At 37.8% G+C, this 62,731-nt stretch overlaps 1 protein-coding gene across 1 annotated transcript; it reads left to right on the top strand.

Moving 5' to 3' along the window:
• The first annotated feature begins 35,899 nt into the window (after positions 1-35,899).
• LOC120072059 lies at positions 35,900-36,369 on the top strand. Its single transcript, XM_039024478.1, has 2 exons — positions 35,900-36,102; positions 36,186-36,369. Exons 1-2 carry the CDS (start codon positions 35,900-35,902, stop codon positions 36,367-36,369), a joined length of 387 nt encoding a protein of 128 aa, XP_038880406.1.
• Positions 36,370-62,731: the final 26,362 nt, after the last annotated feature.

Raw genomic sequence — 62,731 nt, forward strand, 5'->3', positions numbered from 1 at the left:
TGCTACGTGATGGATACGGTAGTGCTACGCAGAACCAAGTTGCGTCGATTAGATGCACAAGGTAAGATTGAATGAACGCCTACGCCGATTGAGGGTGTTCGGACATAGGAAGGTTGCAGCATTTTGATGGGCGCATTTGTGGTTAGGTGACCACATATGAGATTGGATAGACGCATGTAAGGTCGTCATCCGTACATGTGGCTTGTTGGGAAGAAATCTTAAGCCTTAAGCAAATGAGGTGGACGCACAAGAAGACATGCAAATTTAAGCATTTTGTGTTGGCTAATGAAGAGGAAGAAACCTTAGTTTGCGGTGATTTGAGGGTTGTGTTAATAATGTGAGGAAGAGACACTTGGACATACGGCCAAGTAGGAGGTGTCGGCTTTGGAGAGATTTTGGATGCCTATAAATAGGGCCAAAGAATTCTCTTCAGACCACAATTGAAAAGAATATTAAGAAGAGCGTGAAAGTTGATTAAACTATGCGTTGATAGCAAATCTATGCGTCGGTCATAAAGCTTCAAGAGGAGACGCAGTTAGACAGTGAAGTCTGGAAATAGCATCAACTGGGGACAAGGAGTTCTACCAGTATACTCGTGTGTTTGGAGTGATTCTAAAGCCACCCGAAAGCTCCGTGAGTCTAGTTTTCAGGGTAGGGCTGCCGGATAAGAAGCTCTAAGGGATCGGGCTGAAAACTGAGGAAAAGACAGAAGGGTTAAGCTGTCAGGTATGCTTGGGCCAGTCTTGAAGATTTTTTTATTCCAGCCAAACAACGAGGAGTTCTGAGCTCATATTTTAGGTTAAGCTTCATGAGAAGAGAATGTTTGGAGAAGGAAGTATCTCAAAATAAGGCTTAGAACTATGAGTAATCTGAGTTTTAAATTGAATATGGATTTTAGGGGTTCAAAAGGGAGCCTGAGGTACCCAAAAATATGACGGTACTTAGTATGCCCCCGTGCATGTAGGTAGTTAAAGTCAGAGATTGAGCAAAAGGGTTCTCTCTTGACTAGCAGTCAGAAATTGAGTAAAAGGATTCTCTCTTGACTAGCAGTTGATGTTGGGATTTAATCACAGTAGGGTTATTCTCGACTAAGGAAAAGTTTTAATGTTTTCTGATAAAAACAGCTTTATATGTTTTATGCTTGGAAAATGTTTATACAGCAATACAAGGTTACTATAGAAGTTTATATTTCGGTTTAATCTCTTTATTGAGACTATTGCATGAGAATCAGTTTTCTTTCTTAAGTCACTCACTGGGCTAGCAAGCTCACCCCATTTTCAAATGTTTTCCTTTTCCCCAGGTAGTGGTAAAATCCTCAGAAGATAGCTCTGCATTTGCTCTGCCACTAAAGAACAAAGATATTGTAACTCGTCTATTAGGTGGTTACTATAAATATTATACATAGGTTACAGTTGTTCATTTAGGGACTAAGATTTTAGGTATCGGGACTTGTGAAACTAGTAATGTAATTACTCTATATATATACTATGTTGTTTTTTAAAACTTTTTAAATTTTGGCCTAAGAGCCATCCGCTGTATATGAGTTTTTACATGGGTATCAGAGTTATTTTCGCAAGAGTTATTAGGCAGTAAGTGTCAACAAAAGTGTTGATAACTACTACAGTCATGTCCTTTTCTAGGATCATAGGGTAGTCTGGGACGGGGTGTGACAAGAGGTTACTTGGGAGGAATTTGGAAAAGCCTTCCATGAACAATTCTATCCCCAAACATTCCACGATGCAAAGCGATATGAATTTCTTAAACTCGTACAAGGCTCATTATCAGTAGTCGAGTATGATCAAAAGTATATCGAACTTAACAAATATGCCACCAGCATAATACTAGATGAAACTGAAAGGTGTAGACGATTTGAGGAAGGGCTATGAGCTGAGATACGAACACACATAATTGCCAGCATGGAAAGGCAAGAATTTCATAAATTAGTGGAAACAACGTTACGTGTTGAGGCTATCCTAAGAGCACCAACAGAACTAGAATCCGAGGGGTGGAGAGAAAAGAGTTAGAAATTCTCCTTGGGGGTTCTAAATAAAAAGATAAGTAAGACCAATTTTGGAAAGCAGAAAACAAAAATGGAGCCTACTCTGGAAGAAGGACACATGTCCAAGGAATCTATAGAAAGTACCCAAAGGCCGTGGTGTTCAAATTATAAGAGGTATCACTTGGGAACTGATAGGGAGGGGCGAATGTGTGCTATAACTATGGAGAAATTGGTCATTACAAACGAAACTGCCCTCAGTAAGGAAAGGAGGATAAAGGCAAAGGGAAAACCTCGGAAGCATAGACAGATGCATACTATTTTCTATTATAAATGATTGTATAAAATTACTCTCATGTAAATATGTTTTGTTTGTGTTCAATAAAATATATTTTGACAATCTATGTTTATTTGTTGAAATGATTGTTAATTAGATGGGATCAAGTCAAGCAAGACACCCTTTATGTGGAAGGTGTGGGAAGTACCACCTCAGAGAATGTTTGAAGGGAACAGATAAATGCTATATTTGTAGGCGTACAGGGCATAAAGGGAAACAGTGCCCAGAGTTTCTACGTTTCCATAGTCACCGGGAACCAACCTTTGACATAAGTAAAGACTACCCCTGTCGTAGATGTCATAAAAGCCATCTAAGAGACCAAGAAGGGAGAGAGGGTCTATGCCTCAAATGTGAAAAACCCTGTTACCATTGTAAGGATTGTCCAACCAATAATCCGGCCAGTAGCTCGGGAGGAAATCAAGCTTGGAAGGATTACTAGTATTAAAATAGAAATAAAAGTGCTTGTAAATAGAAACTATGTGAATGAATAAAGTTGTAAAAGGTTGAGAAAAATAAATTAAGTGATGTTTATAGTAATGCTTCAAATTTCAGAACGAAATTTCTTTAAGGGGAGGATAAATGTGAAACTTGCATTCCTATTTCCCTGTTTAAGCTAATAACTAGGAGAACCTGACTAGGTATGAAACCCTATGCTAAAAAGGAAGAACTCTAAGTGTTGAATAAATGTCCTTCAAAAAGTTTGGAATTTAACTAATGGAAATTTAACTAAGTGCAAGGTTAACACAGAATCAGGCGTTTGGTGTTAAACGCATAAAATAAAACAAAGTCAAGGAATATCATGTGTGAATTTGTGAAGTTGAATGCATTACATGAAAGTCACCCATGCATTGAGAGAGCGTGAGCAAGAGCAGAGAAAGCGAGAGGTTAAACGCAAGGCACTAGGGAGACAATTGTGTAGCAAATGAGTGGCGCTACACGATGAGGTAGACAATCGTGTAGCAAATGAGCAATGCTACACGATGAGGTAGATGATCATCTAGTAAGTGAGCGGCGTAACACGATAAGGCAGACGATCGTGTAGGCGAGCGCTGGATGAGTGTGTAGCAATGCGCGGAGCTAAGCGATGTGCTAGACGATCGTGAAGATGCGTGCGATGTTAAAAGATGAGAATTGACGCGTTAGACGATCGGACTATATGATAGGCAAAGTACTACATGATCAGTGTAAGTGCTAGACGATAAGCATAGAAGCTAGACGATAGCGCTAGACGATAGCGTTAAGCATTAAGTGATGCGCGAGTGCTAAGTGATGGGCTACACGATGGCGCTACGTGATGGGCATAGTGTTGGAAATGTCCCAAACTCGCAATTCGTGTTAAACATTCTATTTAATCAATAACAATGACTTGTTGATTTTGCAACTTATTATGAAAATCCAATAAATGCATCCTTGCCTATAGTCTGAATGCTGTAACTTTATGTAGTGACATAAACAGGATCAAGTTGATAGTATATAGCCTAAATAGTCTAATAAGTATTTGGATGAAATTGGGTATCTCATCTTGGTAACACTATTGCATGCAGCCCACTCTGTAGTTATTACAAGAAGTTGTAGGGTTCTACAAATGATGTGATCCACAAATCGTTCATGTTGAGACATGAGAGTGGGGGCATCCTATGCAATGAGTTTGCATATAGACTGGACCACGAAAAGAGTCGTTTTTCTTTATAACGACTGTTTACTGTTAAAACTGACTATTTCATTTATTATATAACCTAAGTTAACACAATCTTAATCTTGAGCTAGCTATGAACTCCTGTTTGTTCGGGATTATCCTTTGATCTGCAAATGGTGAGAGTAGTTCAACAGCACTGCTCAATAATCTTAACATTTTGGGGATAAGACCGGATGAATAGCTGGGGACATAGCCTTGCAAGATGGAATTCACTCCTACCCTATTCAGAGTTCTCTTAAGTACTAATTCCAGGTCTTGAACAATCGGGACCCTGCCTTCTCATGATAGAGAAAGGATTTGTTTTATAGAGATTATGAATCAGAATTATTCATTAGAGGATCAGTAGGAACTTAAGGAACAAGATGTAGTCACAGGGGTAAAACGGTATTTTTGACCTAATTGTGATTACGAACAACCTGTGAAGGATCGACTTACTGATTGTGGTTATTAAATGGACATAATATATCTATAGTGAAGGGAGTTTAACTATGGGCTATAGTGGAGTGTCCCATTAGTTAACGAATGGGGGGTTAGATCGGACTAATGAGTTTAGCTGATTAATCTCAAATCGTTGAAGCCCATGATCTGTAGGTCCGCAAAGTCCCCCTACTAGCTCGTAAATGGATAAGCTTTAGGGTAGCTTGAGAGATTAATTTAAAACGTTCAAATTAAACGGAATAAGAGAATAAATATTTAAATATGATTTAAATATATAAAGATGATTATTGTGCAAAAATTAATTTAATATTTGATATTAAATTAATTAATTTTTTAAGTTAATTTATGAAATTAATTTAAGAAAATTAAATTTTTAATTAAAATGATTTAATATCTTTTTAGTTTTAAAAGGAAAATGAAAATCGTTTTGCATGGTTTTACATAATGGAAAAAGAGTTTTCTCCATTATTATCATCTTTATGCTCACACACAAAACATGATCTTCTCGACTTTGATTCTCCAAGCATGAGCTGCAAGTCATGTACTCCATCTCTTTGCATGTTCATTCTAGTATATAAAGAAGATTGGAGTTATTGGAGAGAAGAAGATAATTACAGAATTTCGAAAGAATTTTCTCTGAAAAAGAAGCTTTCTTCTTCAGTTGTACTGCTATGAGTTTCTCTGGTTTCTTCACATCTTCAAGCTGTTCTTAAGTCTCACAACACTGCCTAAAGCTCCAAGAGCATAGTAGAGAAGGCTTTGAGGTGGTTCATGTTGATAACAAGAGAAGACTGCAGCTGAACAGGCGTTTTCTTGGAGAGTTCATCAAAGGTATGTTCATAAAACCCACTTTTTGTGAAAGAGCATACTTTAGTTTTTGCTAAAATTAGTGACATGGAATCATCTGATGAGCATAACAATTAGCACCACAACGATGAGCGCTCAAGCTAGGACAAGAGCGTAGCTACACTCTCCTCAGCATTGCAACGCTCGGCTACTGTCTATAAATATGTTATGACTTTTAGGTCAAAGACATCATGATTTCTAGCCTGGTCATCTGCTGTTCCCTACCTAACTTTTCCCTCTCTCAATCATCGCCATTTTAATTTTCATATATTTCATTGAAGATTCTTGTCGCTAATGAGTGGCTAAGGTAATTTGTACTTGAGGATAGGATTTTTTAGACAATTGCACTTGAAAAGTTGTATTTTTTGGGATGTAATTGTTGTAAACTCTCTTGAAGTTTTTATTATATTTCCATTGAAGCATTTTGACAGGCTTGATAATTCTCGATAAATGATCTTTGTGTGCAATGTTCATTTATCATTTGCGTAAACAATGAATTTAGTAGCATGATTAGGGAGTGAGTGCTTAATTAGAGGAAATCCTTGACTTTGACATTCGTGAACTAATTAACGGAAAGAGATAAATCGCATGTTCGATTTGGGTTTTCTAGTCTATCATTTATCAGTAATAATCCCCAATGAACTTAATGTAAATTACGATAGTTTTCTAGGCTTCTTTGGTTCAAAATAATGTTGAAGAATTTAGTTCAAATTAGATTCAATCTAGTTTGATAATTACAGATGTTTAGTGATTAGTTTCATTAAACGATTGAGCGTTTATTTGCAACTGCCATTGATTTCTAGTATTTAATGAGCGAAAAATATGTAGAATCTGCTCCTACTGTCGAGTAATTTTCCTAATTGAATTTTTAAAGAAACATCTCATTGTTCACTTTATTTCCTTGAAAATTACCTTTCATTGTCTTTTTATTTTCTTGAATGATCAACTATAACCACCCCCCCTCCACCCCCGCGGACCGTTAAAATTTGATTAATTATTCTATATATATGTAACGACCAGATCCGTACATAATAAGTTCAAGTTACGACATGCATACTTAGACTTTCTATCATGAGATGAGTTTTGGTAAAAATTTCAAAAGAACACATCTAAAATTTTATGAATTAAATATAAAAAATATAGAAAAGTTTATTTTACAAAGTGCCAGGATCCTTAAACATTAGCGTAGTAGAACAAAATGGCTATATCACCAAAATAGTGAGTTTGATGGTTGGCCACTTGAGCGACGTCCAGTCATGCCACCTATGTTGTGTCCTTACCTAAAAAGTCTGTAAAATAGGATGAGTATATAATATATCCAGTAAGTATTTCTCAATTAAGGTAGTGATCAAATGCATAGTCACATGCAATATGTCATGAAAATATATGATTGAGACCCAAAACATAAACTTATAATAGCATGAGGTGGTAGGTTATGCTTCCAACGTAAGTTCCTCCGTCGTGGTAGGAAGATGAGGACTTAAGCAAAAACTAATCCATCTGATGATTAGTGGGTCATGCAGTCAGTAGGGCCAAAGTCGCATCCAACATCAAACATTAGCATAAACATAAGGTTGGATTAGAGGGGTGCAACCATATATACTATGCTAGTCCCTAGCATAAACATAACGTAAGATTGGGCCTAGAGGGGTGAAACTATACATGCCCTGTCAGCCTTGGGAGCATAACCTATACCTAATTAAAACTTGATCTTAACATAATCGTGAACAAACATAATACATGGGGTCCCTTGTAGAAAAACATGTTTTAAACATGTAATGTAACATAACAATAAAAACATAATAAAGAAACATATGAATGGTACACTACCATAAAACACTTAAAAAGAAGGTGAGATAAACTACTTACCTTTACTGCAATCCTAATTGTTCCTTATGGTTTGATCTTGAAATACTTTTGATTCTTCTTTATCACTTTTCGTTTTTTTTTTCTTTCGACAAAGTGCCCCACTTCCCTATTTATAGGGAAGTTTTAACCGACCTCCCTTTTTTTTCTTTCTTTTTTTTATGTTTATCTCTTTTTTATATATATATTTATCTTCTTTTTTATGTTTATTTTCGTTTAATATTTATCTTTCTCTGTATAGATATATATATACTATATATATATTATATATATATATATATCCTCTTTTTTGTTTTTTTAATGTTTATTTTCTTTTATTATTTATCTTCTTTTTTTTATATATTTATCTTTTTTTTAATGTTATCTTCTTTATATTTATCTTTTTTTTTTTTTTAATGTTTAACTTCTTTATATCTATCTCTTTAAAAAAAAAAAAAAAAACAAATTTATCGTTATTATCTTAAACCCTCTATCATATTATTTATTTATTATTATTATTATTATTTCCATTTGTTTCAAAATATTCACATTGTCATTATTTTTATTTTATAGATTTTTTATTTACATGGACATTTTCTTAATTTCAAATCCAATATTATGTTGTTTAACTTATTTTATGACCAGTAAGATTTATAGGCCAAAATTTTAAACATAGTGGCTTAAACTTAGAATTTGTTTACTAATAACTAATTTAATCTTGAACCTTAATAATATTCATTATTTAATTTTCTATAAATTTGTATACAACTTGAGTTGTTACAATATAGATCATAGCATTCCCTATGAGACAACCTTCCCACTAGCCTACCAAGTCTTCGAGAGCGGTTAAAAAATCTATTTTTATTAGTCTCGCGGGTAGGCTTCGAACAATGTCACCTCTAAATAAACCCAGATCTCATTTACTGAAAAAAAATACCTTCACCAACATAATCTATTCGCCCTCAGCTCGAACATCTCAAACCAAGCTCACCGAAAGAACCTTTTCTACAACTCTTAAACTATGTGGCACTAGCACTTTACAAATGCCTTTAAATATCTCATCTAGCAACAAATTATGATGGGTAACGTTAATTGAATTCAATGGGTATTCAAGATCTTCAAGAAAAACAACAAGACACAAAAATAATTACCCACAACAACCAATCTGGCGAGCCGCGGCGATGTACGGATGGTGAGTGTGGGCTGTTGATAGTCTGGTCTGTAGCACAATCCGGCCACGTTTTTAGTATCCTTAAATTTGTTCGGACTGATGGTCATTAATTTTTGATTTCCTAAGAAAAATCAGATAAGATAATTAATTTAAATTGAGTTGATAAGAGAAATTTGGATTTAATACAAAATTGAGAGAATTGGGTGTAATTTTCTTAAACGATTTCTTTTCCTTCCCACAGTATTCGTGTCACACCTCCTCCCAGGTTATCCTCTTATACCGTAAGGGGATGTGACAGCAGCAGTTACCGACCTACTTGCAAGCACGTATTGCCTAACTTACCTATATAACTTACTTAAAACCTTGTTATGCAATTACAACTCAGCGACACAATAATCTATGACTTGAACCTCACAAGCTCTATGCATTGTTGTCCTTCGCTTTAATGCTTAACTCCTTTTAACCTCTACAAACTTAACCTCATCTCATGCATTAATGTTTCCTAACACCAAATGCATGGTTTCTTTTGACTTCATACCTAGCCAAAATTTACTAGATAAGGCTCAACTGAATGCTACTCAACGAAAAACTATTTAAAGACTTAGAATTTTTCCTTTTTCTTCAACATAGGATATAACTTACACTTTGTTAATTTTCTTAACTACCTGCTTAATTAGGGAGATTGAGATCCGGGTTTCACAACAAAAATCTCATGAATACAAAAGAAAAATAGAAATAGACTCTTAACTCATCTTAAATACTTACCTCTGGCCTCAAATCGTCCTTAAAAGCAAGAAGATTATGCTTAATGATGAAAATGAATGGAAGAGAATAAGTGTTTAAACTAGAGAGGAGAAGAATAGAGGAGCGAAAATGGAAAATTGGTGTGATCATCAAGAAAAACGGCAGGAAAATTCTTTTATTAAACCAAAGCGATGTGGTGGCACCAGGGTGCAACATTCCCACGTCGGAGGGCCGAAAACCCCTATTCTCAAAGTGCAGTGCTACGCATAGCGTTTCGACGCACGTGTGACTTCCGTCAAATGTTGTAGCATCACGATGCCATAAGACATTGGACTCCTTTAATAACATGACATTCTTCAATTTTTATCGCGCATTCGCATCATCACCCTAACATAAAAACAAATTATCAAAGTTAGATGTCAATTTTTATTATGTTATGATGTAGACTTTGTATTTTATAAAAAAAAAAATGGATCTTTAATTAGTTTATTGGTTTATTAATTCAAATAAACATCATTAAATCTTAACTCTAATTTCTACAATAGTGACGAAATTGTTAAAGTTTTGAAAGTACAAGGACTAAATTGTTACATCTTAATTTTTAGGTACTAAATTGTTAAAAAACTGAAAGTTCGAGGACTAAATAATCGAAATCAAAATTTTATAGACAAAATTGTTTCTTTTCGAGATGTTTTGGGACTAAAAGTGATTTTTAACAATTAATTTATATACACAAGGACTAAAATTCGATCATGGATTGCTTAATTACTTTTTTAACATCTGTAATTTCACGTTTTATTTCCCCGAATACATTATGTAATTTTTTGATTTCATAAATATATTGTCAAAAATAAATTCTTACATCCCAACGAAACGTTTTTGTAACCAACTACTAGAAAATTGGAGATTATTTTGTGTGCATTAGTTATTTATGTAATCCCTATTTAAAGAATAAACCAACTTGGTCATTTAGTTGAACCTACAAGTTGGCAAAAATGTGTTCTTGCTGAGTTAGATTCTAAGAAGATAAACATATGCAACAAATAGTGTAACCATCTTATATTAAAAATAGCTATTTGAATATATAAATATTCTTACCTTTTGAATTCCATCTTATCACAAGGGACTCACGTTTTAAGTTTTGTAATAGAGTTTGTTATCAACGATGACTATGTTAAAGGTAATCATGTCAGTTTTTCTTGGGATTCTCTTGGTTAACTTCGACATGATTGAGATAGTAAATGCAGTTGATCACATTGGTTATGATCCTATAAAAGGCGATGTTAGTCCTGGATGTAGCGTAAAGCATCCTGAACTGTGTATATTAACTCCTGCAAATCCATATAATAGAGGTTGCAGTGCAATCAATCGCTGTAGGGGAGGAAATGATATTATAGATGGTCAAGAAGAAATTGCTTTTGAAGGGGATGCATCCACTATCCCGGCAAAGAGCTCTAATGGGGAACACCATCTTGATTGAATAATTGATGTGCTTCATTATTCATTTATATATTTTTATGAATATTCTATATCACTTATTATTTTTCGGATCATCGAATTTTCGCTAACTTCATTTGTGTGCCATTTGTTGTAATTACACATTAACGAATATATCTTTACTTTTTGAAAAATATATTGTCACTTTTCTTCCATAGGTGGATATAAATATTTAGTAATAAGAGAGAGAGAGCAGAGTAAACTACACGAAGGAGAAGATGAACAATGGTCTATTATTTTTTTTCCTTTTTCTAGATTCTTCTCGAAGAGATAATGACTTATGTTTATACACACATAAATATATTTTATTTTTCACCAAACCCTAATTCCATATATTTTATATATATATTCCTTTCCTTTTCCTTGTAAATATATACATTTAATCCTCTCCTTCCATCACATCGAACTTAAATGTGTGAGATCACCTCCGGATTAATTTAATCTAAAATTTCATAACTAACTCAATTTCGAATTAATTCTTCCAAACTAAAATATTTTCAAATTTAAAAAATCACATGACACAAAGATTTAAGTTGAATTATTTTAACATAATAATTCAATTTTACATCCCAAAAAAATTAATATGCCTCAAGTAATTAAGCTAATAAACTCAACATAATAATTCAATTTTGGATTAAAAAATATAAAATGTACCACAAATAATTCATAGTGATTATTTTAAATTTACTTGGAAATTTTGGATGTCACAACATAAGAAAGCATAGCAGCGCTACGATATTTGATATATTTTCACCCTCGCGCGCGAGTGGGATCATCTCATGAGCATAATAATTAGCACGACAACGATGAGCGCTTACGCTAGGATAAAAGCGTAGCTACGCTCTCCTCAACATTGCAATGCACGGTTGTTGTCTATAAATATTTTATGGCTTTTAGGTCAAAGAAATCATGATTTCCAGCCTGTTTATCTGTTTTTCCCTACCTAACTTTTCCCTCACTCAATCATCGCGTTTTTTATTTTCATATATTTCATTAAAGATTCTTGTCACTAATGAGTGGCTAAGGTACTTAATGATAGGATTTTTTAAAGACAATTGTTCTTGAAAACTTTTATTTTCTGGGATGTGATTATTGTAAACTCTCTTGAAGTTTTGATTATATTTACATTGAAGTATTTTGAAGGCTTGATAATTCTCGATAAATGATTCTTTGTATGAAATGTTCATTTATCATTTGCATAAATGATGAATTTAGTAGCATGATTAGGGAGTGAGTGCTTAATTAGAGGCAATCCTTGAACTTTGCCATTCGTGAACTAATTAACTCAAAGAGATAAATCGCATGTTCGATTTGGGTTTTCTAGTCTATCATTTATTAGTAATAACCCATAATGAACTTAATGTAAATTAGGATAGTTTTCTAGGCTTCTTTGGTTCAAAATAATATTGAAGAATTTAGTTCAAATTATATTCAATCTAATTTGATAATTACAAATGTTTAGTGACTAGTTTCATTAAACAATTGAGCGTTTATTTGCAAGTGCCATAGATTTCTAGTATTTAATGATCGAAAAATATGTAGAATTTGCTCCTATCGCCGAGTAATTTTCGTGATTGAATTTTTAAAGAAACATCTCATTGTTCACTTTATTTCCATGAAATTGACCTTCCGTTTTCTTATTATTTTCTTGAATGATCAACTACAACCCCCTCCCCCCCGCAACCGTTAGATTGATAATTATGCTATATAGATCATAGATTCCCAATGAGACAACCCTTTCCCACTAGCCTGCAAGCTCTCGAGAGCGGTAAAAAAATCTATCAATTATTAGTCCCGGCAGGCTTTGAACAATGACTTCTAAATAAATCCAGATTATTTATAAAAATAAAAAATAAAAATCCCTTAAGTATTGCTAGTCGAAATCTCAAAACTCACCGAAAGAATCTTTTTACACCATAAACTAATGTTGGATAGCACTTTAAAATCCTTTAAATATCCCATCTAGCAACAAATTATTATGGGTAACAATAATTGAATTCAATGGGTATTTAAGATCTTTCAAGAAAACCAACAAGACACCAAAAATATTACCCACAACAACCAATCTGGCAGCGACGACAATGTACAGATGACGACGTGTGGGCGTGATAGTGGTTGTAACATCCGGAGATTTTAGTATCTTAAATTGATTAGATTTATGGTTCATTAATTTTTGTTTTAGAGAAAAATCAGATAAGATAATTAATTTAAATTGAGTTGATAAGAGAAATTTGGATTTAATACAAAATTGAGAGAATTGGGTGTAATTTTCTTAAATGATTTCTTTTCCTTCCCACAGTATTTGTGTCACACCTCCTCCAAGATTATCCTCTTATCCCGTAAGTGGATGTGACGGTAGCAGTTACCAACCTACTTGCCAACACTTATTGCCTAACTTACCTATAAAACTTACTTAAAACCTTGTTATGCAATTACGACTCAGCGGCACAATAATCTATGACTTGAACCTCACAAGCTCTATGCATTGTTGTCCTTCGCTTCAATACTTAACTCCTTTTAATCTCTACAAACTTAGTCACATCTCATGCGTTAATGTTTCCTAATACCAAATGCATGGTTTCTTTTGACTTCATACTTAGCCAAAATTTACTAGTTAAGGCTCAACTCAAAGCTACTCAACGAAAATTTATTTAAACACTTAGAATTTTTCCTTTTTCTTCAACATAGGATTTAACTTACGCTTTGTTAATTTTCTTAACTACCTGCTTAAGTGGGGAAATTGAGATCCGGGTTTCACAATCAAAATCTGATGATTACAAAAGAAAAATAGAAATAGACTCTTAACTCGAGTTAAATACTTACCTCTAGCCTCGAATCGTCCTTAGAAGCAAGAAGATTATGCTTAATGATGAAAAAGAATGGAAGAGAATAAGTGTTTAAAGTGGAGAGGAGATGAATAGAGAAGTGAAAATGGAAAACTGGTGTGATCAACAAGAAAAATGGGAGAAAAATTCTTTTATTAAACCAAAGAGGCGCGATGGCACTAGGGTGCAATATTCCGGTGACAAAGTGCCGAGAACCCCTATTGTCAAAGCGCAGTGCTACGCATAGTGTTTCGAAGCATGCGTGACTTCCGTCAAATTTCGTAGCATCGCGATGCTAGAAAACATTGAACACCTTTAATAACATGACATTCTTCAATTTTTTTGCATCGTCACCTTAACGTAAAAACAAATTATCTAAATTAGATATCAATTTTTATTATGTTATGATGTAGACTTTGTATTTTATAAAAAAAAAAATGGGTCTTTTATTAGTTTATCGGTTTATTAATGTAGAAAAACATCATTAAATCTTAACTCTAACTTTTACAATAGGGACAAATTGTTAAAAATTTTAAAGTATAAGGAATCAATTGTTACATCTAACTTTTAGGTACTAAATTGTACAAAACTGAAAGTTTGAGGACTAAATCATCGAAATCCAAATTTTATAGACAAAATTTTTTTTTTTTCGAGTTGTTTAGGGACTAAAAGTGATTTTTAACTTTTAATTTATATACATGATGACAAGTAGAAATGCATTTCATCTTAGGCCTTTTATTTAGAATTATGAGGGATGTTATGCAGAATATGCGACAATTGTGTTAGGAATTTATGAGAAAATGAGGTTGCAACGTTCAGCATTAAGAATCTCAGCTAATCCATTATTATGCTTATTATGCATTCAATATTCTATTTTTATAGCTAACGCAGAAAGTGGACGCAAACACAGAATCCAGACTACCGCATTGACGACCGCATGCAAAGAAGCTTTCCATCGCAAAGGCGAATGCATTCGATCAACACATGGGTGTTGCGGTAATCAGCCGCATGCGTCCATCGCATGGGAGTTACGTTCGTCAAGCGATTGTGGTCATCATGTAGAGTTGCGGTATTAAGAAAATGCGGTCACTGAATGATTGCGGCTACACGATAATGCATACTAATGGGATCAATGCAAGGTTGGTGGAATGAATGCATCAACGCATCTACCTCGGGAAAATCAAAAGATGATGTTGACATTTCACCTACCACGCCGTTAGCAGCAGAGATTCAGAAAGGACTAAACGCGCCACGAATGTCAAAATCAGAGCAGTCCATTAATGCTGTCAGCGATCCAAGCTCTATATAAAGAAGCTGATGAGCATAATTTCAACTTATCCAAGGTTTTCGCCTGAGGTTCGCCTTTGGGCGGATCCTTTTTATCCAGAAAAATGCGTGAGAAGAAAGCCTGAGAGTTCTTCATCTCCTTCCTCTATTTTGAGTGATGACGGGAGCCTTCGACCGAAGCTAGATCTCGAGAAAGTCAGCTCTACCGGCCATCCATGGCACCACCAGCAGCCTTGACGCACATCCGCTGGAAGCAAGTCATTGCTTCCAGCCGGTCATTTCATTTTCTCTTCTTTTCTTATATTGTATTGTATGATATTTTGTGATTAAGGAATTAATACATTATGTATTCAATACATTTCTTTATTTCCTTTGATTCCATCTCCATCTTCTTTACTTAGCTTATTTACCTTTATTGCATCACTTAGTGAGATTGCTTGAGCATCAAATACTTAGTCATGTGGATTAGGGATATGAAGCATGTAGCAAACCTCCGAGAGGTGTGTGTTGCGTGAGTGTGTAAGTAAACCTTATTTGCTTAGTGTGAAGCTGTAGCATCGCCTGTCTATAGACGGACGCAACACTTGTCTATGAGTAAAGTCAGCAACAACTAACTGCCCGAGAGGGTAAGTGGTTGATCGCATTAAGCAATGTAAGTTATTGTTCACCAGAGATGAGAATAATCTTTTGTCAGCAAAGTTCATGCGGTTACCTTGTCTTATGAGCGCATCATTCATCATTTAGGCATACTTGAGAGAGTAGTCTAAAACCCAAATCTAAGACTCGAGAGAGCAAATTGTAATGCATGGGCAAGAATGGGGAACTTAGAGATAAGCTTCGTTTGCTATCACACAGCGTATGCACCCTACGGATAGGATATTGCATGCGTCCAGGAAGTAGGATACTGTGGTATGCAGCTAGCATGCTCATGCGACGAGAGCACGTGAGCAGGTTATGGAGGTTTAGGCAGGCATAGGCTTTCCAGCAATATCGCAGATACATCGTATGCGTCCTAGAGTTAGGTTCAAGTGTGTGTAGCATGATCGCATAGCTTGCGTTGACTAAGGTTGCCCTTGCGGTCACTCTTAAGGGTTGCAATGAAGACATCTCCACATTTCATCCCTTTTTCCATCCATTTACTTCATGTCAATAGTTGTCGTGTCTCTACCTCTCATTCAAATTCTCATTGTGTTGTCTGTTACTTAGGAGTAAGAGTAGTGTTAGTGTAGAAACCCCCCCCATCATTCTTTTATTCAACTGCCGCATACACATTACCGCATAAGCCTAGCTACAAGTCCCTGAGTTCGACCTCAGATCACCTGAGAAACTTGCGTTCGTGTTATACTTGGCGTGAGCGCAATAAAACTTGTGACAGGACGCATGGTCATCGCATACATTTGTTAACGCATAGTAATTCCAACGCATGACAATCAACGCATACATTAAGAACATGCATCGCATATTGAGTCCACAGAATTTTAGTTGTCGAGTAATTGACATCTAATTTCCCATCATCAAGTTTTTGCAAGCACTAAAATTGGATCATGGATTGCCTAATTACTCTTTTAACATCTGTAGTTTCACGTTTTATTTCCACAAACACATTATGTAATTTTTTGATTTCATGAATATATTGTCAAAGGACATTCTTACATCCTAACAAAACGTTTTTGTAACCAACTACTAGAAAACTGAAGATTATTTTGTTTTCATTCGTTACTTATGTAATCCTTATTTAAAGAATAAACCAACATAGTCATTTGGTTGAATCTACAAGTTGGCAAAATATGGACCATACCATTCAAATGTGTTCTTGCTAAGTTAGATTCTAATGAGATAAACATATGAAACAAATAGTGTAACCACCTTATATTAAAAATAGCTTTTTGAATATATAAATATTCTTATCTTTTGAATTCCATCTTATCACAAGGGACTCACGTTTTAAGTTTTGTAATAGAGTTTGTTATCAACGATGACCATGTTAAAGGTAATCACGTCGGTTTTTCTTGGGATTCTCTTGGTTAACTTCGACATGATTGAGATAACAAATTCAGCTGATTACATTGGTTATGATCCTATAAAAGGCGATGTTAGTCCTGGATGCAGCGTAAAGCATCCTGAACTATGTATATTAACTCCTGCAAATCCATATAAAAGAGGTTGCAATGTAATCAATCGCTGCAGGGGAGGAAATGATTCTATATACGGTGAAGAAGAAATTGTTTCGGAAGGGGATGCATCCACTATCTCGGCAAAGAGCCCTAATGCAGAACACCATCTTGATTGAATAATTGATGTGATTCATTATTCATTTATATATTTGTATGAATATTCTATATCACTTATTATTTGTTGGATCATCGAATTTTCGCCAACTTCATTTGTGTGCCATTTGTTGTAATTACACATGAACAAATAAATCTCTTTACTTTTTAAAAAATATATTGTCACTTTTCTTCTATAGGTTGATATAAATATTTAGTAATTAGAGAGAGAGTGGGCAACGTAAACTACACAAAGAAGAAGATGAACAACGGTCTATTATTTTTTTTCCTTTTCTAGATGCTTCTCGAAAACATAATGACACATGTTTATACACACATAAATATATTTTATTTTTCACCAAAGCCTAATTCCATATATTTTATATATATATTCCTTTCCTTTTCCTTGTAAATATATACATTTAATGTTCTCCTTCTATCACATCGAACTTAAATGTCTCAGATCACCTCAAATCATCCAATTCCAACAATAAATTTAATCTAAAATTCCATAACTAATTCAACTCTAAATTAATTCTTCCAAACCAAAATATTTCCAAATTTAAAAAATCACATACCACAAAGATCTAAGTTGAATTATTTTAATATAATAATTTAATTTTACATCTCAAAAAAGTTAAGATGCCTCGAGTAATTAAGCTAATAAACTCAAATTGAATTAACTCAACATAATAATTAAATTTTGGACTAAAAAATATAAAATGTACCACAAATAATTCATAGTGATTATTTTAAATTTACCTGGAAATTTTGGACGTCACAACACAAGAAAGCATAGCAGCGCTACGATGTTTGATATATTTTCACCCTCGCGCGCAAGTGGAATCATCTATTGAGCATAACAATTAGCACGACAACGATGAGCGCTTACGCTAGGATATATATTTATGACTTTTAGGTCAAAGACATTGCAATGTTCGGTTGCTGTCGATAAATATTTATGACTTTTAGGTCAAAGACATCATGATTTCCAGCCTATTCATCTGTTTTTCCCTACCGAACTTTTCCCTCTCTCAATCATCGCCTTTTTAATTTTCATATATTTCATTGAATATTCTTGTCACTAATGAGTGGCTAAGGTACTTTGTACTTGAGGATAGGATTTTTTTAGACAATTGGTCTTGAATACTTTTATTTTTTGGGATGTAGTTGTTGTAAACTCTCTTGAAGTTTTGATTATATTAACATTGAAGCATTTTGACAGGCTTGATAATTCGTGATAAATGATTCTTTGTATGCAATGTTCATTTATCATTTGCATAAACAATGAATTTAGTAGCATGATTAGGGAGTGAGTGCTTAATTAGAGGCAATCCTTGAACTTTGACATTCGTGAACTAATTAACACAAAAAGATGAATCGCATGTTCGATTTGGGTTTTCTAGTCTATCATTTCTCAGTACTAATCCTTAATGAACTTAATGTAAATTAGGATAATTTTCTAGGCTTCTTTGGTTCAAAATAATGTTGAAGAATTTAGTTGAAATTAGATTCAATCTAGTTTGATAATTACATATGTTTAGTGATTAGTTTCATTAAACGATTGACTGTTTATTTGCTAGTGCCATTGATTTCTAGTATTTAATGAGTGAAAAATATGTAGAATCTGCTCTTGTCGCTGAGTAATTTTCCTGATTGATTTTTTAAAGAAACATCTCATTGTTCACATTATTTCCTTGAGATTTACCTTCCGTTGTCTTTTTATTTTCTTGAATAATCAACTACAACCCCCTCCCCCTCTGCGACCGTTAAATTTGATAATTATGCTATATAGATCATAGATTCCCTATGAGACAACCCTTTCCTACTAGCCTACAAGCTCTCGAGAGTGGTAAAAAATATATTCGTTATTAGTCCCGGCAAGCTTCGAACAGTGACTTCTAAATAAACCCAGATTATTTATGAAAAAAAATAAAAATCCCTTAAGTATTGCGAGTTGAAATCTTAAAACTCACAGAAACATTTTACACCTTAAACTGCTACTAGATAGCACTTTAAAATCCTTTAAATATCCCATCTAGCAGCAAATTATTATGGGTAACATTAATTGAATTCAATGTGTGAAACCCAGATTTCAATTTTCCTACTTAAGCAGGAAATTAAGGGAATTAACTAGGTGTAAGTTAAATTCTATGCTAAAAAGAAGGAAATTCTAAGTGTTTAAATAGATTTGTTTAGTAGTTTTGATATAAGCCTTAACTAGTAAAAGTTTGGCTAAGTATAACCCCTGTGCTGAAAGCTAGAAAAATGACTAAGTATTTGTCAATGCATTGGCCTTGTGCTAAGTGTTGGTGTTGTGACATGCATTGGGCATGCTCATTTGAGAGGTTATTTGGGCATTGAGGGAAGCCAAAGTGTTGTCGAGAAAAAAGGCTATGCGTGGACAAGCATGCAGCAGACAAAGTCTTGAGAGGTTAACAAAGCATGCGGCAGCCTCAAGTGTGCGTGAACATGGGCGCTGGGCATTGGAGTTGCACGCGCTGGGCGATCATGTAGCAAATGAGCGGTGCTACACGATGAGGTAGGCGATTGTGTAACAGTGAGCGGGCCCTGGATGATCGTGTAGCAATGCACGGAGCTAAGCAATGCGGTAGGCAATCGTGTAGCAAATGCGCAGAGCTCAGCGATGCGATAGGCGATCGTGCGGCAAGGTACAGCGCTAGACAATGCAGAGAGTCGCGCTAAACAATTGCACTATGCAATGGACAATAGCATTAAGCGATGGGGCGTTGGCACTGCATGATCGGCATCGGCGCTAGACGATGACATTGGGAAATGATGCTACGTGATGGGTGTGGGCGCTAGACGATAGCCATGATGCACTAGACAATAGCCATGATGCCCTAGATGATAACCGTGTTGCACTAGACGATGGGTGTCAGCGCTACATGATGGGCATAAGCAAGATCTGCACGATGAGCAAGAGTTTCCTGGTAGATTGTGTGCTATGCGGTAGGTGCAGGTGCTATACAATGGGTTGTGCATTGGATGATGAACAACAACATTACTAGATGATGAGCTAGGCGATGAGCGGAAGAGCTAGATGATGAGCTAGTCAATAGGATAAGCCATGGTGGGCACATGTTGAAGTGTCTATGCGTTGCTAAGGCTGGCGGTCACATAAGGTTTATGAGGTTAGTGTGCGTTGGTTTTTGAGCAAATGACTAAAAAACGGTGGCAAGCAAAAAGGACATGCTAGCATAAGTCATAAGAGATGGCATTAGCAAGAGGCTAGGCGATGGTATGATAAACCATGAGGCATTGATGATGTGCTATGTGCTAAAGACATCCGAGGGAATGTGGGCGCATAGACAAGGCTTGAGCAAAATAGTATGCGTTGGAAAGGTGTTGGTCATAATCCTAGTTAAAGCGCATGGGCAAAGGTAAGCCATACGAGAGAAGAAGATATACGGCCAAGGACTGGCAATGTCTTAAGTTTAGTATAGCTCAAGTGAGATGCATGATAAGGGAGGCCATGGGCTGTGAATGGCTAACCGAGAAAGGGTTAAGTTTAAGTTAGTAGGAAAGTGGACATGCAAGTGAAGGGTTCATGAGGAGGACAACTCAAAGTAGGAGGTGAATGCACCAAGGAGCTTGCAAACAAATTAGGTTAAGTTGGATGAAGGAGAAGCTAACACTTCAAGCTGGATGTGGCAAGTAGCTGTGTTGGCATAAGGAAGAGAGGACGCCTGGACATGTAGCCAAGTAGGAGGTGTCATCCTTGGATAGACTTTAGACACCTATAAATAGAGCCAAGGACTTCTCTTCATATCATAACTCAAATTCTCTTCAAAGAACATTAGAAAGAGTTTATGAGGGCCGATTGGGAGGAGACTATGCATTGATGAAGGAATGCATGCGTTGGTAGCAAGACCATGCATTGGTTAAGTGATTCCAAGAGGAGGAGATGCTAGCGGACAATAAGGTTTGGAAGTAGCATAAACTTGGGACGAGCAGTTCTCCCAAACTACTCGTGCGTTTGGAGTGATTTCAATGCCACTAAACAGCTAAGAGAGTCTAGTTTTCAAGGTAGGGCTACTAGAGAAGAAACTTCAAGGAATCAGGTTGGAGAGTCAAGAAAAGACCGAATGGTCGAGCTCTCGGGTAATGTTGGGTCAGTCTTAATGATTTAAGGATTCCGGCAAAACCACGAAGAGTTTTGAGCTAAGATTTTAAGGGTTCAAAAAGGGAAACCAAGAAAACCTAAGGAACTTTGGAGAGGAAAGTTCCTAACCAACCAAGGTGAGTGGTTGTTTCATCGTGTGTATGGTTGATTTCTATATATATATATATATATAATTATATATATAGGTTGTATTTGAAATATAGGTATGATCATGAAATGTGTTTTGTCTGGATTTGATTGTTGTCGTTGTCACAATGCGTGTTTATGTGCATTAGGAAATGGGATTTATGTAGGATTGTATCAGCAACATCGGAAGCACAAAGATCATCTAAGCACTCTAATTCACTAATTTTTGCAAAATATAAAGCATGCTCTTGCAGAAAACAAGTGAGTTTCAAGACATACCTCTTGTAGAACTACTTCAAAGCTCCTTCTCTAGCTGCTATCTTCTCCGAATCTTGTTGCAGACCACCTCAAGATCTTCCCCACTATTCTCTTGGTGCTCTAGATTGAGTTGTGGGACTAAAAAACAAGCTTGAATCAAAGGATGAAGAAGAAAAGCTCACAGCAGCAACCTTGGTGATGTACCCTTTCTTCAACTTGAATTTTCTCCAAAATTCTCTATAGATTGTATGCCCAATTTTCACTCCAATCTCTTCATTATATTGCAGATCAACATACAAATGAGAGAGTTGCATGAGTTGTAGCTCATGCTTGGAGAAGACAAGGCAAAGAGAATGTTATTTGTGTGAGCTACTTAGGTGATGGATAATGGAAAACAACATTTTCTATTTTAGTGTTTAATTTTTTTTCTCTTTTTCAATTATATGTCCAAAAATCGAAATTTGATTTTAAAATTCATTTTGATTTTAAAACTGAAAAATAAAATTAATTTTAAATAAAACTTAATTAATTTAATATCAAATATTAAATTAATTTTTACATAAATCCATCTTTATATATTTAAATCATATTTAAATATATAAATTATCCGATTCCATTTAATTCTCAAATTAAACACGTTATTATATCTCATATAAGTACTAATTCCCTTAATCCTAATTTGAATGTTTCAAATTAACTTATCATGTTATTCTAGAGCTAGTCCGTTACAAGCTAGTAAGAGGACCTCGTAGACCTACAGATCATCGGCTCCAACGATCCGAGATTAATTGGATAAACTCATTAGACCAGATTCCCCATTCGTTAACTAATGGGTGACTTCACTAAAGCCCAAAGTTGCACTCCCCTCACTATAGATAGATTATGTCCACATGATTTAACCATAATCAGCAAATCGACCCTTCACAGGTTGTTCCTAATAATGGTTGGGTCAAATATCTATTTTACCCCCGAGATTACGTCTTATTCCTCAAGTCCCTACTGATCCTCTAATCAACAACTGGTTTGTGATCCAATCACTAAACCAAACTCTTTCAGCCTAGTGAGAGGGTGGGGCCCCTTGTTCAAGACCTGGATTCAGTACTTAACAGAACAACCTTTCTCTTATCCCTAAATCGAGTAGGCGTGAACTCTGTCTTGCATCGTATGTCCCCAGCTATCTATCCAGTCTTACTCCTGAAATGGGAGTCTTATTGAGCTGGCGCTGTTGAGCCAACCCTCAACTATGCAAATCTAAGGGCAATCCCGAATACATAGGAGTTCATAGTTAGCTCAGGATTAAGATCGAGTTACCTAGGTCATCTAGGTGAAATAGCCAGTCTTATACAATAAACAACGTTATAAAGTAAGAGTGACTTATTTCTTGGTCCTGATCTTATGCAAACTCATTGCATAGGATGCCCCCACTCTTCATGTCATAACATGTACAAATTAGGATCACATTGTATGTAGCACTTTACAACTCTTTGTAACAACTACAGAGTAGGCCGGATCTAATGGTGTTACCAGAATAAGGTACCCAACCTTATTCATGTACCATAGATGATTTTGACTATTCACTCGAACCTGATCCACTCTTATGTCTCTACATAAAGTTCATGTACTCATACAATAGTCATGGGTCTTAGTTTATTAGATTTAGACTTCCATACAATTTATGAAATCAATAATAAGTTTATTGATTATAGAAAATGTTTATCATTTTACAAACTTCGAGTTTTAGAACATAAAACCCAACAATACTCCCACTTGAACTAAAACTCTAGTGGATCAATATATACAAATATATACAATGTTGAGTTTACATGGAGAGAATATAAACTAGGGCATTACAATACCCATAAATTCTCCCACTTGCCCTAGTGATACACAACTCGTAGACCTATTCCTACTAGGTGACCCTCAAACATTTTAGCCGAGAGGGCATTCGTAAATGGATCAACTAAGTTGTCTTTGGAAGCAATCTGGGTGACCATTACATCTTCTCTATGTACAATCTCCCTTATGAGATGGTACTTTTGTTCAATATGCTTTCCCATTTTATGGCTTCGTGGTTCCTTTGAATTTGCAACTGCTCCACTGTTGTCATAATAGAGAGTGACAGGCAGATGCATATTAGGAACTACTTCCAGATCTGTCAGGAACATTATAAGCCATACTGCGTCTTTTGCTGCTTCATTGTAGATACATACTTAGCTTCCATCATGGAGTTTGCAATACAACTCTACTTGATGCTTATCCACACAACTGCTCCTTCCATAAGGGTGAATACTGATCCTAAAGTTGATTTCCTTTAATCAATATCGGTCTGAAAGTCAAAATCAGTGTATCCAGTAAGGATCTGATCCTTAGCACGATACACGAGCATATAATCTCTCGTTCTCTGAAGATACTCGAGAATGTTTTTAATAGCAGTCCAATGGTCATGACTAGGATTGGACTGGAATTTGATGACAATTTCTACGGCATAGCATATATCGGGACGAGTACACAACATTGCATACATCAAACTCTCAACTACAGATGCATATGGAATTCGATTCGTCTCTTCAACCTCTTGAGATGTCTTAGGACTCTGTTCCTTAGACAGGTGAATTCCATGCCTGAAAGATAAAAATCCTTTCTTGGAATTTTGCATTTATACCTAGACAACATCTTGTCTATATAAGATGTTTGAGATAATGCCAATGTTCTGTTCTTCCGATTCCGAACTATTTGGATTCCAAGAACATAATATGCTTCTCCCAAATTTTTCATTTGGAATAGTGAAGCCAGCCATCTCTTAATGTCAGCTAGATATTCTACCTCATTCCCAATGAGTAGAATATCATCAACATACAACACCAGAAAAGTGACAGTTTTGTTGACGATTTTTTGTATACACGGGGTTCGCCAACATTTTGTTCAAAGCCATTAGATTTGATCACAGCGTCAAATCTCATATTCTAGGATTTAGACGCTTGTTTTAATCCATAAATAGTTCGAAAAAGCTTGTAAACCTTTTGCTCTTGACACTATTGTATGAACCATTCTAGTTGAGACATATAGATACTTTCTTCAAGATAGCCATTCAGAAAAGTTGTTTTGACATCCATTTGCAATATTTCATAATCATAAAATGTGGCTATGGACAAGAGTATTCTAATAGACTTTATCATGGCAATTGGAAAGAAGGTTTCTTCAAAATCTACCCCTTCTCTTTGGGTAAACTCTTTTATCACAAGTCTAGCTTTGTAGGTCTGTACCTTACCAGCTTGGTCTCTTTTTCTCTTGTAGATCCACTTGCAACCGATGGGTTTTACCCCTTCTGGTTGATCTATAAGATCTCAGATAGAACTTAAATACATAGATTGCATTTCAAGGTCCTTGGCTTTAATCCATTGGTCTTTGTCTACATCGTTCATTGCTTGATTAAAAGACAATGGATCTTGTAAACCATCATCTGGTATGATGAGTAGAGTTTTCTTAAACCCATGTACCGGTTAGGCTGTTGCACAACCCTCCCACTACGATGAGGCACTATCAACTCTTGAGAATGATGTGGAGTATTAGTTTCATAAACAACTCTTGTTGATAGACCTGCTCTATCAACAACTCTTGTTGAGGACTTGCTCGATTAACAACACTTGTTGATGCATTTGTCATTTCTCTAGACATTTCTTCTATTACTAGCTTACTGCGAGGTTGATGGTTCTTTATATAATCTTACTTCAGGAAGGTTGCATTTGTCGATACAAACACTTTATCTTCCTGAGGGTGATAAAAGAAACGACCTTTTGTTTCTTTTGGGTAGCCTACAAATAGGCACACTTTTGAATGGTGTTTCAACTTTCTAGGATTTTGTACCAACACATGTGCTGGACAAACCCAAATCCTGAAATGACGCAAATTTCCTTCACGTCCCATCCAGAGCTCGTAAGGTGTTTCAGAAACACTTTTCGAGGGAACTATGTTCAAAATATACACCGTAGTCCCAACTGCGTGTCCCCAAAAAGAATTTGGTAACTGAGCTTAACTCATCATGGAACAAACCATGTCCAACAAGGTTCTGTTTCTCCTTTCTGCCACACCGTTCTGCTGAGGTGTGCCAGGGGCTGTGAGTTGAGACTGAATTTCATGTTCTATCAAATAGTTCTGGAATTCTATGTCCATATACTGACCACCTCGATCTGATCGAAGTGTTTTAATCTTTTTACCTAATTGGTTTTCAATCTCAACCTTATACTCTTTGAACATTTCAAAAGTTTCATACTTTTGGTGTATTAGGTAAACATGCCCATACCTTGAATAATCATCTATAAAACTGATGAAATATTCATACCCTCCTATCGCTCTAACATTTAGAGGCTCACAAAGGTCTGAGTGAATTAGCTCTACGGGTTCTTTAGCTCTAAGAAATTTTCTAGAAAAATATATTTTTGTCATTTTACCCTCGAGATAGGACTCACATGGTGGTAATGAACTGTCTTCCAACTTATTTAGTTGACCGTTCTTAACCAATCTCTCAATGTTGTTGAGTTTTATGTGACTCAGTCTCAAGTACCAAAGATAGGCATTTGGAGAAATCTTCCTCTTCTTATGAGTCCCAAGAGTTTTAAACATCTCTATGTTCAAAACAGCATTGACCTCGGTTGATTTTAACATGTACAAGTTGAAGGATCTCTTACCAAAGAGTTCCATGAGTGTGTTCGGATCGCTCTGATCTCACCGTGACCAAAATACATATTATACATTCAAACGCACAGTTATGCAAAAAAACAGTAATTATCGACATGCTATGAACAAGAAATAAACAAGGGAGAGAGTTGCCATACCAGTTGAAGACAATCTTCAATCTTCGGAACTCAACATAGCGAAAACATCCACGCGATCTACCAACTCCCAGAAGCAGTGTCCACTACAGCAGCACGAACAACTGCACAAGCACGAACGCAACAGGGACGACACCACAAGGAAAGAGCCTCAGGTATCCTGGGAGTGAGAACCAAAGCGTGGTCTTTGGTGAATTTAGTAGAGGAAGGAGGAAGCATAGATCTTGTAGGCGATAAGCAAGTGGGAGGGAAAAAGGCACTATCATATAGCACGATGCTTATCGTTTAGGAGAAACTACACGATCGTGTAGGTTTTACTGAACGATCGTTTAGGAAAAGGTATACGATCGTTTAGCAAACTTGGCACACACTACGATCGTTTAGGTAAGCTATCTGATAATGTAGGAACTAGTGTGCGATCGTTTAGGCGCGAGGTGGACGATCGTTTAGGCAGAGAGTGACTATCGTATAGGCTCTCGAAATGCTTAAGTGATCGATTACTATTCTACTAACACGCGCTCCTCGATTTCTTTTTGGACGACTACAACGAACGATTCAAAATGAAACATTTTCATTTTTATTTCATCGGTTACAATAACCGACGCATTTCCATTAACCCACGTCTGAACGTGATTTTTGGCTTAATTATCATATAATTAACCAATTAATTAATAAGAAATATAATCATATTATATTTTTATCCTATAGTTTGTTATCACATATCTACTATAGTATTTTCTCCTCTACTTGATATAAATCATATTATATCTAATTTCCTCTAAAATAATGTATCTCATACATTTGACCAATTATATCATATATAATTAACCAGTCCAATTATATCATATATAATCGAACTTTCTCTTGTCATTTTGAACATTTCAAATTAACCCAAACACTAGTTCTCGACTTTATCCAAGCTACCCAGGGGACCTAATGGACCTTTGGCTCGAAGTTCCAACTATCCGTGAATAGTTGACTATACTCTCTAGCCATGAGATCTACAATCCGATAACTGTCAGGCATTCCATTAAAGACCAACAACTGAACTCTTCTTACCACAAATATATTTCTATGTCCATCGGATATAACCAATCATTAGTATGATGACCCTTCACAGATGCTCGTAAGTACAGTTGGGCCAAATTACCGTTTTGCCCCTATCTCACTTCTTAAGTACCACTGATTCCTCTAATGAACAATACAACATAGTCCAACTATGTGTGAACACCTCTCGGGCCAAGAGAAGGTGTGTGGCGCCACATCGTCAAGCCCTGGAATCAGCCCTTAAGGGAGCTATCTATCTACTTACCCCTACCTTGGGGAAGGAGTTAATTTCATCTTGTATAGCTAAGTTCTCAGCTCCCAAATCAGACGAATCCCCAAAATGGTAGATTTGAATCGGCGACCTGGCCACTTGCACCCATACAAATCAAAGGACCGCTCTCAATGGCAGGAGTTCCCAACTCACTCAAGATTGAGGTCATGTTACCTATTGTCATCCTAGTGAAGTGAAGTCTGTGAAACTTGCATTCCTATTTCCCTATTTAAGCTAATAACTAGGAGAATCTGACTAGGTATGAAACCCTATGCTAAAAAGGAATAACTCTAAGTGTTGAATAAATGTCCTTCAAAAAGTTTGGAATTTAACTAATGGAAATTTAACTAAGTGCAAGGTTAACACGGAACCAGGCATTTGGTGTTAAACACATAAAATAAAACTAAGTCAAGGACAATCATGTGTGAATTTGTGAAGTTGAATGCATTGCATGAAAGCCGCCCATGCATTGAGAACGCATGAGCAAGAGTAGAGAAAGCGAGAAGTTAAACGCATGGCGCTGGGCAAACAATCATGTAGAAAATGAGCGGCACTACACGATGAGGTAGACGATCATTTAGCAAATGAGCAATGGTACACGATGAGGTAGACGATCTTCTAGTAAGTGAGCGACGCTACAGGATGAGGTAGGCAATCGTGTAGGTGGGCGTTGGACGATTGTGTAGCAATGCATGGAGCTAAGCGATGTGCTAGACGATTGTGAAGATGTACGCGGTGTTAAACGATGAGAAATGACGCGTTAGACAATCGGGCTATACAATAGGCAAAGTACTACACGATCAGTGTAAGCGCTAGACGATAAGCATAGAAGCTGGACGATAGCACTAGACGATAGCGTTAAGCATTAAGCGATGTGCGGGTGTTAATCGATGGACTACACGATGGCGCTACGCAATGGGCGTAGGTGCTAGATGATAGCCGTGTTGCACTAGGCAATGAGCAGATATGCTACACGATAGGTGGAATACTAAGTGTGGGTGGTTGGACGATAGACGCAGGCGCTGGGAAATGGACGTAAGCATATAGTGATGCGTTGGAAGATAAGGCCGTCAGCACTAAATGATGGAGTAAACAATGCGCGCGTAGCTAAGTGATAGGCTCTAAGATCGAGATTAATTATAAACGATTAACTACACGAATGGCTGTTGAAGCTAAAGCATAGAAGAAAGAACTAAACGATGGATCGTGCTGAAGAACTGGCATTATCAAGTTTGGATGAGCTGATCAGGAAAAACCAAATGGGCTGTAACAACCCCAAATTTGTATGCATACACTACAGGAAATTAAATGTCAAATGCTTAAGCAGGACGAAATTTATTTAAAGGGATGGTAAATGTAATCCCTAACCCTAATTTAGAAAAGTAGGAAAACAAATAAAAATTTAATTATAGAATGAAAAATATATAAACTAATAGGAAGAAATCGGGTGAGAAATTTAAGAATTGGAAAATAAGAAATTATTAATTATCCAAAAATAATGAAAAGGTAGAATTCAGGAGGAATTAATAGAAGTTGACGCTAGCTATTCAGAGACAAAGGGCAGTAGATAACTTTTGTTGGCACTGCTCATTGAAACAATTGAGAGGTGAATTAATTTGCCCATATACTCTTAAAATTTGAAAGAGTTAAAAAGGGGAAGTGGAATCCACAAGTAGTGAAGGCAACCCAGCGCGTGAAAAATTAGCGAGAGCGAGAGTGGAGAGAAAATTGGAGAGAGCGAGAGTAAAGAGAGCGAGATTCTCAGCGTGGATTATGCGTTGAATTTGCCACGATCTTATAGATACATTGGAGAACCCTAAAATTGAATACAAACAAAGTTGAGAACGTAAGGGCAAACGTTAGCCAAAATTAGTTGTCTTATTAAGAGAAATTCTTAAACCTAAGTAATTTTAAAGAAGCCATTTGTAGGATGAGTTGTCACACAGAGAAGAGCTGGAAACGGCTATAAATAGGAGGCTTTGGGCTGGAAGTTAGACTCAAACAAAACTCAGTAGTAAAAATCATGTGAAAATGGTGAAGTAATTCTGTTAGTTTGAAGGAAGAAACGCAAGGGAAGTACTGCCCAAATTTCCTTCTAATTTAAGAAGGAAAGCTCTACTGATTAAACCATAAGGAATAATTAGAATCGCAGTCAAGGTAAGTAGTTTATCTCACCCTCTCTTTAAGTGTTTCATGGTAGTGTACCTTTAATATATTGCATAATTATGTTATTGTTATGTTGCATTACATGTTTAAAATACGTTTATCGATAAGAGACCTCATGCATTATGTTTGTTAATAAGATTAAATTTTAATTAGATAAAGGTTATGCTTCTAGGGCTAGCAAGGCATGTATGGTTGCACCCCTCTAGACCCAATTCTATGTCATGTTTATGCTAGGGACTAACAGGGTATGTATGGTTGCACCCCTCTAGACCCAATTCTATGTCAAGTTTATGCTAGGGACTAACAGGGTATGTATGGTTGCACCCCTCTAGACCCAATTCTATGTCAAGTTTATGCTAAGGACTAACAGGGTATGTATGGTTGCACCCCTCTAGTCCAATCTTACGTTTATGTTAACGGTTGATGTTGGATGCGACTCTGGCCCTACTGACTGCATGACCCCCTAATCATCAGATGGGTTAGTTTTCGCCTAAGTCCTCATCTTCCTATCAGGGTGGAGAAATTTACGTTAGAAGCATAACCGGCCACCACATGTTATTATATGTTTTCGGTCCCAATCATACGTTTTCAGGACATGTTGCATGTGATTGTGCATTTGATCACTACCCTATGTGAGAACTACTTACTGGGTATATTATATACTCATCCTATTTTTACAGACTTTGTAGGTAAGGACACAACGTAGGTGGCAGAACTGGACGTCACTTAAATGGCCAACCATCAAACTCACTATTATAGGCATATGCATTTTTGTATCACTACGCTAGTGTTTTATGAATCTTGGTGATTTGTAAAATAAACTTTTTATATAGTTTTCTACCTAATTAATAAAATCTTAGATATGTTCTTTTGAGATTTTTACCAAAACTCATCTCATAATAGAAAAAGTCTAAGCATGCATGTCGTAGCGGTCGAACCATAATATGTAAGGATACGGTCGTTACAAATGGCTTTATCGACGAAATTATGAAACAGAGATAGTAGGAGCTGGACGAATAAATATTCATGCAAAGTGAGTTAGATGCATGAAGAAACATATTAAATAAGAGGTGGATAAGGCTGGGCATTGGCAGAATGAAAGGAATACGCCTAGATGTGATCAAATGAGGAGGTGTCGGGTAAAGAAGAAGGGTAAGATGCCTAAAAATGAGCATAACGCTTCACTTTAACCCACAAAGCATTTAAGTTCATAAAGACCACTAATAAAGGAGTACGTAAGAGACATTCGTGTGTTGAACGAAGAAAAAGAGGCGCTAATCGGATGAAAGTCAGAACAGAGGCACTGAAGGAAGCTGAGTGTACGGACATACACCTAGGCTAAATTCAAACGAGAAGTTATTCCAGACTACTTGAGAAAATCAGTTGATTTTTTGGACCAAAAGTTTTTAAATTGAATGTAGATTTGGTGTGAGGGTTGCCTTGATGAAATTCTAACTCTAAGGCTGTCAAATTCAAGGAAAACCGAGAGGTGCTCACCAATGGGGAAACAGTCGAGCCAGGGGGAGTGAACTCAAGACTCCGAACTATCACCAAGGAATTTCAAGGCGAAACTCTAAGGTAAACTAGTTAAGACATTTTCACACATTTTTGAGTAAGAAATGTCTTGAGATAAGGCTTGGAAGAGTGGGTAATCTAAGCTTAAAGTTAAATCTGAAATAGGATCTAGCAGAAGAGTAAGGGAAACCGGGTGAACTGGGAGGAAAAAGAAATCTCAGCAGGTCACTGTGAGTGGTCTCTTCTTTTACTCTTTTAAGCATATTTAGAATTAATATGTTTTAGTTTAGATTATGAGATGAATATGTGGTTGGGATGGTCAGAGGGTCTATGGACCTAGAACCTGAGCTCAAAATAGATCCTTACAGGATGGTCAAGGGACCAAAGAGTCTAGTTCCTGAGCTTGTGGGAAGAAAAAAAACCTTGAATGGGATGGTCAGAGGGTCGACGGGCCTAGCTTCTGAGCCCATGAAAGGAAGAACTATGTGCACATAGGTTAATGAATATTTTTAGATGTGAAATGTTAACTATCTACCGTGTGTGTATGTATATTTGTGAAAACCATCATGGAATGATGGAGGTTTGCATTGGAACCTCTTCATATAATGCTTATGATCTAAAAAAGACTTGTATTTATGATTCCACTAACTGAGCTTTGTAAAGCTCATGGTTTGTTTTCCGTGTTTTTCTCGCAGGTAGCAGAAGAGTCCAGGTTGCAAAGTTGTTCAAGGTCTGTCATAAGTTTAAAAATAGTACTAAAAGAGATTTGTAGTCAGGGTAGTGCCACACTAGTAAATGTAATTTAAATTTGTAAACTAGTTTCCTAAATAAAGCATGTGTAACCATTTGTTCCATTAAGATTTTGCGCTGTTGTAGTAAATAATGTTAAAGAGAAAAACTAGTAAGGTAATGTCAATAGTTTTCATGAAAGAGTAGCATCAGTTAACATCACACCATCTCTTAGGTAAGAATTGAAATTAGAGAGAGGGTCGTGACAGTTGCTATCAGAGCATAAGATTTAGGGAAAGGGTAAACTAGGGAAATGCATAGTGATACTATATTATGTCTAAATGTATAGTGTATTATAGGAATCATGCCTTGTGGCAAACTGTGCAAGCAACCAATGGGGACTCAAGATGCTACCTCAAAAGCAACAGGAGAAGATGATAACTTGTAGAAATACAAGTTATTTATACCGTTTTATTTAGATATTGCGGCTAAAAGAAAGAAAAGTTGCATCGATAGTATTGAAATTGGCTAAGAAATGCGAGAATTACAAATTGTTGTCAATACACCCACTGACACCATTGCGATGGTAGAAAAGAATATTTCAATTCTGTTTTGCAGGAAATCAAGTCACCGCATGCGTTCATGGCTCAAAGATAAAATGAACAATGCATCTACGTCGCATTGCGCCCATCAACAAGAATGAAGAGACGATCAACGCAATGACGGTGCATGCGACAGTCGATCAAGAGCTTAGCGTTCAATGCAAATTCAACCGCATGCGGTAATAAAAACCAACACCGCATGCAGTGTGTTGTTTCAAAACAACATCCCTACAAAAATGAAAGATCTCGAGAGTTTCACATTGCCCTGCTCAATAGGGGGAAAGAAGGTTGGAAATACGTTGTGTGATTTGGGGGTGAGCATAAACGTAATGCCCTTTTCAATCTTCAAAAAGTTGAATATTAGCAATGCAAGACCAACCACAATTACATTGCGGTTGGCCGATAGATCAATAACGCATCCCGAGGGAAAAATAGAGGATGTACTTGTGCAAGTAGATAAGTTTGTCTTCCCTGTTAACTTTATCATGTTAGATTATGAAGCTGACAGAAAGGTGCCTATCATCTTGGGTCGCCCATTTCTTGCAACAGGGTGAGCACTGATCGATGTACAGAAGGGAGAACTTACCATCAGGGTCGACGATCAGCAAGTTAATTTCAACGTTCTCAATGCGTTGAAATACCCGAATGATATAGATAATTGTCAATATGTTGAGGAATTACAGGAAGAACATTGGCACGAGCCCCTAGAAGAGTTAGAGGAAGAAGATTTTAGGATCCGCGCAATGTGGGAGGAGAATTGTGCGGCAATTCAAATTGAGTCAAATTTTGAAACAATCAATTTATCTAAACGAACAACGCAACGCACGAAGCCAACCTTAGAATAACCACCCATGTTAGAGTTGAAGCCGTTTTCTGTGCACCTCAAGTATATTTATTTAGGAGCAACAATACTTTATCGGTTATTATATCTACCTCGCTAAGTAAGGAGAAGGAGGACGCACTTATCTAGATCTTGAAAAACAACGCAAAAGCCTTGGAATGGACCTTAGCGGATATTCAAGGGATCAGTCCTTCGTATTGCATGCACAAGATTCGTCTTGAGGAAGGAAAAACGGGATCTATAGAGAGGCAACGCCATTTGAACCCTGCCATGAGGGAGGTTGTGAAGAAATAAATAGTGAAGTGGTTGGATACAGGCGTCATTTACCCTATATCAGATAGCAGCTGGGTGAGCCTGGTGCAGTGCGTTCCGAAGAAAGAGGGAATGACAGTCGTCACTAACAGTAAGAATGAGTTAATTCCCACAAGGACAACTATGGGGTGGAGAATATGTATGGACTACCGCAAATTAAATATGGCCACTAAAAAGGACCACTTTCCACTCCCGTTTATTGATCAGATGTTAGACCGACTTGCTGGGAAGGAATTCTTCTGTTTTCTTGACGGCTACTCAGGGTACAACCGAATTGCGATTGTGTTGGAAGATCAAGATAAGACAACTTTCACATGTCCATTTGGCACATTCTCATTCCGTCGCATGCCGTTTGGATTCTGTAATGCACCAGGTACCTTCCAAAGGTGCATGATGGCAATATTTTCAAATTTCTTGGAGGAGTCAGTTGAGGTATTTATGGATGATTTCTCAGTTTTTGGCAATACTTACGACTCTTGTTTATCTAATCTTCAGAAAGTCTTGAAGAGATGTGTGGAAACTAATATTGTTCTGAACTGGGAGAAGTGCCACTTCATGGTTGAAGAAGGAATTGTGCTAGGTCACAAAATATAGAAGGCAGGATTAAAAGTTGATCAAGCAAAAATCGACGCAATTTCCAAGCTACCACCACCAGTAAATGTGAAAACGCTTAAGAGTTTTCTGGGACATGCAGGGTTTTATCGAAGATTTATCCACAACTTTTCTCAGATCGCAAGGCCCTAAGTGCGCTCCTTGAGGCTGACCGCGAGTATGATTTTGATGATGCGTGCCCTGAAGCATTCCACACACTGAAAAACACACTCATCACCGCACCTATTCTGATTGAGCCGGATTGGACACAACCGTTTGCGTTGATGTGTGATGCTAGTGGATATGCAGTGGGTGCAGTCTTGAGTTAGCGCAAGGACAAGGTATTGCATCCTATCTATTATGCTAGTAAAACATTGAATGATGCGCAGGAAAACTGTACAGCCATAGAGAAAGAAATGCTTGCAGTGGTCTTTGCACTGGAGAAATTTCGATAGTATTTGATTGGAACAAATGTTGTGGTGTATACTGATCATTCTGCGATCAAGTATCTTATGGCAAAGAAGGATTCGAAGCCGAGACTGATACGGTGGGTGTTACTTCTGCAAGAATTTGACCTAGAAATTAAGACCGGAAAGGCACCGAGAACCAAGTCGCAGACATCTGTCAAGATTAGAAAATTGCAAGGTTTAGGAGAAAGACAAAGACATTGAAGAAAGATTCCCTGATGAGCTATTGATGTCGGTATGCGGACATTGTAAACTTCATCGTTTGTGGCCAAGTACCAGAGGACTACACATACCAATAGAAGAAGAAGCTGAGACATGACGTTAAGTTTTATTTCTGGGATGATCCCTTCCTGTATCGACTTGGACCTGATCACATTTTGCGTCGATGCATTCCTGAGCATGAGGACAAGCACATCTTGGAGCTTTGTCATGAGTCTCCTTATGGAGAACATTTTGGGCGGTAGTGGACCACTGCAAAAGTCCTACACAGTGGCTATTTCTGGCCAACACTATTCAAGGACGCCCATGCCCATGTTGTGTAGTGTGATAGATGCCAAAAGAAGGGGAACATGTCCAGAAGAAATGAAATGCCGTTGACGTCAATCTTGGAAATCGAATTATTTGATGTATGGGGAATCGACTTTATGGGCCCATTTCCACCCTCAGAAGGTCATCAATACATCCTGGTCGCGATTGACTATGTATCGAAGTGGGTTAAGGCCATCGCATGTGCTAAAAATGATGCGGTCACGGTGGTGAAGTTTCTCAAGAAGAATATCTTTACCCGATATGGGACGCCCCGGGCCTTAATCAGCGATGAGGGCTCACATTTCATCAACCGCATCATCACCAACCTGTTGACTAAGTTTAATGTCAGCCACAGAGTTGCAACTACTTATCACCCACAAACCAATGGGCAAGCAGAGATTTCTAACAGAGAGATCAAAATTATCTTGGAAAAGGTAGTTAGTACCTCCAGGAAGGATTGGTCACCCAAGCTCAATGAAGCACTGTGGGCATATAGGACTGCCTTCAAAACTCTAATTGGCATGTCCCCATATGCTCTGGTCTTTGGAAAAGCTTGTCATATGCCTCTCGAGTTGGAACACAAGGCAATGTGGGCATACAAAAAGCTGAACTTTGATCTAGCAAGTGCGGGGAAAGTCCAGATGTTGCAATTGAACCAGCTAGTCGAATGGAAAATGAACGCCTATGGAAATGCCAAGTTCTATAAGGAGAGAACCAAGAAATGGCATGATGACCGCGTAAACAACCGGACATTCTTCAATGGTCAACAGGTACTTCTGTTTAATGCGCGTTTGCAATTATTTCCAGGGAAGTTGAAGTCCCTCTGGTCTGGGCATTCCACATCAAGACCATCTTTCCCCATGGCGCAGTGGAGCTAACAACTGAAAATGGGAGCAACACATTTAAAGTCAATGGTCAACGAATTAAGCCCTACCTTGGGGGTGATGTGGATCGACGCATGGAAACCATCGACTTAGGCAAGCAGGATTAACCCCTTGCAGGGGATGCTATTATGGTAACTCTGAAAAAAAAATTTCAATCAGCATCCCTATATTTATGTTTAATTGCTTTCTTTACAGCTTTCATTTAATGATTTCCAAATTGTGTTATTTACTGTTTATTAGAATTAGCCCTTACTGCTTTCAATTTAATTCAATTGTGTAATTCCATGTCATGTTTAATTTCTTTATTGATATGTAGTAGTAGCGATGTTCTTAAAATTTTTGTGAATGACGGAATAAGACAATGAACACCACAAAGTCTTCTCGACTTATGTCATTGATGAATGAAAAAAAAGGAAAAATAAAAATTGGTATGCATTGCGATGATGGGTGCATTGCGCTGAGGGGTGTGTTGCGCACATATGCATTTTTCGCCCGTCCTTAGCGAAAACGCACTATGTTGAGGTAGTGTTGTGCCAATAGAAATACAGTGCGCCCGTCCTCCAGAAATGCGTTGAGTTGGGGGGTGTGCTGCGATGGTACATGCGTTGTTCCTCGTCCTCTGCAATTATCCATTTGTGTTAATGGAAGCATGGTGTTAATTTTTAATCGTGCACCCGTCTGAATCAAATACAAAAGATAATTTCATTCATTATTTTTCTATGTATAGAAGCTAATTCTTTGATTCTTTGTACATGCTAAAATTTTGTCTTGCGTTATTTGTAATTCCTTGTATACTTAGTTAATTTTTAATACAACTGAGTAGCAATTCTTTCCGTATGCCTTAGCCTCTTCATTATCATCATTTGTCAATTAATGCGATATTCTTTATCTTTTACTTTGTGTTATTCATTGCGCTGCCATGATGACTAATATGCTTACACAACATTTCCCACACTTTGTATTTTCTGACTAACACTTAATTAATTCGTAGCTATAGCACTACGTTACCTTTCATCCTTCAAAATTATGCTCAAACCTTTTTTTCAAAATTTTGTCTAAGTGTTTGTCTATTCTATCCAAACAACGCAATGAGGACCTTGCACATCTCTAAATTTGGGGGTGGGGAAAGTCTGAGCAGATGTGATCAAGTAGATGCGGTCATTAAGAAAATGTGTTCATTTCCAAAAAAATAAAAAAAAATTATATTTTCGTACAAACTCCAATGTCAGCGCAAGGGAAATAAAAATTCCCAACCTAATAAGAGTTAGTCGTGAAAGGAACCTGTTCGTAGTTGGATGTTCGCATGACACCCGTGGGAGCAAGCCAAAACGAAGGTGGGTTTCCAAGAACGACGCAACATGAAAAGAGAAAAATGAAAAAAAAATATTAATAAAAGAGTATGAGAGATAACTCCTCTGGCCAGCAAAAGTTAAACTTAGCTGAAAATAAAAAGTTAAAGTTGAGATTGGCACACAACCGTTGTTGGATATTCGCATGACACCCGTGGGAACAAGCCAAAACGAAGGGTGTAACCATGATCAACAATCTCTAATAAATGATGCAAATTTGACCTCCGCATCCGGATGCACCAAGTTGTTTTTACAAGAAGAAGTAAACATTCTTTTCAAAGCTAGAAAGGAATTTTTTAGCAGAGATTTGTTGTATAGAAGAATAAAATAGGGCTTTGTTATGAATTTTCAAGGATAGAAAGAAATTGCACTATTAAGTAATGTTGCCTAGGTGGAGCATTCGAAGCAACCAATCGACGCAAAATCTAGGATAAGAATTGAACAATATTGCCTTAGTAAAAGATATGCTTGAGGACAAACATATATCTAAATTTGGGGGAGTGATAATTTGTAGAAATATAAGTTATTTATACCGTTTTATTTAAATATTGTGGCTGAAAGAAAGAAAAGTTGTGTCGATAGTATGAAAATTGGCAAAGAAATGCGAGAACTACAAATTGTCGTCAATACACCCATTGACACCATTGCGATCGTAGAAAAGAATGTTCCAGTTCTGTTTTGCAGGGAATCAAGTCACCGCATGCGTTCATGGCTCAAAGATAAAATGAACAACGCATCTATGTCGCATTGCGCCCGTCAATCAAGAATGAAAAGACGATCAATGCAATGACGGCGCATGCGACAGTCGATCAAGAGCTTAGCGTTCAATGCAAATTCAATCGCATGCGGTAATAAAAAACAACACCGCATGTAGGCGATAGATCGAAGATGTAAAGAGCAACACGATTACGGAGGATTCAGATGCGTGTACAGCTGTCAGTTGTGCATTTCTGACGGGATTGATTGCGTAACAGAAGAAATATTCACTCCACCATTTCAGGAACTACCTTAACAATAAACTGGGGTCCACACTACAAAGAGTCAAAGTTTCACCTATAAATAGTCTCTGCAATTCCATTGAAAGATATACTCGATACAGGAATACTTGATACTTGAATACTGGAATACATAGAAACGTGTATATACTGATCTGAGAGAGAGACTGGTCTGAAGCGATTTCCAGAGAAGATCCAGGATAATCAAGAGACAAGGCCGAGAGGTGAGTCTCCGAGCAAAGAATCCTTTCAATCCCCGTCGTTGAAGCTCTGTACAAAGGTCACTTCAACCAGAAGAGCAAGCCTGAGAGGTAAGCTCTCCTCTCAATCCATTCCTCACACCGGCAAGCATAACCTCCATCCAAATCTGTGTCAAGACATTGACACTCTTCTGTATTTGTTTCTATCTCTATTTTAGCACTTGTATTCATCTTCTTAATTTTTCATTCACACCATGTATCGAATGCTTAATCTTAGTATTAATTGTTATGAACATTTCCATTATCATCTCTCTGTCTATTTCCGTTCATCCACGATTCACTTTCTCCATGATGTTTTCTTAATTCCCTGAGTAATTAGTAAGAATTAAGCAAGTAAATTAATCTATGTTAAGAAATAATTATGTTTAGCTAAAGCATGCTAGATGGCATCTTCACCTGTGAGAGCAGAAGTGAAGATGTTATTCCGCCTATCGAGAGAGGGTTGGATGAATGTGTTAACTAAGCGAGAAGTACTTCCAGAGATGGAAGCAACCTTGCGTTCATTACATTCATCCCTATTCAACATAGAGATATGGGAACACGGCCGATCACCGAGAGGTGTACACCAAGGGAAAGCGGAACCTTAGTTATATTTTTAACGCAATTAACAAACTTGCGATGTTTTTATTATTATTCTTTCTATTTCTGATTCATCCATAAAGACTTGCCATCGCATACCACGATCCTTTTTAAAACTTCATAGTCAGTCTCGAACTCAGTATCATGTATCATGTATCTTGTACCTTATATCATAATAGTTTAGGATTTTACTTTTCAACGCACTTTTATTTTATTAACGCAATTTAATTTTACCGCACTTTAGATTCCTGTATAAACACCAATTCTTTATTAATTGTATTAATCAGTCGAATGTATAAAAAAAGTAACACATTAACGAAAAAAATCCCTATATTCGACCTCAGATTATTCTGAGAAACTTGCGTTGGAATTATACTTGGTTTCAGTGCAAGGAAACTTGTGACACGCATTACTCTATCGCATACTACAAGCATATTATTAACAACGCATATATTTAGAAGTAGTATCGCATAAAGTGTGCATGAGCAATAACATAGCATAAGATTCCTTTATGTCACCAAGTTTATGTCTTTAACGCATATACTTGTTCATTCTTTCATATTCATATTTGTTCACATGCTGTAAAGATATAAAAACCCCGTGTCAAGTTTATGGCACAATGCAGTACAGTACATAATTCAATTACCAAGTTAACAGAAGACCAAGGTGGGTCAAGTCATCCGCAAGTAGTAGCGGGAGGTGACAAGAAAATGATGGAAAAATTTGCTCGATATTTGGCCGAGAGCTTAGGAGGTGTGTCAGTAGACCCCGAGAAACGGTTTGGTATTGAATGGTTGAAAGCATTAGGAGCCTCAACCTTTGAACGAACAACAAACCCAGCAGATGTAGAAGCTTGGTTCGTGATGGTAGAAAAATGTTTCAGGGTGATGTGATGCCCTGAAGATAGAAAGATAGCACTAGCCACTTTCCTATTCAAGAAAAGAGCTAAGGATTGGTGACGGGTATTTGAAAATAGAAGAAGGGGAAAGGAAGAGGTTACTTGGGAGGAATTTGGAAAATCCTTCCATGAACAATTCTATCCCCAAACATTCCGCGATGCAAAGCAAAATGAATTTCTTAAACTCGTACAAGGCTCATTATTAGTAGTTGAGTATGAAAAAAAGTATACCGAACTTAGCAAATATGCCACCAGCATAATACTAGACGAAACCGAAAGGTGTAGAAGATTTGAGGAAGGGCTACGAGCTGAGATACGAACACATATAACTGCCAACATGGAAAGGAAAGAATTTCCAAAATTAGTGGAAACAACGTTACGTGTAAAGGCTAGCCTAAGCGCACCAACAGAAATAGAATCCGAGGGGTGGAGAGTAAAGAGTCAGAAATTCTCCTTGGGGGTTCTAAATAAAAAGATAAGTAAGACTAATTTCGGGAAGTAGAAAACAAAAATGGTGTTAGATTTTATGTCCTAAAACTCGTAGTTTGTAAATTCATAAACATATTCTGTTTTGTTTTTCAATAAAATTGATTGAAATTGTAATCTTGAATCTAATAAACTAAGGTTCTGAGGCTATTTAATGTAGTTTGAACTTTATGTAGTGACATAAATGTGGATCAAGTTCAAATATATAGCCAAAATGGTCTATAGTATATGAATAAGGTTGGGCGCCTTATTCTGGGGACACTATGGATGCTGTCTCTTATACACATCTAGATGTGTATAAGAGACAGCACTATGGATGCGGCCCATTTTGTAGTTAGTACAAACGATGTGATCCTGAATCGTTCATATAGAGATATGTGAGTGGGGGCATCCAATGCAATGAGTTTGCATAAGACCGAAGCATGAAATAGTCACTTTTTACGTTATAAATGTCGTTTTATGTATAAAACTGACTATTTCGTTAATTGATAACCTAGGTAACTTAATCTTAATCCTGAGCTAACTATGAACTCCTGTTCACTCGGAATTATCCTTAGATCTGCATAGGTCAGGGCAGCTCATCATCGCTGGGCCAATAAGCCTCCCATTTCAGGGGTAAGATCGAGTGGATAGCTCGAAACATAGGGTGCAAGACGAAATTCACTCCTACCCGTTAAAGGGATAATAGATAGGTTATTCCCTTTAGTACTGAATCCAGGTCTTGAACAAGGGGCCCCACCCTCTCCTTGGCCCGAGAGGGATTCGGTTTATAGGTTGAACCTTAAACCAATTGTTCATTAAAGGATCAGTAGAACTTAAGGAACAAGATGTAGTCTCGGGGGTAAAACGGTTTTTATGACCCAGTCAAGATTACGAACAACCTGTGAAGGATTAGCTTACTAAACATGGTTATAGCAAATGGACACAAATATATCTATAGTGAGGGGAGTGCAACTACGGGACTATAGTGGAATGACCCATTAGTTAACGAATGTTGATTATTTTCGTCTAAAAGAGTTTTAGCCAACTAATTTCGGATCGTTGAAGCCTAAGATCTATATGTTCATTAGGTTTCCCTACTAGCTTATATGGAATAAACTTAGAACAGTATGATAGAATAATTCAAATTGTTCGAATTAGGTGAAACAAGTATATGTGATATAGTGGTCGGGTTTTTCAGTTTAGAGATACAGCTTTAATATTTAAATGTGATTTAAATATCAAGAATATGAATACGTTCATATTCAGAAGCTCAGAAATAATGGAAATGGTCAAAGATGTAAAAAGTCAAACTTTGACCGACCTTATATTCAAATGTGATTTGAATTTCGAGAAAATGAATGTGGGTTCATGCTCGGGAGGTCAAAATTAGTCAACACGGAAAAAATCATAAAAAGTCAAAATGTTGCCTTTTGGGTCAAAGTTTGACTTTGAAAATGACTATTTTGCCCTTTGACTAAAGTTAGTGGGAAAATACAAACTTTTGTTGGATACTGCCACTAACAAAATAATGGGCTAGGTGTTGGCTTATAGTGGAAACATTAAGCCCACTAAGATAATAGATTATAAGTGTTTGGTTTTTATGGATTTGTTTCATGCAATTGTTGCATGATTTTTTCTATAAATTGGGCTTTCATTTTGAATGAAAAAACTTTTGACATTTTGCATCTCTTTCTCTCTCTCGTTTTGGGCTGAAAAAAGGAGAACCCAAAAACCAAAAAGGAAAATCCATTTTTTTCCATCTCTTTCTCTCTCTCGTTTTCTTCATCCACCGGGTCCCACAACCTGGTTCTGAGTCTAGAGGATAGTAGGTCAACTCTAGTGGTGGTCCGTTCGTGTTTGGGTCGAGATTCAGCGAGGAAAGGCGGGTTTCGGGAGCTTCAAAGGTTGTTTCCTATCCACTTTTATTTACTATTTTTTCCTCCTTTTGCATGCTTATTTCTTTTAAATTAAAGGCAATTAGAGTGTAATTAGGTCCTTTTTCCGTTGCGTATGTCTTGTGTTCCATCATGTGGTATCAGAGCATGCTTTAATTACGCTCAATTGCTTTTGGTGGGTGTTTTTTTCCTTTCTATTCAAGTGTTGAATGAAATGTGGACTAAAGTGGATTTATTATGATTTTGGCATTGTTTTTTCTTTAAATTTCTTATGGAAATTTGTAAGGGTCTGTAAATTTGTTGGAGTCATTAGGGTTGAAATTAGGTTGTAATTTCTTGATTCCGGGAGAGAGAACAACAGCAAAATTGAAGAAAAATGCATCACAGACCAAAATTCTGCTCCCAAACCCGAGACAAGCTCCCAGACCTGACCGCAGCCCGAGATCCGACCTGGTTCGGAAAAGCCTCACGCATGCCAGCTGTCGACGAAGTGCTCTGGCCCATTTTGCAACCCGACCCGGTTTCGCCGCCTGCTCCATCTAACTTGGTTCGAAACTACTCCGCGCGCCTGTGCGCCGCCCGCTCCGTTTTTGTTGACCCGCGATTTTCGTTTGACCGCACCAGCGAACGTTGACCAGTGGTCCAGACGGTCTGGACTAGTATGTTTACCTGGTTGAGCCGGTTTGACCTCTTTAACTTGGTTTTGGAGTTTTTGGGCCAGTTCGGGAGTTTTTGGGCAGGTTCGAGTGGTTTCTGAGTGGTTCCAGATGGTTCAAAGTGTTTGAAGCCAATTCCGGGAAGCTGGTTGCTGATTTTTGTAATAAATTAGTTATTTGTTTGTTTTTAATGCCAGAATTGGTCCACTTTAGTGTTGTTTACCTATTATGCATGTGATGTATAATGTGTTTTGATTATATGTGCATATAGTATGCCATAGAGTTTTAAAACTCCACCATAGGAAAAGCATATGACATGCATTTGTTATATCTTATAAGTGCGTCGCACATGATTTCAAATGACAATGACCAGTCCGACGCAATCAGCACGAGTGCAGTAATCAGCACATCTTTTAAAATCTAAATGCATTGAGGCAGTTGTTGTCGAATTCAAATTTTTTATCAACCTCTAGCAATGCACTCAGTGGTCGTGCTATCTTAGAAAAGTCCTTGACAAATCGTTTATAGAATCCAGCATGCCCCAAGAAGCTTCGCACAGCCTTCACATTGGTTGGAGGTGGAAGTATTTCAATTGTGTCGATCTTTGCTTTGTCCACCTCCAACCCCTCCAAGGAAACCTTATGCCCCAACAGATGCCTTCCTTAACCATGAAATGACATTTTTCCCAATTGAGCACCAGGTTTGTTTCCTCACTTCTCTTCAGAATCTTCTCTAGGTTGGCTAGGCAGACTTCATAAGTGTTCCCATAAATATTTCTACAAAATCCTCGAGATAATCTGAAAAGATTGCCATCATGCACCTTTGGAACATGCTTGGCACATTGCAGAGGCCAAACGACATGCGACGAAAAGCGAATGTTCCATATGCGTAGGTGAATTTTGTCTTTTCTTGATCTTCAAGAGCTATCATGATTTGATTGTATTCGGCATAGCCATCCAAGAAGCAGTAAAAATCATTCCCTACTAGTCGGTCTAGAATTTGATCGATGAATGGTAGAGGGAAATGATCTTTCTTTGCGGCCGCATTCAACTTACAGTAGTCCATGCATATGCGCCATCCAGTGATGGTCCTTTATGGTATTAATTCGTTGTTCTCATTTGGGACTACCGCCATTCCGCCCTTCTTCGACACACATTGCACAGGCTGACCCACGTGCTATCTGCTATGGGATAGATAATGCCCGCATCCAGCCATTTGATAATCTCCTTCTTGACGACCTCTTTCATCGCAGGGTTGAGTCTGAGTTAATTTTCAATTGTTGCTTTGTGGTCATCTTCAAGATGAATGTGGTGCATGTAGTTGATAACTTGTAGAAATACAAGTTATTTATACTGTTTTATTTAGATATTGTGGCTAAAAGAAAGAAAAGTTACGTCGATAGTATGAAAATTGGCTAAGAAATGCGAGAATTATAAAATGTCGTCAATACACTCACTAACACCATTACGATGGTAGAAAAGAATGTTTCAGTTCTGTTTTGCTGGAAATCAAGTTACCGCATGCGTTTGTGGCTCAAAAAAATGAAATGAACAACGCATCTATGTCACATTGCGCCCATCAATAGAGAACGAAAAGATGACCAACGTAATGACGGCGCATGTGACAATCGATCAAGAACTTTGCGATCAATGCAATTCCAACCGCATGCGGTAATAAAAAATAACACTGCATGTGGCAATATATCGAAGATGTAAAGAGCAACATAATTGCAGAGGGTTCTGACGCGTGTACAACTGTTAGTTGTGCATTTCTGATGGGATTGATTGCGTAACAGAAGGAATATTCACTCCACCATTTCAGGAACTACCTTAACCATAAAGTGGGGACCACAATGCAAAAAGTCAAGCTTCGCTTATAAATAGCCTCTGCAATTTCATTGAAAGATATACTTGAATACATAGAAACGTGTATATAATGATCTGAGAGAGAGACTGGTTTGAAGCGATTTCCAGAGTAGATCCGAGAAGAATCACGAGATAAGGCCGAGAGGTGAGTCTCCGAGCAAGGAATCCTTCCAATCCTCGTCGTTGAAGCTTTGTACGAAGGTCACTTCTACCAGATGAGCAAGCCTGAGAGGGAAGCTCTCCTCTTCATTACTTCCACACGTCAGCAAGCACTACCTCCGTTCAGATCTGTGTTAAGACGTTGACACACTTTCTGTATTTGTCTCTAAATCTCTATTTCATCACTTGTATTCATCTTCTTAATCTTTCATTCACACCATGTATCGAATGCCTAATCTTAGTATTAAATGTTATGATCATTTCCATTATCACCTCTCTGTCTATTTCCATTCATCCATGATCCATTTTCTCCATGATGTTTTCCTAATTCCCTGGGTAATTAGTAAGAATTAAGTAAGTAAATTAATTTTTGTTAAGGAAATGATTAAGTTTAGTTAAAGCATGCTAGATGGCATCTTCACCTGTGAGAGCAGAAGTGAAGATGTTATTCCACCTATCAAGAGAGGGTTGGAAGAATGCGTTAACTAAAGCGAGAAGTACTTCCAGAGATGGAAGCAGCCTTGCGTTCATCACGTTCATCCCTGTTTCACTATAGAGATATGGGAACACAGCCGATCACCGAGAGGTGTACACCAAGGGAAAGCGGAACCTTAATTGCATCTTTAACGCAATTAAGAAACTTGCGATGTTTTTACTATTTATTCTTTCTATTTCTGATTCATCCATAAAGACTTGCCATCGCATACCATGATCGTTTGTATAACTTCACAGTCAGTCTCGACCTCAGTATCATGTATCTTGTTTCTTGTATCATATTAGTTTAGGATTTTACTTTCAACGCAACTTTATTTTATCATCGCAAACTTTATTTTCATCGCAATTTAAATTCATGTATAAACCTAATTCTTTATTAATTGTAAAAATTGGTCGCATGTATCACAAAAGTAACGCATTAACGAAAACAATCCTTGTGTTCGACCTCAGATTATTCTGATAAACTTGCATTGGTATTATACTTGGTTTCAACGCAGGGAAACTTGTGACACGCATTACTCTATCGCATACTACAAGCATATCATTAACAACACATATTTAGAAGTAGTGTGCATAAGCGATAATACAGCATCCACATTCCTTCTCAATCTATAGCGTTACAAGTTTATGGCAACATAAGCTTGTTGTTCATTCATTCACATTCATATTTGTCCACATGCTGTAAGGTAAGATATAAAAAATACCGTGTCAACAGTACGCGTGGCTAATTCCTCTGATGTCAACGAGCGTCCAACCAATTGCACGCACATGTTTCTTGAGAATGCTCATCAACGCATTCTCTTGATCTTTGTTGAGCGCAGAGGAAATGATCACTGGCACTTTTTCATTCTACCCCAAAAATGTGTACTTCAAATGGGTTGGTAGGGTCTTTAGTTCAAGTGTTGGTGGCTTCACTTAGGAAGGTTGCATTGTTTTTCATTTATTTGTTTCTATTGGCTCTACTTCTTGCTTTGCGATCATTTCTTCTTCCTCGTTTGCATTTGCTACGATCACATTGTAGGCAGCCACAGATGCGCTGGCATCCTTTTCTTCATCCTCTTCATCAGAATTTTCTTCTTCAATCAAATTCAGGTCATCATTAGAATCCTGTGGGTCTTCTTCATCCGAAAATTTCATGGCACGAATTATATAAATTTGAGGTTCTATCCGTTGATACTCAGAGTGATTTCCCCTTGTGCACATCAATTTGAGCACGACCCGTTGATAGAAAAGGTCGCCCCAAAATGATGGGCACATCTTTGTCAACCTCGTAGTCTAAAATGATGAAGTCAGCTGGCAAAATAAATTTATCAATCGTGATTAGCCCATCTTCACTTTACCTTCTAGATGAACCAGAGATCTGTCAGCCAATTGGAGAGTCACTGATATGGGCACAAGTTGCCCCACATTTAATTGTATAAAAATTGATAGCGACATCAAATTTATGCTGGCCCCCAAGTCACACAGGGCTTGCCCAATATAGAGTCCTCCTATGGAGCAAGAAATAGTGAAGCTCCAAGGATCGCTCATCTTCGATGGAATGATTGATTTGGAACTTTGCATTAATGCCACTGTGGCAAATTTCCCAGCGCCCCTCTTCTTAGTTTCCATATCCTTCAGAAACTTGGCATAGGCAGGCATTTCCTCAATCCCTTCACGGAAAAGAATGTTAACATGTAATTGCTTTAACATAGATAAGAAGCGTTGGTACTATATGTAACTAAAATTTATGTATGTCCTTTATTATGCATGCACTGTGATGATAGATAATTCAAGTTCATGTTGCCATAAACTTGATGACTGAAATTTAATCTTTTATCTTTATCTAACTCTAACGCATGGCTGGTGAATGAAATGAATGATGTGCGAAATGCGCTAAAGTGTTTTGCGATAAAGATAAATTTTATGTGATACTACGTCTAAATATATGTGTTGGTTGTGATATGCTCGTAGTATACGATGAAGTAGTGCATGTCACAAGCTTCTTTGCACTGAAACCAAGTATAATTCCAACGCAAGTTTCTCAGAATGACCCGAGGTTGAACACGGGGATTGTTTTTGTTAATGCAATTGTTTTGTGAAATATGCGACCGGTTTTAATAATGAATAAAGAATTTGGGTTTGTACAGAAATGTAAATTGCGATGAAAGTAAAAATGCATTAACAAAGTAAAGTAAAAAAATGTGTTGATAAAATAAATTCCTAAACTACTATGATACATGATATTGAGGTCGAGAACTTACTATGAAGTTGTACAAAAGTGTCGATGAATGCGATGGCAAGTCTTATGAATGAAGCAGGAAGAGAAAGGTAAAGAGTAAAAACATCGCAAGTTTGTTAATCGCGTTAAGGACGCAACTAAGGTTCTGCTTTCCCTTGGCGTACACCTCTTGGTGATCGGCCGCGTTCCCATATCTCTATGGTTAAACAGAGATGAACATGATAAACACAAGGTTGTTTCCATCTCTGGAAATACTTCTCGCTTTAGTTAACACATTCTTCGAACCCTCTCTCGATAGGCGGAATAACATCTTCACTTTTGCTCTCACAGGCGAAGATGTCGTTGAGCATGCTTTAGCTAAACATAATTGATTTCTTAACACAAATTAACTCACTCGCTTAATTCTCGCTATTTACTCTGGGGATTAAGAACACATCATGGAGAAAATGGATGATAAAAGTATGGAAAGAGACAGAAAGATGATAATGGTGACGATGATAACATTTAATTCTAAAATTAAGTGTTTGATACATGTTGTGAATGAGGGATTAAAGAAGATGAATACAAAGATGAAATAGAGGATAGAAACAAATATGGAAAGAGTGTCAACGTCTTGACACAGATCTCGATCGGAGATTTGTGCTTGTCGGCTTGTGGATGTTGTGGAGAGAAAAGCTCCCTTCCCAGGCTTGCTTTCCTGGTAGAATTGACCCTTGCACAGAGCTTCAACTTCAGGGATCGGCAGAATTCCTTGCTGGGAGACTCCCCTCTCAACCTTGTCTCGTAGCTCTCCCAGATTACCCTGTAAAGTCGCTTCAGATCAACCTCTCTCTCAGAATCACTATATGCTCGTCTCTATGTATACATGTATATCTTTCAGCGAATTTGAAGAATCTATTTACAGGCGAGACCTTGGCTCTTTGTATTTGTGGTCCCCACTATATAGTTATGGTAGTTCCTGAAATGGCGGAATGGAAAATTCCTTCTATTACGCAAGCAATTTGTCAGAAATGCACAATTGAAAGCTGTACACTTGTCATAACTTCTTGCAAATGCATTGCTCTCACATCTTCGATCTATCGCCGCATGCAGTGTTGTTTTTTATTACTGCATGCGGTTGAAATTGCGTTGATCACTAAAGCTCTTGATCGATTATCGCATGCACGGTCATTGCGTTGATCATCTCTTCGTTCTTGATTAATGGGTGCAATGCGACGTAGATGCGTTGTTTATTTCGTCTTCGAACCATGAATGCATGAAGTGACCTATTTCCTACAAAATTGAAACTGAAACATTCTATTCTGCCATCGTAATGGTGTTAGGGGGTGTGTTTATGACATTTCATAATTTTCGTATTTCTTAGCCAATTTGTATACTATCGACGCAACTTTCCTTTCTTTTTCCCGAAATATCTAAATAAAATGGTATAAATAACTTGTATTTCTACAAGTTATCACTGTACCTCTTCGTTTTTCTTTTTCCTTAGTCTTTGAGGGAAAGGGGGTAACTGAACTTTCACGGTTCCCGTTTCATTAGGCTTTGAGGTCGATGCAACCTCAGGTTCTACTGCTTCTTCTTCTTTTTCTTCTTCTCGCGTTACCGCAATCTCAGGTTCAGCTGTGATGGAAGTTATTCTACTCAGCTTCTTCTTTTCTTCCTCCACAGTCTTCCCACTGCGCAATGTCACAGCCTGACATTGTTCCTTACCTGATCCCCCGGGTTGTGTGAAAGTTCGGTTGAACTTGGCAACGCCCTTTGCAGTCGACTCTCCAGCTCACTTGCAATTCGAGGTTACAGATGGACGTAGCCTGACTCTGAAGTACTGTCTCGTTTTTCTCTATATATTGCTTTAATAGGCTCTCCAAAGAAGAGGATTGCAGTGGTTGTTGTGAGCTACTTGCTTGGTTGCTCTGTTGACCGTTGATCCGTTGGAAGAATCTTGGTGGCCCTTCTTTTTGCGCCCACAGATTGAAAATTGTGTTGTTGATTCTTCCAGGAAAAATTGAGGTGGTTTCTCCACCTTGGGTTGTAGGTGTTTGAAAAGGGATTATTTTTCACGAAGTAGATAGATTGTGGATTTTGCGGGCAATCTTCCATCGCATGCCCATCACCGCAAGTCGCACACCTTGCAGTGTTTTGATTGATTGCATTGATTTGCCCACCTTGCGGTGTTGGGCTGCTGGTCGCCATTCCTTGGATCAAATTCATCATTGCGGTCATTTGGTTTTGCAATGAAACAATAGCACCGTTGTTTGCGTCAGAGTCTTTAAGTCTCAATCTCTGGTCACTATCTCTCCAGTCTTCATGGTTCTTAGAGATGCGATCAAGGATATTCTTCGCCTCATCATATGTTTTTTTTAGCAGACCTCCAGCGGGTGCCGTATTGGCAGTGGTCTGCGAAGCGGGATTCAAACCATGATAGAAAATCTCGATTTGAAGGCAGTCTGGTAACCCATTATGTGGACAATCCCGGACCAACCTTTTAAACCTCGCCCAAGCATTGCTGAGCGATTCATCCATGTCTAGCTCAAAATTAGTAATAAGCTACCTTGGTTTTGCGTTCTCGGTAGGTGGAAAATACTTCTTCATAAACTTCTCCACTACCTGCTCCCAAGAAGTGATCTCTTCTAGTCCGAGCGAATATGCCCATTTCCTAGCCTGATCACAGAGAGAAAATGGGAACAACGTTAGTCAAACTTCTTCAGCAGAGATGTTCGGGAACACAAAAGTATTGTAGATTTCAATAAAACTTTGGAGGTGGGCATGCGGGTCCTCGTCACGCCTTCCTCTGAATTGACCTGCAGTCTGGATCATCTGCAGCATCACCGGTTTTATCTCGAATCTACTTCCGTCGAGGGCAGGCCTCATGATTCCCAGAGAGAAATCATAGAGGTTTGGTAATGCATAGTCCCTGATGGGCCTATTGCGATCATTTGCCAACAGAATCGGATTCGCCATGACATTATTATCATTTGGTGCTCCATTTTCAAGCTACTCTGCCATCTCTTCTTTGTCAGATAGTGGTTGATGTTGGCAGTCTCTCAGTCCCCTTCTAAATGTCCTCTCAATCTCCATGTCGTAATTCGCCAAAGATTGAGAGTCTGCAAAGAAATAAGAAAAATTATCGTTAACAAACTATTTTGCCGAAGTCCCCGGCAACGACACCAAAAACTTGATGCTTGAAATTTATGAAGTGGAAATATGGATGATATGCATTGATAGATTTGCATTGTGCACTCAAGTTTCCCAGCGGAATTCAAGTGTAAATTCTTCTGAGTTTCCTGGTAAGTCCAAGGTCGAACACAAGGACTTGTGAAAATAGATTGCGTTGGTAATTTTTATGAAAACTTTGTGGTAACCAAGTAAATAAATAAGTGTTGGGTTTGTTGGTTGCGTTGATGAAAAAGAAATAAATAAAGCCAGTGGATTTGAGAAAGACAGTTGCGTTGATAAATGCAATGAGTATGCGATGAATGGGTTGAGAAGATCTTTAGCTAACGTTACTTGGGAATGCGTCAGACTATGCAATCATGTTACAACCATGCACAGCAAGTCATTTTCCAATGTAAATGCGATGCTTCTAAGTCTAGGACACATGTGTTGAATGCAAAAGTGTCCATAGCGCTTATCCTTAAGTCTCTACTCTTGTCCTATGTGTTGATGCAAAATGCATGAAAGTAAGGTGACCGCATACAATCATACCTTATTGCTAAGATGCATGCGATGCGTTGATAAGAAATAGTGCTCATTCCTAAGCGCCTATCTCCTGTTTATGCATTCTAATCTTGTTCTTCCAAACCTAGATTCTAACCTGACCTTCCCAAGTTTAGATCCTGACCTTATACTACCCTCCCAAGGATCTCTAATGAACGAATGAAGCATACATAAACAAGATAATCGCAAAGAATGAAGATTCCCTAGTTGTGCTAGCTAAATGCTTCTCAACCCATTCAACTAATTTAGCTTCTCATGCGTGAATAACAGAGAGTGAACAGATATAGAGAAATTCAACTAATTTAGCTACTCATGCCTGAATAACAGAGAGTGAACAGATATAGAGGAAGAAATTCCATTCTTATAAATGAGTTGAGTACAAAATGACAATGGAAAGTAAAGGTAGAGAGCCTGGTAGCAATTCCTTGCCGACCGAGGCTTTTTACACATAAATCTCTATTTTGTTCTAAAGATGTTCACGCTTCCGCAGGCGTCAGCCCTCTCTCTGTCTTTAGAGCTTCCGGCGCTTTCCCAAGCTTACTGGAACGATCTACCAGCACAACTTTCTGCCTCGCGTCCACCTTAAAATGAAAGAAAACTCAAAACAAAGACGTGCGAACTGATCAACTGATTGTAAAAGTCGTGAACTTGTGAAACAAAAGATTGTAAAAGTGGTGAACCCCTTTTCTGAAGAATGCACTTGGTATTTATAGAGCATCCATGATGAAAGGCGGCTTCTTTCTCCTAGTTATACAGATGGGACACCTTTAATTCTTGACTGATGCGCTGGAATTACCACCGATAAAGTTGAATGTAAACTTTGTGACCGTTATCGACTGTCAACTTAATTTGGATTCAACTGTCATCAGCTTTCTATCCCATCGCTCTTAATTATTCTTTCACCAAGATGCGCCTACCATATTGCACTGACCAAGTTGCGGCGACTCTTCTCGAGCGAATGATTGCGAGCACGATCAACGTAAAGCCTTGCGGTGAAGTTGTGCTCGACCAATGATTTCCTATGATCGCAATCCTGCATTGCGTTAATGCATATTCTACACAAAAATACAAAGATCGACTGTTCTAATGCGTTGGATGCATGCGACCGCAATATTAAGAAACTGATACTTAATAGACACAAAGTAACATATTTCATCAACGTAATCCAACATTGTTTAAGAACTTAGCACTATGATAACATGCATTTCTGCCCATTATCAGTCCCCAAAAAGAATTTGGTAACTGAGCTTAACTCATCATGGAAGAACCATGTCCAACAAGGTTTTGTTTCTCCTTTCTACCACACTGTTCTACTAAGGTATGCCTGGGGTTGTCAGTTGAGACTGAATTCCATGTTCTATCAAATAATTATGGAATTCTATGTTCATATACTGACCACCTCGATCCAATCGAAGTGTTTTAATCTTTTTACCTAATTGGTTTTCAACCTCACCCTTATACTCTTTGAAATTTTCAAAAGTTTCAGACTTTTGGTGAATTAGGTAAATGTGCCCGTACCTTGAATAATCATCTATAAAACTGATGAAATATTCATACCCTCCTGTCGCTCTAACATTTAGAGGCCCACAATTGTGTGAGCGAATTAGCTCTAGGGGTTCTTTAGTTTTAAGACCTTTTCCAGAAAAATATCTTTTTGTCATTTTACCATAGAGATAGGACTCATGTGGTGGTAATGAACTGTCTTCCAACTTATTTAGATGACCGTTCTTAACCAATCTCTCAATGTTGTTGAGTTTTATGTGACCCAATCTCAAGTGCCAAAGATAGGCATTAGAAGAAATCTTCCTCTTCTTATGAGTCCCAAGAGTTTTAAACATCTCTATGTTCAAAATAGCGTTGACCTCAGTTGGTTTTAACATGTACATGTTGAAGGATTTCTTACCGAATAATTCCATGAGCGCATTCGGATCGCTCCGATCTCACCGTGACCAAAATACATATTATACATTCAAACACATAGTTATGCAAACAAATAGTAATTATCGACATGCTATGAACAAGAAATAGACGAGGGAGAGAGTTTCCATACCAATTGAAGACAATCTTCAATCTTCAGAACTCAACGCAGTGGAAACCTCCACGCGATCTACCAATACCCAGCAGCAGCGTCCACTATAGCAACACGAATAATCGCACAAGCATGAACGCAGCGGGGATGAAACCACCAGAAAAGAGCCCCAGGTATTCTGGGAGTGAGAACCCAAAGCATGGTCTTTGGTGAATTTAGTAGAGGAAGGAGGAAGCACAGATCGTGTAGGCGATAAGAAAGTGGGAGGGAAAAAGGCGCTATCGTATAGCACGATGCTTATCATTTAGGAGAAACTACACAATCATGTAGGTTTTACTGAACGATCGTTTAGGAAAAGGTATAGATCATTTAGCAAACTCGACAGACACTACGATCGTTTAGATAAGCTATCCGATTGTGTAGGAACTAGTGTGCGATTGTTTAGGTGCGAGGTGGACGATCGTTTAGGCAGAGAGTGACTATTGTATAGGCTATCGATTAAGAGATCAAATACTATTCTACCAATGCGCACTCCTCGATTTATTTTTCGACAACTACGACGAATGATTTAAAATGAAACAATTTCATTTTTATTTCATCGGCTACAATAACCGAAGCATTCCCACTAACCCATGTCCAAACGTGATTTTTGGCTTAATTATCATATAATTAACCAATTAATTAATAATAAATATATTCATATTATACTTTTATCCTATAGTTTGATATCACATATCTACTATAGTATTTTCTCCTCAACTTAATATAAATCATATTTATATCTAATTTCCTCCAAAATAATGTATCTCATACATTTAACCAATTATATCATATATAATTAACCAGTCCAATTATATCATATATAATCGAACTTCCTCTTGTCAATTTGAACATTTCAAATTAACCCAAACACAGGTTCTCGACTTTATCCAAACTACCCAGGGGACCTAATGGACCTGTGGCTCGAAGCTCCAATGGTTCGTGAATAGTTAACTAAACTCTTTAGCCACGAGATCCACCATCCGTTAACTATCAGACATTCCACTAAAGACCAACGACTGAACTCTTATTACCACAGATATATTTTTGTGTCCATCAGATATAACCAATCATGAGTACGATGACCCTTCACAGATGGTCGTAAGTACAACTGGGCTAAATTATCGTTTTTCCCCTATAGTTACATCTCACTCCTTAAGTACCACTGATTTCTCTAATGGACTACAACATAGTCCAACTATGTGTGAACACCTCTCGAGCCAAGAGAAAGTGTGTGGCGTCACATCATTCAAGCCCTGGAATCAGCCCTTAAGGGAGCTATCTATCTACTTACCCCTACCTCGGGGAAGAAGCGAATTCCATCTTGTGTAGTTGAGTTCCTAGCTCCCAAATCAGACAAATCCCTAAAATGATAAGTTTGAATCGGCGACCTGGCCACTCGCACCCATACAAATCAAAGGACCACCCTCAATGGCAGGAGTTCCCAACTCACTCAGGATTGAGGTCATGTTACTTATTGTCATCCTAATGAAGTGAAGTCTATGAAACTTGCATTCCTATTTCCCTATTTAAGCTAATAACTAGGAGAATCTTACTAGGTATGAAACCCTATGCTAAAAAGGAAGAACTCTAAGTATTGAATAAATGTCCTTCAAAAAGTTTGGAATTTAACTAATCGAAATTTAACTAAGTGTAAGGTTAACACGGAACCAGGCGTTTGGTGTTAAACCCATAAAATAAAACTAAGTCAAGGACAATCATGTGTGAATTTGTGAAGTTGTACGCATTACATGAAAGTCGCCTATGCATTGAGAAAGCGTGAGCAAGAGCAGATAGGCAAAGTACTACACAATCAGTGTAAGCGCTAGACGATAAGCAGAGAAGCTGGATGATAGCGCTAGACGATAGCACTAGACGATAGCATTAAGCGTTAAGCGATGCGCGGGTGCTAAGTGATGGACTACACGATGGTGCTACGCGATGGGCGTAGGCGCTAGACGATAGATATGCTGCATGATAACTTGTAGAAATACAAGCTATTTATACTGTTTTATTTAGATATTGCGGCTAAAAGGAAAAAAAGTTGCATCGAACGTATGAAAATTGGCTAAGAAATGCGAGAATTATAAATTATCATAAATACACCCACTGACACCATTGCGATGGTAGAAAAGAATGTTTCAGTTCTGTTTTATAGGAAATCAAGTCACCGCATGCGTTCATGGCTCAAAGATAAAATGAACAACGCATCTCTGTCGCATTGTGCTCGTCAATCAATAATAAAGAATGTTTTAGTTCTGTTTTATAGGAAATTAAGATGCATCTCTATGTCTATTTCCGTTAATCCACAATTCACTTTCTCCACGATGTTTTCTTAATCCACTGGTAATTAGTAAAAATTAAGCAAGTAAATTAATCTGTGTTAAGGAAGTAGTTATGTTTAGCTAAAGCATGCTAGACGGCATCTTCATCTGTGAGAGCAGAAGTGAAGATGCTATTCCTCCTGTCGAGAGAAAGTTGGAAGAATGCATTAACTAAAGCGAGAAGTACTTCCAGAAATGGAAGCAACCTTGCGTTCATTACGTTCATCCCTGTTTCACCACAGAGATGTGGGAACGCGGCCGATCACCGAGAGGTGTACGCCAAGGGAAAGCGGAACTTTAGTAATATCTTTAACGCAATTAATGAACTTGCGATGTTCTTACTAGTTATTCTTTTTATTTCTGATTCATACATAAAGACTGGCCACCGCATACCACGATCCTTTGTATAAACTTCACAGTCAGTCTCGAACTCAGTATCATGTATCATTTATCTTGTATCTTGTATCATAATAGCTTAGGATTTACTTTTATCGCACTTTTATTTTATTATCGCAATTTACATTTATCGCAATTTACTTTCGTGTACAAACACACACTATTTGTTAATTGTAAAAACCGGTCGCTTGTATCACGAACGTAACACATTAACAAAAACAATCACTGTGTTCGACCTCAGATTACTCTGAGAAACTTACATTGGAATTATACTTGGTTTCATTGCAAGGAAACTTGTGACAACGCATAGCATACTACAAGTATTTCATTAATAACGCATACATCTAGAAGTAGTATCGCATAAAGTGTGAATACGCATAACACAGCATCCACATTCCATTTCCATCTTTCACGTCAACAAGTTATGGCAACTTGAGCTTGTTGTTCATTCATCCATATTCATATTTGTTCGCATGCTGTAAGTAGAAGATATAAATTCTGCGTTACATTGTGTTAGGCAATGAGCAGACGCTTTACACGATAGGCAGAATACTAAGCGATGGGTGTTGGACGATAGACGCAGGCGCTGGGCAATGACATAAGCAATTAGTGGATGCGTTGGATGATAAGGCATCAGCGTTAAACGATGGAGGTAAACGATGCGCGCAGTAGCTAAGGGATAGGCTAAGAGCGAGATCGTTTACTAAACGATTGAGCTACACGATGGGCTGTTGGAGCTAAGCGATAGAAGCAAGAACTAAACAATGGAGCGGTGTTGAGGACTACGTTACGCAAGATTGATGAGCTCATCGGGGCAAATGGCTTTATTGACGGAAGTCTGAAACAGAGATAGTAGAAGTTGGACAAATAAATATTCATGCAAAGTGAGTTAGATGCATGAAGAAGACATATCAAATAGGAGGTGGAAGAGGCTGGGCATTGGCAGAATAAGAGGAATACACCTGGATGTGATCAAAGGAGGCGGTGTCGGGTAAAGGAGAATGGTGAGATGCCTATAAAATGAGCAGAACGCTTCACTTTATGTCACACCCCGCCTCGAACCTGCATTCCTGAGCCCAATGGGAGGCGTGAGGGACCACAGATACCACCCTTTTGTGATACCTACTGTCCAAATGAACCTCTTTACTCTCAGTAAACTTTAAGTCAAGGAGATAAATAACAACTGATTAAGTAGGCCCGTTTATTACGGCAATGTAATGTTTAAACAACTCCAAGACTTAACTACAAAGTTTACAAAAAGAACTCTTAAAACCCTCTAGAAGTGCGACTGTGGCATGTGGCAGACCTTGACCTTAGCAGCACCCTGGAACTTCTCACCTTTCGCTACCTGGGAAGAAAACATGAAATAACAGAATGAGCTTCACAAAGCTCACTGAGTGGTAAGCAACTTTTGGAGTATATTTGTAAAAGGAAGTAGCTCGAGATTAAGCTTAGAACTATGAGTAATCTGAGCTTTAAGTTGAATATGGATCTTAGGGTTCAAAAGAGGAACCCGAGAAGATCAAGGAACTTCTAAGAGAAAGATTCCTATCCTTACCAAGGTGAGTGGTAATTTCATTTTAAGTCTTAAAGAATATCTTTTAGAGTAAATTGTATATGCTTATGTTATGAATGAGTATCTAGCATGAGAATGAGATTATGTGATCGGGATGGTCAGGGGGTCAATAGACCTAGTTCCTGAACCCAAAAGCAAAGCCTCACAGGATGGTCAGGGGACCTAGAGGTCTAGTTCTTGAGCCTGTGGGAGGATCCTCGTATGGGATGGTCAGAGGGCCGACGGGCCTAGCTTCTAAGCCCATGAGCGAGGAGCTATGTGCACATAGGAGAACATTGAGAACAAAAGGGAACTCAGCAGAGTAAGCGGTCATGATTAGTATTAGTTAACTATCTATCGTGTGTGTAGGTAGAGAATAGACTCATTCTAAGTAGTTATCAGTTTAGCTATCTACCGTGCATGTAGATAGAGTGGAGAACAGACTCATTCAAAGCGGAGGTTTGAGTACTAACCTCGTATATCTATGATATGCTTGTGTTTTAGGAGTTGAAATAGACTCTAAAAGTTGCTTACCACTCAGTGAGCTTTGTGAAGCTAATTCTGTTATTTCATGTTTTCTTCCCAAGTAGCGAAAGGTGAGAAGTTCCAAGATGCTGCTAAGGTCAAGGTCTGCCACATGCCACAGTCGCACTTCCAGAGGGTTTTAAGAGTTGTTTTTGTAAACTTTGTAGTTAGGTCTTGGAGTTGTTTCAACTTTACATTGCTGTAATAAAATGGGCCTACTTAATCAGTTATTGTTTATCTCCTTGACTTAAATTTTACTGAGAGTAAAGAGGTTCATTTGGACAGTAGGTATCACAAAAGGGTGGTATCTATGGTCCCTCACGCCTCCCCTTGGGCTCAGGAATGCAGGCTCGGGGCGGGGTGTGACAACTTGGTATCAGAGCATAAGTTTCTGGGAAAGTTGAATGGTTAGTTGATACTAGTTTGGTATCAAAGTATATGATCTTGGAAACCAGAGGGTTGAGTTAGAAAAACCTGAGGTTGAGTGCAGTAAAACCAGAGGGAAGTGTGATAGAATAAAGGTTTAAAGAGAAACCTAAGAGTTAGACAAAGAAAACTAAGACAAATAGCGAAAGTGGTAGGACCTAGCAAGCAACCGGAGCTGGAACTTACAACGCTACCTGAAGATCTACCGGGTAAGGTAAGTATGAATTTAACTTATTCTCATTTAAAGATTGAGATGGAAAAGTTATTTTGTAGATAGATTGGTTCAATGACTAGCTAAAAGATGGCTAGATGAGGTATCATTGGTCAAATTAAGAAAGTTGATATCACATTAGCGCAGTGAAAGCGTGGTAATAGACAAGGTTATAAGAGTTTGCAACAGAGGGTGTTGTGAAACCTGAAAACCAGAGTTAGTTCGAGGATGAAATTTTCTTAAGGGGGAAGTAAATGTGAAACCTGGATTTCCATTTTTCCTACTTAAGCAGGTGATTAAAGGAATTAACTAAGTAAAAGTTAAATCCTATGTTGAAGTAAAGGAAATTTCTAAATGTTGAATAGATTTTCCTTGAGTAGTTTTGAGTTAGGCCTTAAATGTGAAATTTGGCTAAGTGTAAGGTCAAAAAGGACCCATGCATTAAGTGTTAAGAGACATTAACACATAAGATAAGAAGGCAACCATGTGTTTGTAAGGTTGGACGCATGATTGGCTGAAGAATTGGCAAGAGGCGTTGCCAAGAGTTGTTCATGTGTTGGGTATGTGTAAGTGAAAGCAGAGAAAGCGAGAGGCTAAATGCAAGGCACTGGGCAGACAATCATGTAGCAAATGAGTAGTGCTACACGAAAAGGTAGACGATCATTTAGTAAATGAGCAGTGCTACACGATGAGGTAGGCAACCGTGTAGGCGGATGCTGGATGATCGTATAGCAAAGTGGGGAGCTACACAATGAGATAGGCGATCGTATAAGTGGGCGCTGGGTGATGACGCAAACGATTAGAGGATGCATTGGATGATAAGGCATCAGCGCTAAATGATAGAGGTAAACGATGCTTGCAGTAGCTAAGCGATAGGCTATGCGCGAGATCGTTGAAAGCGAGATTAGCGAGATCATTTAGAGTGAGATCGTTGAGAGCGAGATCGTTTGCTAAACAATTGAGTTACACGATGGGCTGTTAGAGCTAGACGATAGAAGAAGGAACTAACTGGTGGGACGGTGCTGAGGACTGCATTACGCAAGATTGATGAACTCATCAGAGATAGTAGAAGCTGGGTGAATAAATATTCATGCAAGGTGAGTTTTGTGCATGAAGAAGACACATCAAATAGGAGGTGGATGAAGCTGGGCGTTGGCAAATTGAGAGGAAAGCACCTGGATGTGATCAAAGAAAGAGGTGTTGGGTAAAAGAGAAGGGTGAGATGCCTATAAAAGGAGCAGAACTCTTCACTTTAGCCCACAAAACCATTTAAATTCATAAAGATTACTAAGAAAGGAGTAAGTAAGAGACATTCGTGTGTTAAACGAAGGAAAAGAAGTGCTGATCGGATGAAAGTCTGAACAGAGGCGCTGAAGAAAGCTGAGTGTAAGGAAGAGTGTTAGAGGATGGTTTTGAAAGAGACCATGCATTGGGAGTGAGATCATGCGTCGGTCATGAAGTTCCAAGAGGACGAGATGCTGTCGGATAGTGAAGTCTGGAAGTAGCATCAACTTGTGCAAGGATATCTCCCAGAATACTCGTGTATTTGGAGTGATTCCAAAGCCACCCAAAAGCTCTGAGAGTCTAGTTTTCAGGGCAGGGCTGCCGGAGAAGAACCTCCAAGGAATCGGGCTGGAGAATGAGGAAAAGACATAAGTCGAGCTGTTGGGTAAGCTGGGCCAGTCTTGATGTTTTGAAGATTTCGGCCAAACCACGAGGATTTTTTAGCTATGATTTTAAGGTAAACTTTTTAAGACATTTTAGAGCATGTTTGTAGAGGGAAGTAGCTCGAGATAAAGCATAGAACTATGAGTAATATGAGCTTTAACTTGAATCTGGATCTTAGGGTTCAAAAGAGGAGAATGGGAAGATCAAGGAACTTCTAAGAGAAAGATTCCTATCCTTGCCAAGGTGAGTGGTAATTTCCTTTTAAGTCTTAAAGCATATCTTTTAGAGTACATTGTATATGCTTATGTTATTAATGAGTATTGGTGACGGAAATTTAGAAGTCAATTTTACTCGACAACTAAAATCCCTTGGACACGGTATGCGATGCATGTTCCTAAGATATGCGTTGATAGTCATGCATTGGTGGTCATGTGTTGGAATGATAATATGTTAACGAATGTATGCGATGACCATGCATCCTGCCACAATTTTTCTTGCCAAAATTTTTCTTGCACTCACACAAGTTTCTCCGGTAATCTGAGGTCGAACCCGGGGACTTGTAGCTATATGTATGCGGTGATGTGCATGCGGCGGTTTAAATAAAAGAATGGAAGGGAGGTTACTAAGTTAATCCTACTCCTACTCCTATCTAATAGACAACGCAATGAGAATATGCATGAAAGTTAGAGATACGACAAACCTTGACATGAAATAAATGTATGGGAAAATAGATAAAATGCGGAGATGATTTCATTGCAACCCTTAAGAATGACCGCAAGGGCTTAGTCAACCCAAGCTTATGCGATCATGCTACATGATAACTTGTAGGAATACAAGTTAGTTATGCTACCTTAGCTAGATATTGTGGCCAAAAGAGAATAAATATGTGCCAATTGTATGAAAATTAGCTTAGAAATACAATAATTATGAATTATCGCAATTACACCCACTAACATCATTAAGATGGAAGAAAAGGAGATTTTTACTCTATTTTGCAGGAAACCAAGTCACCACTTGCGATAAAGGCTCAAGACGAACTGTCCAACGCATCTCTGTCACATTGCGGCCGCCAATCACAATGAAGAGACGATCAACGCAATGACGGTGCAATGCGACAATCGATCCAGAGCTAACTTTCAACCGCATGCGGTAGTAAAAACAACACCGCATGCGAACTCCTGGTCGAAAGATGTAGCTGAGCAACGCAAAAGCGGAGGATTGTGACACGTGTACGACTAACAAGTTGTGCAGATTTGACGGTCTGATTGCATAACAGAAGGAATAAATATCCCTCCATCTTCGAAATTTTCATAATAAAAGTGGGGTCCACAAGGCCGGAGTCAAAGATCTTCACCTATAAATACCCCATAGAATTCAGAGAAAATTATGCTACTTGATACAGGGCAAATTGATATTAGGTTATTGAGAGACAAGGCTGAGAGGTGAGTCTCAGTACTATTCTGCCAGATCCCCACTGCAAAGCTCTATACTCAGATCCCTACTACCGGTTGAGCAAGCCTAAGAGGGAAGTGCAGGATAAATGAGCATGCAGCGGAAGTTGATTTGATCAATTTTCACTCTAAGATGCTCAATTTAGAGGATTAAACATGCAATTAAAAAAGGAAAAACAAAGTTTCAAGAACACATACCCTTGAAGCTCCAAATTCTCCTTCAATTCTTGATGAATTTCAGCACCACTTGGTTGTAGACCACCACAAGAGTCTTCTCTACTATTCTCTAGG

This window comes from Benincasa hispida, chromosome 2 (genome assembly GCF_009727055.1).
Source record: "Benincasa hispida cultivar B227 chromosome 2, ASM972705v1, whole genome shotgun sequence".
Lineage (NCBI taxonomy): Eukaryota > Viridiplantae > Streptophyta > Magnoliopsida > Cucurbitales > Cucurbitaceae > Benincasa > Benincasa hispida.

What these genes read in the sequence shown, in the direction of transcription:
- LOC120072059 (XM_039024478.1), top strand. Translation starts at nt 35,900, where the DNA reads ATGTCCCCATATGCTCTGGTCTTTGGAAAAGCTTGTCATATGCCTCTC. An exon ending in AAGGAGAGAACCAAGAAATG is followed by an intron (nt 36,103 to 36,185) that starts GCATGATGACCG and finishes AATTATTTCCAG; the next exon opens with GGAAGTTGAAGTCCCTCTGG.